Here is a 60,948-nt window from a genome sequence, read left to right as displayed (position 1 = left end):
AGGTTTCAGATTCATTCTCCTTTCTCTTACCCTATAGGCTATGTTTGGGATCCATTCACCTTCAGCAGGTACCAACTACTGAAACTTCACAGTGCTGGAGGCTCACTGGGAATTATGAAAAGATTTTGAAAGGCTGCCCTTGAGCTCCTTAACAGAGCCACCTTATTAGCTTTTACTCCTTCATTGCCCTGGCACATTTCTGATCTCTTAAGACTCTTAAGATTTGCAGAACCTTGAGGCTGGATCCCCAGAAATTACTGGGCTATTATCCTTCCCTTTGTGGTGCTTGGCCTAGGGTGATGGCATTCAGGCTCTTTCCCTGAGATCCACTTAAGAAAGATTTACTCTGTGAACTCTAATATGTTATTCCTGAAAATTCTCCTCTTCCACTGAACTTTGTCTTTATCTCCTTACGGGTGAATAAAGCAAGCAAACAAGCAAACACACATCATCATATATTCTTCCAGAACCTATTAGGACATAAACTTGGAATATTTTGTATTACAGTCGGCCTTTTAGAAATTCAGATTATTTTCTTTGCCAAGGGTTTCAAAATTCCATTCTGTTAAATTATTTTTTAAAAAAATTTTTGTATACAATTGTGAAAATTTGATTATGTTATTAGAAGATACCAAAGATCGATTTATCATTAATTTTGTGGGGTGTGAGAATGGCCTTGTGGGTCTGTATGAAAATATTCATAATTTTTAGAGAAGTTAGTGAAGACTTTTATAGGCAGGCTGGGTTGGGAAGTGATAGCAGTGGGAGGTAGGGGACAGATTAAAAAGAGTCACACCTGCCATTCTTTGATTTCAAGCTCACAGCATCAAACAGGAGAGTGACATGATTAATGTGCATAAACGGGGAATGATGAGAAAGTGTGTTTGTGACTGGAAAGTGAGCGGCTGGAGGAATTTTTTATTCCTTCCCCTTCCTCAGCATCCATACCCAAATCCATCAGCACACTGTGTTGGTTCTCTAGCTTCATTATCTCCCTTTTCCAAGCTACCATTATCTCTTAGCTGGACACAATTGTTTCCTAATTATCTACTAAGCAGCCTACTTCTGTTTTTTCCCTATAATCTCCACATCGCTGCCAGAATGGATTCTTTAAAGCCTAACGCACAGTGTTATTCTCTTGCTTAAAACAATTGAGGGTCTACTGCATTTAAAATAAAATACAAACTCTATCACAGACCCTAAATTTCTATGGAATCCGGCTCTTACCTTCACCACCATCCTCTTTGTGCCATGACTAAGTGAAAGACTGTTCAGCTGCTAGATCTGAAATGTAAAACAATGTAAAACACTAATATTGTTGACTTTAATGTCAAAAAAGTTGACTTTAAATGGCAATTTTTTACCTTAATCTGCATTCTTTAACAATGGGGCAGTAATTACAGATCTTAAGGAGTTGGGTTTACCTGTATTTTCATATTAGCAATTTTGTCTTTTAATGATCATGGCTTCTTCATTGATTTTACACATACAACATTTTCAGTCTAAGTGCTTTCTGGCATATTTTCCAAAAACTTACTTAGATTTTGGCACACCAAAAATTGAACTATATTGCCATTTATCTAATAGTTCCAGAAGAAAGTAAATTAATATTATTTGAAATGCCAGTTCTCATCTTTTTCATCATCTTCCTTCTGTTTAGTGAAATGAATAAATTGCTGCAAATTCAATTTCTCTTTCCATTGCTAGTTCATGCTTACAAATGATAGCTTAAGAAAATGAACAAATGCCTCTTCAAAAAACTGTCTTATTGACTACTCTTCATACTCTGCTGAAGGAAATGTAAAAAGCACCACTCTATGAAGGGCAAGTGCCAATATTGACCACATTCACAGATACATTTCCTCTTTGATCCTTTAATTCTTCTTTGACAGTTACACAGAGCCTAAGTGCCGTTCAAAACCAGCACCAGCTTCTTACTGTGGTGGTGCTGCTGCACCATTTTAAAGGTCAGCCAAGTTAGCTTGTTCTGGGCTCCCAAGCTGCAGAGCTCAGCCTTGCCAGCCCCTTGGTTGCAGTCAGCCCGCTGGCCAACCCCTCCAAAGTACATTTTCTGAATCTCCTCGGACTCAAAAGCCAACTGTGTAGCTCCGTTCCTCCTATGGTTCCTTGAGGAAAACAAGCTTCTTTCCACCTATTCACATGGGCAGCCACGTGCCTCAGGTGTAGCTGGTCCTGCTCATCACTCCCAGCAATCAACAACTGCTAGAAATTAATTTTTCCTTAAAAAAGAAAATGGAAGCGGGGGGGGGGGGGGCCTGTAAATCTAAATTCCAATTAAAGTCTCCTGAATTCGTTGTGTCTCATAGATTCGCTAGTGACACTTAAAATGAATAGTTTGAGGGCAATCACCCGAGGTTCACCCCAAGAAATGAAATAAAGTATCTCGCTGGTCGCTCCAGGGCTCATAAAATCGCGGAGCTTATTCAGTCTAAAATCCTGCTACAGGTCACATGAGGTGAGGTAAGAATGAGGCAGGATGAGGTCAGGCCTGAAGAATGGTTCTGAGACAAACAATGGAAAAGGAGGGTCATTCTGCTGCATTTGAAGCTGGTAATCAAACCGAAAACGCAGACACCCCCCGCACGCCACTCTGACTCCTAGGGCCGCGTGGCTTTCCCGCGCGCTCGCCTCGGGGGCGGGGAAGAACCCGGATGGAACCGCCCCTGCAGCAGGGACCCCCTACAGTCTTTGAATCCCTGCGTGGGGCGGAGTTGCCCTCCCTTCCATGCTCTGATTGGTTTATTTCCGTAGGCCCTCTCCTCGCGATTGGACTTTGCCAGTGTCAGTCACAAATCGTCACTGGTCTCTTAGATTGTTGCTAGAAGGCGACGGCGTCGACGTCTGACTAGATTCGCGGCGTCTCACTTCCACCAGAGCGCTTTTCCTTCGGCGCTTGGAACCTACCCTCAGCTTCTCGGCTGTGGGGCCTGGAGGGAGACGTATTGAGGCGGCTCGAGAGCTATCTGGGGCGCCCAAGCGTTCTGTTCGTTACCCGCTCAGCGCCATGTCCTGGATGTTCAAGAGGTGAAGGGGGCGGAGGGGGTGGGGCGCAGGGGGTAACGGCCTGTCGGCGTCCCCAAATGAACCTGACCTTCCCTGTGTTCCCTTCGAGTTCTCCTCGCGTTCCCGGTGCAGCTTATATTCGTCCTGCTGGTGGCTCATATCACCGCGGGAGAAATAAATACATTGCCTTAGCTGGCGAGGGGAGGCTCCTCAGGCGAGGGGTTATGGGGGGGCTCTGGGGGGGCCCGGGATTCAAGGCTCCGCTCTTTAACTGGGGTCCTGATCTGAGCTTTATTCAGTGAGCACCCGTTAGATGCTCAATGTGCGCTAGACGGTGTGCTCAGAATAAAGGGCCAATTAAGACAGCCCTTGTCCCCAGGTAGCTTACAGTTTATGTGCGTGTACATACCTGGAAATACGTATTTGCAATGGAGCCAGATGTATGCGGAGCGTACAAGGAAAACGCGGGGAAATAGCTTCCGTCGTTCTTAGGAGAGTTTCAGGAAGCCCCTCAGTGGACTTCCCCTTATTTTTCATTTTCCAAATTGGTGTACATGCCTCTTCCTGGAACAGTTATCCATGAAAGGATTGAGGGTACCCTTAAAACAATGGGAATGGGAGGCTTGAGGTCAGCTTCCCATGATGGTATGATTTGGATGCCTGAATAAGGGTTCTGTTTGGAGAGAATTAAAATAGTGGATGCTGGACGTTTTATCTGTAACCGTATAGATGGCTTCACATATAATAATAGTTCTATATTTGCAAGTCCTTTCTAGTTCAGTTTTTATTGAAATTTGGTGTGTGATTAGAATTACAGACATATACATTTTAGTTTAAATAGGTAATCATTACTAGGAAAAAGATTTGTGAGCCCTTGTTGGAGTTTTCATTTTGAGTACTCAGTGGGTAGAAGAGGCATTACTGAACAGGTAGGGTTCCTGGAGACCTTCCCCACTCACTCCAATTCCTGCTTTACCCATAGTAGCACTGTCCATCTTTATATAACAGTTCCCACTAAAGATTTAACATGTCGAAATAAAATGAGAAAACAGTTGGCCTGTGTATATAACATAGTCTTTGGTTAAATAGTGTATCATTTTCCTGTGCTTTTTCTTTTTTAATAGAGATCCTGTTTGGAAGTACTTGCAGACTGTCCAATACGGAACCCATGGAAATTTTCCACGCCTCTCATATCCAACTTTCTTTCCCCGTTTTGAATTCCAAGATATTATACCTCCAGATGACTTCCTAACTAGTGATGAAGAGCTAGATTCAGTTTTATTTGGAACTTTGAGAGGTCATGTAGTTGGACTACGCTATTACACAGGAGTAGTGAGTATTAGATATTAAGTTGAAATGTATTTATCTTATTAACCTAGAAAAGAATTTGAAGGTGATATGTACAATTACTACTTATTTTACTTTAATTAGAATGTATCTGGTTAAGAGATAACAAATATTTAATGCCTAATTTTCTTTTGCATTTATATCCCGCTTGTAATATACAGGGCACTTTTTCCTGAATGGTTTCATTTGATAGCTGTAATGACTCAAAGGTAGATAGAACATCTGTTATCCCGTTTTTATAACTGAAGAACTAAAACTTAGGAAGGTTAAATGATTGGCCCAAAAAGCAGATACTTGGGGTACATTTGTAGAGTAACTTCCAAGTCAGTTCTTTGCTTTCTCCCCTTCTGTCCCTTAGCGCATTTCTCTACTTCAGTATTTTTAATTTAGGAAGATTAATTCCTGCTAGATAAGGGAATTGTCTATTTTTAGGTCCTTTTTTTCCCCTTTCTGTAGTAAGACTACCTGTCTCCTAATTTTTCTCCCTATGTCTATCTTACTGTATCTCTATTTGCATGTGTATGTGTGAGAGACAGAGATAGTACATGATTTCATAGCTGGTGAGAAGTTGTCTTTGTTATGGTTATGTAGGATGTTTCTGTGTTATTTGGATGATGTGTCACTAGTTTTATTCTTTATTATGAAATATTTTAAGCATGCATAAAAGTAGAATAGTATAACAAACTCCCATATACCCAAATATAACAAATTTTTCTCCCATTTCTTTCATCAGTTTTTCTTTTGTCCTTTAGGACAAAAAATCTCTACTGTATGAGTTCACATTCATATAATTCAGTTTGTCTCTCTAAAAAAATTCAAACTTTGTTATTTTCATACTTAACAAAATTAGTAATTCCTTATTACATCTAATAACTAATCCATAATCAGTTTTCTTGATTGTTTAAAAAAGTTATAGTTTTTTTTTTTTTTTTTTGAGAGAGAGCAAGCTAGAGCATGTGGGGGGAGGGTCAGGAGAGGAAGAGAGAGAATCTTATGCAGACTCAAGTGTGGAGCCCCACAAGGGGCCGGATCTCATGACCCTTAGACACTTAACTGACTGAGCCACCTCACCTGGCACCCCTCCTATATTTTCTTTATATTGGAGCTTCTTAGAATATTTTGTAATTGTTTGAAATGTGTTGCTAGGAAATTTCTTAGGACAGAACAAGATTTCCTAAGTTTCTCTATGTTTCTAACTGTGACATTTATATTAACGGGCAGTTTGGCTAAATACAAAGTCCTTGACCCATATTTTTGCTATGTGATATTTTGATGTTGCATAAAATGTTGGATAGAATTCTGATGACAATATGATTTCTCTCCCATATAAGTGAATTGGGAATTTTTGCCTCCATAACCAAAGGGTATTTTTCCTTATCTTGAAAGGTCTTATGATTGCCCTGTAACTTCATTTTTTTCTGTTTCAGAAATTTTTTCTTTAATTATAGCTTTAAATGTTTGCTTTGTTTTTCAGGGACTCCATTCTACCATCTATGTATTAGGTCTCCTCTGCATATATCTGTGCCTGTGTATATGTCTATTGCTGTCTCTGAAATCCTTTTTTTAAAAAATTTAAATTATATTGGGGCGCCTGGGTGGCTCAGTGGGTTAAGCCTCTGCCTTCGGCTCAGGTCATGATCTCAGGGTCCTGGGATCGAGCCCCGCGTCGGGCTCTCTGCTCTGCAGGGAGCCTGCTTCCTCCTCTCTCTCTCTCTGCTTGCCTCTCTGCCTACTTGTGATTTCTCTCTGTCAAAAAAATAAATAAAATCTTAAAAAAAAAAAATTTAAATTATATTAAAATTTTTTAAATTTAATTTTGTTTTTTCAGTGTTCCAAGATTCATTGTTTATGCACCACACCCAGTGCTCCATGCAACACGTGCCCTCCTTAATACCCACCACTAAGTTCATCTAATCCCCCACTTCCCTCCCCTCCAAAACCCTTAGCTTGTTTCTCAGAGTCCACAGTTTCTCATGGTTCGTCTCCCCTTCTGATTTCCTCCAATTCACTTTTCCTTTCTTTCTCCTACTGTCCTCCATGTTATTTCTTATGCTCCACAACTAAGTGAAGCTATATTATAATTGACTCTCACTGCTTGTCTTACTTCACTCAGCATAATCTCCTCCAGTCCCATCCATGTTTATACAAAAGTTGGGTATTCATTCTTTCTGATGGAGACGTAATATTCCATTGTATATGTGGACCATATCTTCTTTATCCATTCGTCTGTTGAAGGGCATCTTGGTTCTTTTCACAGTTTGGTGATTGTGGCCATTGCTGCTATGAACATTGGGGCCCTTCTTTTCACTACATCTGTACTTTGGGGTAAATACCCAGTAGTGCAATTGCAGGGTTAGGGTAGCTGTATTTTTAATTTCTTAAGGAATCTCCACACTGTTTTCCAAAGTGGCTGCACCAACTTGCATTCCCACCAACAGTGTGAGAGGGTTCCCCTTTCTCCACATCCTCTGCAACAATTGTCCTTTCTTGTCTTGTTAATTTTGGCCATTCTGACTGGTGTAAGATGGTATCTCAATGTGGTTTTGATTTGAATCTCCCCGATGGCTAATGATAATGAACATTTTTTCATGTGTCTCTTAGCCATTTGTATGTCTTCTTTGGAGAAGTGTCTGTTCATATCTTTTGCCCTCTGAAGTCCTTTCTGTCATACTTCTTCACTTTTTAATTTTTCATCATTTATTTCCCTTACCATGTAGTTATCCACAAGGTCTGTGCACTTTGTGTTCCTTCTAGTTTTTAATTCTGAAATAATTTTTCATTTCTAATTTTTTCCTGAAATCTATCAGTTCCTATGTCCTATCCATCTCTTTTTTTCTTTTTAAATATTTATTTGTCAGAGTGCACCTGCATAAGCAAGGGAAGCTGCAGGCAGTGGGAGAAGCAGACTTCTCACAGAGCATGGAGCCTGATGTGGGACTCAATCCCAGGACCCTAGGATCATGACCTGAGCCAAAGGCAGACAGACACTCAACTGACTGAGGAACCCAGGCATCCCCGTCCATCTCTTCTTTAGTTCTCATATCAATCTCTGAGCTTGCCTATTTCTGATTTGTGCTATTTTTTTTCAAAACTTGGATTGTTTTCTTTTTTTTTTTCTTTTTTTTTTTTTTAAAGATTTTATTTATTTATTTGACAGAGAGAGATCACAAGTAGGGAGAGAGGAGGAAGCAGGCTCCCTGCTGAGCAGAGAGCCCGATGTGGGGCTCGATCCCAGGACCCTGAGCTGAAGGCAGCGGCTTAACCCACTGAGCCACCCAGGGCCACTGTTTTCTAAATTATTTTAAGCCATTGTGAAATACTGGATTATGGTTTCTGATTTTAGAACATTTACTATTTGTTGAGCTTAGAATAATTTCCGTGATACTAATAAGCTAATAAAAATATTGATCCCATTAAAAGTAATAATCACTTAAGTTTTTTTATTTTTTAAAATATGTATTATTTATTTTATAAGTACTACATATTCATTATTTTAAAATGGCTAAAAGAAAAAACATTAAATCTCCCTGTAGTTTATCATCCTGGACCATAACTTATTCATTTTATTTTTTCACACTTCACTCTGTGAACATAAGCGTGTAAATTGAAATCATATTATGTGTTAAAAAATATGATCGTTATTAGTCTGTGATAGTGGTCACCCTTTTTTCTCCTGGTAGAATATTGGGACTATCTTTTCATGTCAGTACAAATCTATATCATATTTTTAGTTTCCTTATTGATGGGCATTTTGGGGTTGATCACTATTATGAAAATATAATAAAAATTGACGTATTTAACTTTGCATAGTTATTATTTTCAACTTTTCCAGTTTTATTGAGATGGGATTTACATGAGAATATATACATATTTTTAAGCAAATGATTCCATGAGTTTTGAGAAAGATAAATACATGATAATCACCACTCTATTTATTTATTTGACAGAGAGAAATCACAAGTAAGCAGAGAGGCAGGCAGAGAGAGAGGAGGAAGCAGGCTCCCTGCTGAGCAGAAAGCCCGATGCGGGGCTCGAACCCAGGACCTGGGATCATGACCTGAGCCAAAGGCAGCGGCTTAACCCACTGAGCCACCCAGGCGCCCGATAATCACCACTCTAGACAAGATGTAGATTATTTCTATCACCCCTAAAAGTTTGGTTGTATTTTGTTGCTCATTTCTGCTCTACCTGCCCTAACAACTACAATCTAATTTCTGTTGCTCACAGTTAGTTTAGCCTGTCCTAGAGCTTTATGCATTAAAGATGCATTAGAGATTTATATGTATTAAATCATACATTATGTACTTTTTAATTCTCATTTCATTCAAACTCAGCATAATTGAAATAGTCAATTTTGGCAATTTATATTTTTAAAGAAAACCATCTAAATTTTCATATTTATTGTTGCAGAGTTGTGCTTAGTAACATTTTAACTGTGTTCGTTCTTTGTGCTATATATTTGTGTCTAGTTTTTTTTTTTTAAAGATTTTATTTATTTATTTGACAGAGAGAGATCACAAGTAGAAGGAGAGGCAGGCAGAGAGAGAGAGGGAAGCAGGCTCCCTGCCGAGCAGAGAGCCCGATGTGGGCCTCGATCCCAGGACCCTGAGATCATGACCTGATCCGAAGGCAGCGGCTTAACCCACTGAGCCACCCAGGCGCCCCTTGTGTCTAGTTTTTATCAGTTAGCCTTGGTAGAGATTTAAGTTTCATCTTTTCAAACAACCTTTCTTGAATTTTTCTTAATGGTTGTTATTTTTCTTCATTCTTTCTGTTTTGTATCTGTTATCTTATTTTCCTGAAGTTTATTTTTAGATTTTCGATTTGAATGTTTCATTTTAATCTTACTAATAATAGCTTTTAGGGGCATCTGGTGGCTCAGTCATTAAGCATCTGCCTTCAGCTCAGGTCCTGATCCCAGGTTCCTGGGATGGAGCCCCACATGGGGCTCCCTGCTCATTGGGAAGCCTGCTTATCCCTCTCCCACTCCCCCTGTTTGTGTTTCCTCTTTTGCTGTGTCTCTGTCAAATAAATATATAAAATATTTTTAAAAAATAATAATAGGGGGCGCCTGGGTGGCTCAGTGGGTTAAGCCGCTGCCTTCGGCTCAGGTCATGATCCCAGGTCCTGGGTTCGAGCCCCACATCGGGCTTTCTGCTCAGCGGGAAGCCTGCTTCCTCCTCTCTCTCTCTGCCTGCCTCTCTGCCTACTTGTGATTTCTCTCTGTCAAATAAATAAATACAATCTTAAAAAAAAAAAATAATAATAGTTTTTTTGGGGCACCTGGGTGGCTCAGTGGGTTAAAGCCTCTGCCTCCGGCTCAGGTCATGATCTCAGAATCCTGGAGTCGAGCCCACATCGGGCTCTCTGCTCAGCTGGGAGCCTGCCTCCTCCTCTCTGCCTGCCTGACGGCCTACTTGTGATCTCTATCTGTCAAATAAATAAAATCTTTAAAAAAAATAGCTTTTAGGGGCGCCTGGGTGGCTCAGTGGGTTAAGCCGCTGCCTTCGGCTCGGGTCATGATCCCAGGTCCTGGGTTCGAGCCCCACATCGGGCTTTCTGCTCAGCAGGGAGCCTGCTTCCTCCTCTCTCTCTGCCTGCCTCTCTGCCTACTTGTGATTTCTCTCTGTCAAATAAATAAATAAAATCTTTAAAAAAAAAAAATAAATAAATAAAAAAAATAGCTTTTAATCTTTTAAACACTCTTCAAAGTACTATATTAGTTGTATCTCCTAAATTTTGATACAAAAAATTGGCATTGCTATTTTTTAAGATTATTTATTTTATTTTTAAAGATTTTATTTATTGTATTTAGTTGAGAGAGAAAGAGCTCCAGTTGGGGAAGGGTGGAGAAGGACAGAGGGAGAAGGAAATGCAGACTCTCCGCTGAGCAAGAATCCTGGGGACCTGATGTGGGGCTCAATCCCAGGACCCCTGGATTATGACCTGAGTTGAGGGCAGATGGTTAACCGACTTAGCCTATTTATTTGTTTTAGAGAGAAAGCACGCACGTGCATGCAAGTGCCTCTGTCTGCACTTGAACAGAGGGAGAGCTAGGGACAGAATCAGACTCCCTGCTGAGTGTGGAGCCCTGTGTGGTGCTGGATCTCCCTGAGATCATGACCTAAGCCAAAGAGTCAGAGTCTGAGGCTTAACTGACTTAGCAATCCAGGTGCCCCAGGAATTGCTAATTTTTTTTTAACGTGCTTTTTTAAGCTTATGATTAAATTTATTTCTTGACACATCAAAATATTTTATAATAAAATAGATGATTTTTTTCCTATTCTAAAAATACTGTTATAATTAGTTGTAATTCTTTTTTTTGTTTTTAATCTTTTTTTTTTTAATATGTCCTTTTTTGTCTTGGTGCTCAGGTCTTGTTTTCTTTGTTCTTATTGTCTCTAGCATTTTGGCTTATATGTATCGTATTTTAAATTGTACTATCATTAATTACTTTCTACTATCTATCTACTGTCTACTCTCAGTAATTACCTATCATCTGTAGTGACAGTTACCTAATTATAATAAGTGATAATTTATTACAATAAAAGAAACTTATCTAATTTTCTTGTTTGAGATAAAATCTAAAAAATACTGTTTTTTTTTTCTTTTTTTGGCCTTTTTGAGGTTGTATATTTCCTAGGATTTGCATAATTTTGTGTAAAAAAATATCAGGCTTGCAGGCATTGGCAGAGAGGATGGGACTGGGAGAGGATAGAGCTATGCCTTATGAATATCTCCGAAGGACTAGAGAGGAATATCTGTCTGATAATCTGATTGGTCAAGCTATAGTGAAAAATCAGTAGACAGATCTTGGTGGTGGTTTGAAGCAGCATTCCCTTGTCTTTTTCAGACAATTAAAAAAGTGATAAATCACTACCATAAAATTCACCATTTTTATTTTTTAAAGATTTTGTCAGAGATAGTGCACAGGTGCACACACACACAGGCTGGGAGAAGGGCAGTTAGAGGGAGAAGCAGGCTCCTTGTTCAGCAAGGAGCGTAATGCAGGACTTAATCCCAGGATGCTGGGATAGTGACCTGACCTGAAGGCAGACGCTTAACCAACTGAGTGACTCAGGTGTCTCAATATTCACCATTTTTTAAAAAAATTTTATTTATTTATTTGACAGAGACAGATCACAAGTAGGCAGAGAGGCAGGCAGAGGGAGAGGGGGAAGCAGGCTCCCCGCTGAGTGGAGAGCCCGATGTGGGGCTTGATCCCAGGACCCTGAGATCATGACCTGAGCTGAAGGCAGAGGCTTAACCCACTGATCCACCCAGGCACCCCTACCAATATTCACCATATTTTTTTTTTTAAAGATTTTATTTATTTGACAGAGAGATCACAAGCAGAGAGAGAGAGAGGAGGAGGAAACAGGCTCCCTGCCTAGCAGAGAGCCTGATGTGGGACTCGATCCCAGAACCCTGAGATCAGGACCTGAGCTGAAGGCAGAGGCTTAACCCACTGAGCCACCCAGGCAGCCCCCAATATTCACCATATTTTAAGTGTACATAGAGTTGACTTGTTTTTATTCACAAGGTTATGTAACTATCCCCACTGTCTGGTTCCAGAATGTTTCATCACTCCAAAAAGAACCCTGTACGCATTAGAAATCACTTGCCATTATTCTCTCTCCTCAGTCTCTGGTATCTACCAATTTATTTTCTACTTCTATGGATGTGCCTACTGTATGCATTGCCTATAAATTGAGCCATACAATATGTGACCTTTCTGTCTAGCCTTCATTACTGCCATCTTTTGTGTTAATATTCTCTGTGTGCCATTTTAATCTCCTCATTTCTTTTACTATATGTTTTGAGTTGTTTCCTTATTTGCTGCTCTGGGAAATTACAGTTAATATCTTAATTCATAAAAATCTAGTTTGGATTAGTGCCAACTTAATTTTAATAGCATACAAAATTTTGCTTATAGATAGCTCCATTTCCCTCATCCCCCATTCCTTTGTGCTGTTAACATACACATTACATCTTTATATACAGTGAATGCTCATCAACATGGATTTATGATTATTTTATGCACTTTTAAATCAGGTAGGAGAAAAAAGTTAACAACCAAAAGAAATTACACTGTTTATATTCACCTAATTACCTTTACCTGTAGTCCTTATTTCTTTGTGTAGATTCAAGTTATTGTCTAGTCCTTTGATTTCAGATGTAGGTCTCTAATATTTCTTATAGGACAGGTGTGCTGGTGGTGATTTCTCAGTTTTTGTTTAACTGGTATGTCTTTAATTTCTCCTATACTTTTGAAGGGTGGTTTTATTGGATATAAGGGTGGTTTTATTGGATATACAGTTCTTGGCTTTAGTTTTTTTGGAAGCACTTTGAAAAGTTATTACACTGTCTTCTGGCCTCTATGCTTTCTAATGAGAAGTCAGATATTTAACCTTGTTGAGGATCCCCCTATAAATAAGAAGGAGTTTCTCCTCTTGTTGCTTTCAGCATTGTTTACCACAGCTTAATTATGCTGTGTCTGGGTTTAGATCTCTTTTAGTTTATTTGGAGTTTGTTGACTTTCTAAGATATGTAGATTAACGTTTTTCATCAAATTTGGGGAGTTTTCAGCTATTATTTCTTCAAATATTCTCTCTACCCCTTTTCTCCTCTCCTTCTGAGACTGGTGTGTATCTTAGATATGGTTGCTATTGTCCCACAGATCTCTGAGGCCTGTTCATGTCCATTCTTTTGTCTTTCTATTTCTCAGACTCTGTAACCATTCTTAGATTATCTAATTGACCTGTCTTCAACTTTATTAATATTTCTTCCTCCACATATCCGCTATTGAGCCTTTCTAGTGAATTTTTTTTTTTTTACTTCACTTTTTGACAATAGACTTTGTATTTGGTGAGATATAGTTTTTGTGCATTCCTTTAGTTTTTTAGACATGGTTTGCTTTAGGTTTTTGAACATAACTTTAATTTTTTTTCCTAGTAGGTCAAACATCTGTGCTTCCTTGGGGACAGTTGATAGCTTTTTTCTTATGAGTGAACTATACCTTCTCATTTCTTTGCATGTCTTGTGTTGTTGTTGAAAAGGAGACATTTTAAATAATGTGGCAACAGTAAAAATTAGATATTCTTCTCTGTCTCCAGGGTTGTTTGTTGTTGCTGATTTTGGTAATTGTTGCTTGTTTAATGATTTTCCTGAATTAACCCTGTAAAATCTACTGATGTCTGCACTTGGTTAACTTAGTAGTCAGCTTATAATTATACCAGTCTCTCAGTCTTTACTAAATGAGGGGATCTATATGCATTTGGGGCATTCTTCAGTTGACAGCGATTCCTTAACATTCATGTCCTGCTTGTTCAGAGCTGCAAGTTTAGTCAGAGGTGTGAGCTTAGGGTCTTCTGAAGTCTTTCCCTGATCATATGCACAGCCCCAGGCATGCATACAGCCCTCTGCTTGAATATGGCCTTCTACTTTCCCAGAAATATATTGGAGCTTTTCAAAGCCATTGGAGCTTTTCAAAGCCATTCAGAGATGGACATCTTAGTCTCCGGCTTTCCTTTTAATCTTTTTGGTTATTGTATTGTTTGCCCCAGCTATTACCCACTGCCTGTAAAATTGTTTCTGATAAACACCCACCCAAGGAAGGAGGTTTTTTTTATATTGGATGTGCTCAGAGATCAAATAAAAATCACTTTGCAAGTGGAGAACTTCTGGAGAACCATCATACAGGTCAAATAATGACAATTCTTTGGGAATGAATCTATGAAAGATTCTGTTCCATTGCACTCCCTTTGGTGACTGCTAGACTGCACCAAGAATTTTAGCAAGTTATTTTTAAAGGCTGTCATGCAGCTGAGAGCTGGAGAGGGACTAGAGCACTGATGTTTAGCTGTTTTTCTCGAATTAACACCCTTCAGGTTTCTGCAGTCCTTTGGTTGGTTTTCTAGATGTCTGGAAAAGTTGATTCTGACAATTTCTGCCATTTTTTTCATTGCCATTATGGAAGAGAGAATTTTCAAAAGTCCTTAACTCTTCTGTTTTCAGTGATGTCACCTTCAGGCAAATTTTAATCTGGTAGAATCAGAATGACATGAGTTGAAGGTTGGATATATTTTCTTAATTTCATTCCGTTCTGACTTAGAATTAATATCTTTTTCCCTTTTTAGAGTATGGAGAAATCACACTTAGGAACCAGCTTGCTTGGATGTAAATTCTAATTCTGCTACATAATACCCTTATGACCTTGGTCGAGTTACTTAACTTTCCTGTGCTGTAGTGTCTTCATCAGTAAAATGGGTGTAATGATAGTACCTACCGATAGAGTTGTGAGAATTTGAAAAGTATAATCTATGTAATGTACTTAGAACAATAGCGTATAATAAGCACTCAATAAAGATCACCTGTTTTCGGAAGTTATGATGTTGAAAATTTTAGTGTGACTCTTATTTAGTTTTGAATGTATCATGCAGATATCAAGGATCTTTTAACTTTCCAGTGAATGTAAGTTTAAAAAATACTATAAAAAATATTATAAAATATATTTTTATGTTAGTATACAAATATAAGTCTAATAAAATATACATTTCTTATATGCTGTTATTACGTATTAGAAAATAAATGGGAAGCCCAGAAAAGTTTAATGAAGAAAGCTCCTATTGCGTTTATTATTTATAATATTATCTGTTTATTATTAGGTTAATAATAATGAAATGGTTGCGTTACAACGAGAGCCCAATAATCCCTATGATAAGAATGCAATTAAAGTAAACAATGTAAATGGAAATCAGGTTGGCCATTTAAAGAAAGATCTTGCAGCTGCATTGGCCTATATCATGGACAACAAATTGGCACAGATTGAAGGGTAATGTATTTTCAGAGTTTAGTTTTAATAATTAAAGTTGTGATCTTTGAATTTGTTAAGAGGCTATATAGTTGCCCTTACAACTTTTATCACTATGCCTTTATTGTGTGTTAATAAATGTGTTAATTCTCTTCCCATCTGCCTCTACTACCCCAGCCATGAAACAACTATGCTTTTACTTTTCTACTAAATTATTACCATGGAGAATAATAGACTTTGGCTCAAATATTAGGAAGTCCACACCATGTGTCCAAACCTTTTAGTGCATCGATTTGGGAGTTTGAAAGTGTTTAAATCAGAGGTTGTAAACTAGTAGCCTGTGATCATATGTAAGTGAGTTTCATTTTGCCTACATAGTGTTTTGTAATTTTTCATTCGTTTCTAATATTCAAATATCTGGATATTCTGCATTTTATACAAGTTTATTTTTTACCTGATGTAAAAATTATTTATATAGATTTATCTTGACAAATGGAAGATCTGACCTTCATTTTCACAGGGCATCAGTTGACTGGAACAAAGTAGCAGCTGCTACTTTAGGCAAGGCCTATATGCTCCCAGTTCTACCACCCCTTCCTTTTTTAAAACTCCCAGTCTCCTTGGTTACCTTTTTTTCTCTTTTAGGCATTTAGTCTGTGATCTCAACTTTAAGTATGGAATGTTTAGAATATGAAAAGGTGAGGTTGGATGATAAATACTGAGTAATGTCTTCTCACTTGTTTTCTCCATTCTCAGTTCATTAAATTTTTTGTTTATTGAGAATAAATTTTTAGTGAAAATAAAATCCTGGGTCAAAAATGCAGTTGACCCTTGAACAACATGGGTTTGACCTGTATGGGTCCACTTAAATGCAGATTTTTAAAAAATAAATGCAGTATAGTACTGTGAATGTATTCTGTCTTCTTTACGATTTTGTGAATGTTTTCTTTAGCTTACTTTAAGAACACAGTCTTTCATGCATATAACCTACAAAATATGTGTTAACTATGTTATTGGTAAGGCTTACAATAGGCTATTAGTAGTTAAGATTTTAGGGTGTCAAAGGTTATATGTGGATTTTTGACTGCATAGGGGGTCAGTGTCCCTAAACCCCATGTTGTTAAGGGTCAGATGTAGTTCTTGCAAATCATTTCCCATTCTCCCAGAATTGGTTGCTACCCTCAGTGGTTCTGTTAGTGAAAGCTCTACCCCAATTAAACTTACTATTGTACCTATCTTACAATCTCAATTATAGGTTACCCTGCTTTATTCTATCTTTCAGTTTCTTCTGACTTTCTGTTCCAAAAACAGAGGAACAGAAAGTGATTGTTGTTGATATTGTCCCTGTACTACTTCTGTCTTTCTAGTTTGCCTATATATATATAGTTCCTTCTTATTTCACTTCCTTGCAAAATTTGAATGAGATGCTTACAATATTTAATAGTCACATTCTTAATGGAAGTAAAAAATAAAACATTTCTAATTTTCTCTCTCTTCTTTTTTTTTTTTTCTCTTAAATATAATAGGGTCGTTCCTTTTGGTGCAAACAATGCCTTCACCATGCCTCTCCATATGACTTTTTGGGGAAAAGAAGAACATAGAAAAGCGGTTTTAGATCAGTTGAAGAAGCATGGATTTAAATTGGGTCCTGCACCAAAAAGTAGGTTTAGAGTTTAAGCTCCTGTTTTTTTGCTATTTTAAGATGTAGGAATTGTAAAACATTTCTTCTCTTGAGAAATAATTTGGCTTTGGCTAAACTGATTTGTGTGTTGAAGGCTCTGAGTTGTAACTCAGAAATCGTTTTAAGGAAATACCTGATTTTTTTTCCTCTTTATTTTGAAATTATTATAGCTTCATAGGAAGGGGCGTGTGTGTGTGTGTGTGTGTGTGTGTGTGAGAGAGAGAGAGAACATGCACACACACACACTATGTACAAAGAGGTTCTGTATTCCCTTCCCTAGGTTTCCCCAATGATAATATCTGGAAATCACTGATTTTAAACTTCATCTTTGAAAAAGACAAAAAGAATCTCCCAGTAGGAAATGAAGAACTATTATTTATTTGGCAAGAGTTTGTTTAACAATGTATTTTTTAATGACTTTTAGGTTTTGTTTTTTTTTTTTTTTTTTTAAGATTTCATTCATTTATTTGACAGAGAGATCACAAGTAGGCAGAGAGGCAGGCAGAGAGAGGAAGGGAAGCAGGCTCCCCGCCAAACAGAGAGCCCAACACGGGGCTTGATTCCAGGACCCCAGGATCACGACCTGAGTGGAAGGCAGAGGCTTTAATCCACTGAGCCACCCAGGCGCTCCTGACTTTTAGTTTTTTAAAAGATCTTTTAAATATATTTCAAACACAAGTTCTAAAAGTCACTTACTAAAAGATAATTCATTTGATGATTTTATTCTTTTCATTTTGTAAATTACAGCTTTAGGATTTAGTTTAGAAAATAGTTGGGGCTCTGGAAGAGCTGGACCAAGCTATAGTATGCCAGTTCATGCTGCAGTACAGATGACAACTGAGCAGGTATGCTGCTTTTTTATTTTATAATCTAAAAGTGAATTTTAAATGTTGAAGATAGTGTTTAAAAAAATAAGATAAATATGTATGTGCTAGTATTTGTGATCTTCGGGTATGTTAAGTTATGAAACATGTTATAGAATATATATTAAAAACTTTTTTTTTTTAAGATTTTATTTATTTTAGAGAGCAAGTGAGGGCAAGCATAAGCAGGTGGGAGGGGCAGAAGGGAGAGAGATGCAGACTCCCTGCTGAGCAGGGAACCTGATATGGGGCTCAATCCCAGGACCCTGAGATAATGACCTGAGCTAAAGGCAGATGCTTAACCAACTAAGCCACGCAGGCCTGCCTATGTTAAAAACTTTTATGTGAAAAGAAAGCAGTGATAAGGAATGCATACACATTCATACATATATTAAAACACATGCATTGTTGTATATGCATGGGATGTTTTAGTATGTTTTGATGTTTTTATATTATTTGGATTTTTTTAAATGTTCAAATATTTTAAAAAATTGAAGCTTGAAACTTGTTTCAGTAAGTTTGCAAATGGAATGCAAAAAAAATTCTAAATCGTAGGCATTAGTGTAGTTCTTACTTTGTCTGATTTGTAATCTAAGATACTATTAGGCTAAGTTAATTTGGGAAAAAAAGAATATAAAATAAATTAATGGAGATCAGTCTATAAATACATCAGTTTTTGTTTTGTTTTGTTTTGTTTTTGTCTCTACCTATCTCTGTTAGCCTTTTTGTCTTGTAATTGTAGTTATCATATTTTACCTGCTTGTTGTTAGTAGGGCTTGAGCCTGTGTTTGGTGGGTAAACCCCAGGTTACCTCTAACTTTTTTGACTTGGCCTGATATCTTCTGGGCTACTGCTTTGTAGTCATGTGCTTATTTATAAAAGTAATTGTAACACATGTTGTTACAGAATTAGGTTAGATCAGTTTAAAGAACCAACTAAATTAGCATAAGATAAAAATCATCTATTAATATTTTGCAGCACATAGCAAGTTGTTTGCAGTGATAGTAAATGAAGTGTCATTGACATAGGAAAAAAGTCAAATAAATGTACCTGGTAGGATCTGACAGAATGTTTTGAATACAATTAATAGAATCACAGAATTGCAACGGCAGAAGGAACCTTAGAGACACTCTAAATCTAAATTATCCCTTTCATTTTCTAGGAGTGAGATATAGGCAATAAGGGTTAAATCTCTTGCCCAGTGTTATGTACAGATTTGTGACAGAGCTGTGACAAACCCTAGATTTATCTCATCCGTATTCTTTTTTTTTTTTTAAGATTTTATTTACTTATTTGACAGATAGAGATCACAAGTAGGCAGAGGCAGGCAGAGAGAGGGAGAAACAGGCTCCCCGCTGAGCAGAGAGCTGGATGCGGGACTCGATCCCAACACCCTGAGATCATGACCTGAGCTGAAGGTGGAGGCTTAATCCACTGAGCCACCCAGGTGCCTCTCATCCATATTCTTTTGATTGTAACACAGTTCTTCTTACACCTAAAGCATCTATTCATTCTGCCTTCAGTGAGCAGTGTAGCAACTCAAAGAATGTGTTAGGTACCTTTTGGTATTCAAATCTTTTAGTTAATTAAATGATATTGGAAGCTCCGAATTAAGTGAAATTATTTTAATTGGTTTGTTTCATGTTTCTTGTTCCTATTTGTTGTAGCTTAAAACAGAATTTGACAAATTGTTTGAAGATTTAAAAGAAGATGATAAAACTCATGAAATGGAACCAGCTGAGGTACTGAGCCAATATTTTCTACTTATGTATGTATGTATATGTATTTATTTATTTAACTTTTAAAAATACTTTATTTAGAAAGGGAGAGAGCATGCTTATGTGAGATAGAGGGAAGAGGCAGAGGGGGACAGAGAGAGAATCTCAAGCAGACTCTGAATATGGAGCCTGATGTGGGACTCAATCCCATGACACCAAGATCATGACCTGAGTCGAAATCAAGAGTCAGACACTTAACCCTCTCAAATCAGTCTACAAATACATCAGGGTTTTTTTTTGTCTCTACCTATCTCTGTTAACCTTTTTGTCTTGTAATTGTAGTTATCATATTTTACCTGCTTATTGTTAATAGGGCTTGAGACTTTGTCTGGTGTGTAAACCCCAGGTTACCTCTCTAACTTTTTTGATTTGGCCTGATTTCTTCTGGGCCACTCAGGCACCCCCCAATATTTTTTATTTAGAACTATTTGGAATTTTAAAATACAATGTTAATCTGTGTAGTTTTTAGTACAAGATCAAGTGTTTTCCAGAATCTGCATGGAGAAAAAGAGAAGACTGGTTTTATTTCTATTTAAGACCTTCCTTTTATTTATAGGCTGTTGAAACACCATTGCTTCCACATCAAAAACAAGCTCTAGCTTGGATGGTTTCACGGGAAAACAGTAAAGACCTTCCGCCATTTTGGGAACAGCGAAATGACTTATACTATAACACAATAACAAATTTTTCTGAGAAGGACCGACCAGAAAATGTCCATGGAGGAATTTTAGCTGATGATATGGGTCTGGTAATTATTTTTTTTTCTTGAGTTCATAAAATTTTATTTTGTAATTAAGATTTTATAGAAGGTAATTTTGAAGTAGATAGGAATATGTTGGTGCCAGTATGGGACTAGATTTCACTTTCGTATAGAATAATTTTCTCTATGTCTTTCACTTAAAATGAGGCTATATTTTTTGTTTGTTTTGGTTTATTTTGTTAAGGTACAATTAATACAATATTGTATTACAATGCAATATTCATACAATAATGTATGAATGTATTTTCACTTTTCTTTGGAAATTCGAGGTAGCTTATCTTTCATGGATCTTTACAGAAGGGAGGGAAAGACAACAATGTTATATGGAATTGTTTGTATTCTATCACAGTATTATGATATACAGAGTATTAAATATATATTTGTGATTCCTTACACTAGCAGTTTTAATACTTTTTGGTCTCAATAACCATTACATTCTTAAAAATTTTTGAGAGTCCCAATGGGTTATATCAATATTTATAGTATTAAATATTAAAGTAAAAATTTTGAAATTAGTAATTTAAAAACAATAAACTCATTACTTATTAACATACATAGCATATTTTTAAATGAAAAGGGACTATTCCAAAACAAAAATAATTTAGATAAGACTGGCATTGTTTTACATTTTTGCAAATCTCTTTAATGTTTGGCCCAAGAGATGAATTCTGAGTCCTCATAACTGCTTTTTCATTCATTTTGTTGATAAGGTGTTTTGATACAGGTACATAAGGATTAGTTCTCACACAGATACGAAGTTGGGAAACATAAGAAGTATCTTAATAGTCTTTTTAGATAACTGTGTGTAATTCTTTGGTACAACAAAATTAAGCAAGTATTAGTTTATTAATGGATAACAGTTACAACATGGAACTTAAAAATGGTATGAGTGAGCTTTTTGTACTCTTTTGCATTAAAATCCATTGGTGTAGCTTGCACATTGAATGAATATTGCACTTATGCATAATTTTATAACATCAGTCATTGCTTATTTGGAAAATACTGGTTCATTGAGTTACACAGATCTGCCAGATGTTGATACATTTCATTATATAGTATCAAAAGTTTATATTCTTTGATAGTACTGCGAATCTTATTAGAAAGGCATTTATGTTTTGGGAAGCTGCTGTGCTCATGGTGTCAGATACAAGTTTTAACCCACTGAACCACCCAGGCACCCCCAGATACAAGTTTTCCAACATTTTAATTTTTGCTTGAAGGTTCAGATTTTATCACTTACAATAAATCTGTCAATTATTTTCCCTTGAAGATAGCTGTACTTTGTTAATTTTTCAAAAACGTCCGCCACTCAGTCATGAATAACTGATTGTTGGTCATTCTTTTAAGTAAAAATAGTGATGCATGGTGCTAGTTGAGCTTATAACCTCAGTCTCACAAGTCATTTTTCTCTAGATAGCCCTCATATTTTGGTGTGGAACAAGAGTATTTTGATGTGCTCTTCCCATCTTGTTATACTTAAGAATATTTACATGTATACTTGAGGTAAAATTTAATAAAAGTCATGTGTACTGCTTCATCAAGAATATTCTCATAGAATATTCTTTTAAGTAGAATTTCTTTTTTTTTTTTTTTTTGTAATATGTGAGTATGTGGCAGCCAAGAATACAATGACCACTAGTATGATGTAGTGCCAGCTGCTTTGTTTTCATGCTAAGGTACCAGTGGTTTTGTCCATAATTCCCTTTTGTGGCATTACTATAGATATCAACACAAATAAGGTCTTAGCAGTATTATGAAAATAGATTTGTACATGCTGCTGAGAGGGTCCTGGGAAACTCCAGGACCTGTGGGCTACACTTAGAAAACTGCTGCTTTAACTATTTTAAAATTGCCAGAGTTATTTCTGTATTGCTAATTATAAACTGAGCTATGGAAAGTAATGAAAGTTACGTGCTTCTATTTAAGAAAAATGCACAAGAAATATGTCGTTTATGCTTTGTTGATAAGTTAAAGCTTTTGAGTCTTAACAGTGATCTTTAAATGAAATTTAATAAAATTATCTCATGTGCATACTGGAATTACTAATCATTTAATTAGCTCTGAACTACATGGCAAGCAAAGTTGTAGTTTCATGATAAAGTTATTAGTTCAGGGTTAAACATCTTATAATAGTCTTTCAGGGATGCTTATAGTATTTTATAGAGTAAACCATTTAATAATTCTTAGTAATACAGTGTGGGAAAGCATTTCTTAATCAATAAAGTACTTTTTATTAATATGTAGATTATTTAATACAATAGTATGCTTCTGTGACCTTGAATGCTATATGATTTTGCCCACTTGATTTTAAAATTGGTTTTGGAATGTTCTCTGGTTAACTAGGTTTCAGAATCTGACCATTTGTCTTTTAAAAATATTTTTAAAGGGCAAAACTCTGACAGCCATTGCAGTTATTCTTACCAACTTCCATGATGGAAAACCTCTTCCTATTGAAAGAATTAAAAAAAGTCAGCTGAAGAAGGTAAAGTTGAGTGTGTTTTCTCCAAAGTCCCTGGTTCATTTTAATTTTGTCATTAAAAAATAATTTGCCAAAAAATTGATAATATCCAGTGTTTTTAGAGAAATGATGAATGGCCTCTCTTATGTGTTGCTATAAGAGTGAAAGTTGGGTACTGTGTTTTGGGGGCTAATTGGGTAATATATATCAAGAATCTTAAAAGTGTTTATAAATCTGTGACTCAGTAGTGCCATTTCAGAGAAGTTATGTAAAGAAGTTATCAGAGGGGTGCTTGGGTGGCTTTGTCAGTTAAGCATCTGACTCTTGATTTTAGCCCACGTCTTGACATCAGGGTTGTGAGTACAAGCCCTGTGTTGGGCTCCACACTGGGCAAGGAGCCTACTTAAAAAAGTAAATTTGTTTAAATAAAGAAGTAAGTAAATCCTCAGAAATCCATTTTTTTCCAGAGATAAAGGTACAAACTTTTTCCTCTATGCATTATTTAAGGCAGAAAAGAAACTCCTCCCAATAAGTTATATTATTATATAGCCTTAAAATTTAATATTTTGTAACTATAAAATCCTATTTTTGAAGAACACTTATTTTTATATTTTTTAGTTAAAAGAAAAAAAGAGGCCAGGGACACATTTGTGAATAGAGTTGAGTCTCATTTTATTTTATTTATTTATTTTTATTTATTTTTAATACTTCATTTATTTATTCAAGAGAGAGCAAGACAGCATGCACGAGTTGGGGAAGGAGCAGAGGGAGAGAGAGGAGCAGACTCCTGGCTGAGCAGGGAACCCAGTGTAGGACTCAATCCCAGGATTCTGGGGTCATGATCTGAGCCAAAGGCAGACACTTAACTGACTGACCTCCCCAAGTCCCTGGGGTCTCATTTTAGAAAGGTGTATTTATGTATGTATGAATATAATGTAGTCATACATAGTGACAATCATGTCCTAGTGATGATAACAAGGGTGACTTTCTTGATACTTAATTTATATATATATTTTTTCATATTACATATAAACATACTTCTACTCAGTTTCTAAGAATAAAAAATGAATTAGTTTTATAGAAAAATAAATGTTATTAGAATGAAACAGTTATTTTCCATTTTCAGCTTAAAATTCAAAGAACTTTAGGGAATAATAGCAAAAAGCATATACAAAATACCTCTTTTTAAAATTTTTTTAAACGTGTTTTGACTTAATTTTTGACTTTTTTTTTTAAACTACTGCTCTTCTAATTTTTTAGTTTTCAAAGAGGCTGTGTATCAGTTTCCTGCCACTGTTTATTCAGAGTCTGTATTATTAATTTCTGCACCTTGGTTGCATTTCCTACTTTGTACTTTTGTTGGAGTTTAACTCTGTTGTCAAATATCTGGGATTCAGTTCCTTACCATGAGTAGTTTTGATAGTTTATATCCTGTTTTTCTTACATTTTGTTATTAAAACAGAATACCACCACGCAAGACAACTTTCAGCTTCAGTAGCAATTATTAGCTTAAAAAATTATCTATTACCAGTAAGGCCTTCCCCCAGCTCCAAAAATCAGCCATGCATTTAAGGTGTTACGTAGCAGGAAGGTGTTGTGTTTCTGCTTTGTCAAATTTATTGAAATTGAGGCTGAAAGTGTGATTTCCAGCTAAGAATTTATCGCAACAAAAATATTACAGTTTTAAATAGATTTAGCTAGTCCAAGCTTATAGAGTGAAATGTCATTGATTTAAGTTCCATTAGTTTGGAGTGTAATATGACTTGATAGGTTTGGACATTGTAGAAGGCTTAATTTTGAACTCTGTGTAGAAAAAACTTGCTGAGCAAAATCATTTCCTATAAAAGAATAATGAGGGGCTCCTGGGTGGCTCAGTGGGTTTAGCTTCTGCCTTCAGCACAGGTCATGATCTCAGGGTCCTGGGATCGAGCCCCTCGTCAGGCTCTCTGCTGAGCAGGGAGCCTGCTTCCCCCCTCTTTCTGCCTGCCTCTCTGCCTACTTGTGATCTATCGCTCTCTCTCTCTCTCAAATAAATAAATCAAATCTTTTTTTTTTTTTTTTTAAGATTTGATTTATTTATTTGACAGAGAGAGACCCAGCGAAAGAGGGAACACAAGCAGAGGGAGAAGCAGGCTTCCTGCTGAGCGGGAAGCCCGCTGTGGGGCTCCATTACAAGACCCTGGGATCATGACCTGAGCTGAAGGCAGACACTTAATGACTGAGCCACCCAGGCGCCCTTAAATAAATGAAATCTTAAAAAAAAAAAAAAAAGAGTAATGAGCATCCTTTATTTGTGGATAAACTGTTAGGTTCTTTTTTGCTTTTGTTTAATAAATGGTTGAACTAATTATTGAAGAGGAGTACATAGAACATTTGATGAAAAGCAATTTTAGTATCAGTTTCTTATATCGGGTATTGTATATTAAGTGATGAATCACTTCAGTTCTATACCTGAAACTAATATTATACTGTTAACTACCTGGAATTTAAATGAAAACTTGGAGAAAAAAATAAGATCATTTATCGAGCTTGTGAAAAAAAAAAAAGGAAAGAAAGGTGTAATACTGTTATGATTAAAAATGGCAATTTTGGACTGCAGTGTGTTAATTTTATAACGCCTATGCAGTCTTAATGTAAATATTTGACATTGATTAAAATAAAATATCCTGAGCTCTGAAAAAATACAAATAACAATTACTTAAAATAACTATTTAACATGATTTCTAGATATGTTATATTTAAATTTTTCAGCTTATTTAGACTCATATCATTAGAAGGGGATGGATCTTTTCATCTACATTTTTAGTAAAACTTGTAGGATTTTAGAAGATGTTTCAAATTGTATTTTTTAATACTAAAATTATCCTTTCTTATCCCAATCTCAGCAAAAATTACTTTGTACTCCTGCCTCCCAGTCCTGCTCTCTACTTGATAGGACTTAATTACGTGCCTTTCTTTTTTAATGGGAAGAATTAAATTTACCCCAATTGGCATTTGTCATTTGTACCTACAGAATGAAGTTAAAAATTAAAGATTAGAGGAACCCTACCCTTTTAGATTCATTTAAAAATATTTTTACAAAGATCTGTAAATTTTCACTTCTATAGAAGTTTTGGTATTCATGTATTCTATATGTACACTGATAGATTTTGAAACAAAGGGATATACATGAAGGGAAAAAGAAAAAGTCAGGGTTGGCAAGAAAATCCCTAATAGAGTATGATAGGAGGTATTCTGAAACCTGTACTCTTGTTGTCTACCCACCTTGGCAATTCTGGAGAACAAGGATGGCAGTGGCAGCCTCATTAAAGATAAGTTATTTACTGAGTAGGGACTCTTGGCTAAAAGTTTGAGAATTCCTTTTAATTCTAAAGTAAATTTCCATTTCATGTTTAATGTTTCTTACAGTAATTATATGCCATTTATAATTGAGTTTTGCTATTTGTATTCCTTTTGAACAGATAAAGACCAACTAGTTTTCTCTTTTGAGATACCTGTGAAAACATTTTTAATCTATTTATTTTTTCCTCTTCACTTAATGCACCTCCCTGCATTGCTCCAGAATGGAGTACCAATCTAAGTAATCTTTAATATGTAAAGTAAAGCAATATAAAGGATGCATTTTAAGTTTATTTAAAACTGACAGCAATGCTATGTAAGAAATATGCCTTTTCATCCAGGAGTGTAATGTTAATGATCAATCTATGAAACTTGGAGGAAACAATACCAGTGAAAAGGCAGATGGACTAATCAAAGGTAAGGTTTACTTTTGAACATGATCCTGTATTTACATTTTTCCAGTCTGATGATGTAATTTGAGCTCTGGCTTTGTAATATGTAAAAATTTTAGGATCTCTTCTAAAAATCTCATGAGAACTGGTAGTCAGGAAAAATTTCATCAAGGAGGTCATGATGGAATTGGGTGGTTGTACACCAGTTGGAGAAGCTGAGGAGAACATTTTGGTTGAGAAGAAATTACATGAAAGGGCAGTAAAAACAAAACAATAGGAACATAAAGCATATTTTGTTCTGAGACCTCAGAATAATTTATGGTAATTGTAATGTACATGGACAATAGCAGATAAGGGTAGAAAGATAGGTAAGAGCCAAATTGTGAAGTAGAGGAGAACTGAAAAGAGATCTCTGGATTTAGCAGTTACATAGCTGATTTAGCAATAAATTCACAAAATTAATCTTTGAAGTTTGGTTAGAGTGGAGCAAAACCAAAAACATTTTAAGATCAGTAGGTGAAGACTTGGAAATAACAGTTGTTATTTATTATGTATTTTGCTAAGTTTGAAATAGAAATGGAAAAATAGTTAGAGATGAAGGTACAATTGAAAGAAATCCATGGATAGGAAGAGATTTTGGGTATCATGTAGAGAATTTGTAGGCCTCTGTGGGGGCAGTGAGATCAAGAGAAAGGATAGGTGAGTTAATGTTAGAAGGAAAGGAGGAAGTAAGGTTGATGGAAAATATAGATAATTGAGGGAATAAAATGTAGGAAAATTAGGGGTTTATAGAAGATAGCATTTGATTTTCTTTGTGAAGTGAAGTAGATCATCATCTGGGAGTCAGAGGAGTTAAGAGTCTAAGCACAGGTTCCAGTATGGTGTAGACCTTTGTGGTGAGGGGGTAGAGAGAGGAGCTGGCCGATTGAAAGAACAAGAATGAAGATATTTAAAAAGTTGAACTATTGATTTGGAAAACCAAGGTTTTAAGGATACTGCTAGTAGTCAAGACAATTTACTAATACTCTGTATATTTGTCCTTTTCTTTGAAATGAAAGGATCTAGATGTAGTGGAGAACCCAGTATTTCAGATGTCAAGGGAAAGAATAAATATCCCAAGTCAGAATTGTCTAGCTCCCGCCCCAAAAGGTAAACTTTGCTATGGTTTGATTGTATGTAATGTTTGTTTAAACTCTTTCTCCATTTTCTTAGATATAGGAGAGAAATATGACCTTTTATCTCAGTTATATAGTTCTTTCAAATTCATTCTGTTACTTAAAACTTCCAAAATCACTGACTTAGGCAGGTAGGTGTTCTCATTTTATAGGTGAAGAAAAGTAATACTAATCTATGAAATAAGTGAATTGGTAGTTTTTAATAATTATCTTTCTACCACCTTTTTTCTATTTCTTTCACATAGGAACTAAGATCTAGCTCCTAAGGTTTTTTTTTGTTGTTGTTGTTGTTGATTTTAGAAGAGTTTTCTTTATATTTTGAGGGGATGAAAACAGACAGCTATTAGATGATTTAATAGAAGCGCTCTTTGCTCATCGCAGTTATTTCACCTTTAGAAATAAGACGTGATGAGGTTTTTTATGGAGAGTATTATATTAATGAAAACTAGAGGGAGAATTTGAATAAAATACATAATGCTCCTCTGATCTTAACTTGAATCTGTTCACTTTATAAATTTCATTTACCCTCAGAAGTAGGTCTACATACTTGGCTTTTTATATATTGTCTGCCATAATATCTGTAGGTGGGACCACAAAACTGAGTCTGTATTAGCTAGTCCAATAAGGATCTCAAAACTGGGGCTTTGTTAATTGTTTTCTGTCATTAATACCTGTCTAAACTGAGCACAAATCCAGGACTCCTCAGTTTCTCGTATAGATCTAAAATCTTACAACTCTGAACTGACCACGAGCATGAGAACAGCACTGTTAGATTCACCAAATAAGATATAAAGGACATGGAAATAGTAATGAGGCCGTGGAGGAAAAAGTAATAACTAACACACATAGGATAGTTAATACATGTGCGTTTATTATGCAACAGGCACTGTTTTAGGGACATTGCATATAGTAACACATCTTATGAAGTGAATTGTATTTTTATTTCTGTTTTGCAAATGAGGAAATAGGCACAGAAGAATATTAAGTGACTCCCCTAAAGTCACATAGCAAATAAGTAGGGGAATAGAAATTTGTATCTAGCAGTCTTAACTCCAAAGTCCATTATTTTTAGGTGCTTAACCACTGTAATGTACTGTTTCTACACAAAATATATAAAATTTTTCATTGTAAAAGAATTGCATTTTTGCATCTTAGCTGCTCATTTCATTATATTAGAAGTATTTTCTTTGACAAGAGTTACTTTTCTAGTTTTACATAGATGTTTTGTTTGAATTGCCAAATATTAAGCTCAGTATTAAAAATGAGTATTATTTTTAGGATGGTTGGCTTTTTCAAATTTAATAGTAGTGGTACTGTATTTTGTATAGTAAATGCATCTGCATATAAAAGCAAAATGCTTTTAGCAAACTTTACATACACTTGTCAAATTTTCCTTGAAATTTTTTCAGAAGACAAACAGGCAACACAGAAGCATTTATACTGCATGTATTAAACTGATGTTTTCATATCCCATTTTGGTTTGGTTTGAAAAAATTTGTGTATACTTCTCTTTTAGAAGAAAAACTGCTATCCAGCACACTGAAAGCAGTGATTCAGAGGAAAATGAAATAAGTGAATTGCCACAGAAAATGAAAGGTAGTATGAAATGGATTTGATTTTGATAATGTGTCTTACATTCTAATTTCCTAGTGTGACTGTTTTTGTATTTCATTTTGTTGTAGGGAAACTGAAAAATCCACAGTCTGAGACTAAAAGAGTAAAAGGTATGTATATAAATCTCAGTATCCATAATCTACACTTAAGGATTACTTAAAGTAAAACTCCATAGGTTTATATTTATCTATCTTGGATTCTTTAGTAATAGGTCTTACACTTGATTGCCGTTTACACTTATCAAGGGTGGTAAATGAGGCAAATTGAAAGATTAATTTCAAATTAAAATCTAGCAGAAATATTTAAACTAACTTTAAACAAAGTAATTTTTACTACTTATAAAATGACTCCACTAGGGGCGCCTGGGTGGCTCAGTGGGTTAAGCCGCTGCCTTCGGCTCAGGTCATGATCTCAGGGTCCTGGGATCGAGCCCCGCATCGGGCTCTCTGCTCAGCAGGGAGCCTGCTTCCTCCTCTCTCTGCCTGCCTCTCTGCCTGCTTCTGATCTCTCTCTGTGTCAAATAAATAAATCTTTAAAAAAAAAAAAAAATGACTCCACTAAAACCTTATGTGAATAAATTATAATTATAAAGGTTGGGTGGGAGCTCCTTCTTGGTGTTAGTACTGTTCACTTTGTCATATAGATGTAAAAATAACCAGTGAGTATCATTACTTTTTCCTATACCTTTAAAACATAACTCTTTCTTTTCTTGTAAACTAGATCATACTGTATTAGTAATTAGTTGAGAAATTATATTTGGAAAATTACTCATTACCACCAGCTGATAATATGAAAATTTGGCAGCCTCATCATTAGAAGTCAAACATCCGTTTCCTTGAAAATATTCTTCCACCTGGAAGCTGAATCACTTTGTATATGGTTGCTCCTGCTTTCACATCTCTTCCTCAAGAGAAGTAACACTTTATGACAAGTGACTACATTCCTTTGTTGAGCAGGAATGATATGCTTGTGTCAAGCAATTTTGGTCATCAGATATTTGGGGTTTTTTTGGGTAATATAAACTCTTAAGATTTGGAGTATGAAAGTGTTATTTTTATTTTCTATCCTCAGGAGGTACCTGTACCTCAGCATAGGAGAGAATAAGTTTCCAAATTTCTTAATGATTCTGTGGTTTTATTTCAGCAGGTTCTTCTAAGGTTAAAGAAGATACAGAGTTTGCATGTGCACTTACTTCATCTACCCCTACAACAAAAAGGAGAATGTTGAAAAAGGGTCAGTAAATTTCATGGTTTTTTAGCTTTTGTTTTTCAACTTAAAACTTTTGTTTTTCAATTTAAAAATTTTTAATGACAACAGTTAAGAGAACACAGACAAGAAGTTTAGAAAGTAGAGAAAAGAAAAAGATAATTCCATTTTCCCTGGAAGTGCATATTTATATGTTCTCCTAGTACCTTTTCTAATTCTACTTATTTTAGTTAGGTAAAAAATAGATGGAAAAGAGGTCCTTAAATCATCTGAGTAACAGAAATGTTTTCTTCTACTGAAGGCCCAGAGCAATTGATGTCTCTTTAAAAGCTAATTTATTTGAATTTATTTAAATTATAATAAAGATTCAGTTCTTGGTATGAGTAGAATTTGTCATTTATGAATGTTAGTCATCTTTATTATAATTTTATATTTTGTAGTTCAGAGGAAAACATTGTATAAGAATCTAAATATTTGAGAAGGAAAGAGTTTGAACCCTAAGATTAAGGAAATCTGGGTCTAGTTATTGTATCTCTGTAACTTAGTCTCCTATATCTTACATGTTGGGGATATACCATGCAGAAGTCTATTTTCATGAAGTTTATGTCTGTTGATGGGAAAACATAAACAAGGGAACATATAATTTTAAATAATGGGAATTGTGAATAAAATAAAGGAGGATAGTGAAATAATGATTGATGAAAGGGTCCTGTTTAAGGAGATGATATTTGACCCAACACAGAATGATGAAAAAAGAGCTAGCTTTTGGTCTGAGAATTAATTAATTGAATTGAAAATATAGGCATTTCAGATAGAATACTCTTGACCCTAATTTTAGAAATTTTAAGAAACATGGAATTCTTTTTTTTGAATTTAGAATTAATTCTAAAATTAGAATTCAGATAGAATTAAGTTCATCTCAAAAAGTTCTTTCTTGGGGCGCCTGGGTGGCTCAGTGGGTTAAAGCCTCTGCCTTCGGCTCAGGTCATGATTCCAGGGTCCTGGGATCGAGCCCTGCATCAGGCTCTCTGCTCAACAGGGAGCCTGCTTCCTCCTGTCTCTCTGTCTGCTGTTCTGCCTACTTGTGATCTTTGTCTGTCAAATAAATAAATAAAATCTTTAAAAAAAAAAATTAAAAAAAAAAAGTTCGTTCTTGCAGGCTCATAACATAACTTCTATAATAGAAGAGAAAAATTTTAAAGTCATAGCTGTGAAAAAAAAAGTAACCACATTTCTGAAAGAAAAACAGAATAGAAAGAAAAATCAGTGAGTGGAGACAGAAATGATAGTGCTTTCTTAAATAAGACAGAAAAAGTCATAAAAATTGATAAAATTCTTCTACATTTTAAATTATCATGCATCAAAGTACAACATAAACAAGATGAAAAATGATAAGACTGAAGAAGATATTTCTGGTTAAGTGTAACTTTAACAGAGGATTAGTATCTAGAATGTGTAAAAGAAAGCTCTGCAAATAAATTGGAAAAAGACAATCCAGTAGGGGAATAGCCACTAAGAATACAAATGCACATTCTAAGGAAAGAAAACGTAAAGAACCAGTAAACATAGGGAAAGCTGTGCAGATAGAGTCAGTCACTGTAAAAATCAAACTAACGGAACAGAGAGATACCGTTTCACCCATTAAATTTATAAACACTTAAAAACCTCACAGTACCATGTATAGGCAAGATTGGACAGCAACAGGAACTCTTATGCACTGTGGATGGGAGTATAAATTACTATGGAGAACAGTTAGGCAAGATATAATGAAGATAGATATATCATCTAGATATGTAGAAGGACACATGAAAAAGTAGTTTTCACTGCTGTGTTATTTTAGAAAAATACTGGAAGTAATGTAATACTGTCCAGTAGGGGAATGGAAAATAAAATTATACTGTGTCCTTTCATAGGCTGCCTGAGTATTCTTGCAACATGGCAGCTGGTTTCCTCCAAAGGGAGTGGGCAGAGAGAGAGAGGAAGAGAGCACCCAAGACAGAAACTGCCTCCTTTATAACTTAATCTCACAAGTGGTATACCACCACTTTTGCTGTATCCTGTTTGTCACTCTAGTAGCGTGTGGGAGGAAATTACATGAGGTTGTGACTGGACAGATTCCAAAAACTGCATAAAACAAATGCTATCTTAATGAATAACTATGAATAACTTAAACACATATCAGGAGATACTCCAAACTTTTTCCTTGTATCTCCTCTCAATCATAATTCTCTACCTCCCCTTATAAGTAATCACTCTCTGGATTTTAGTTGTTTAAAGGGACAAGGTAAAAAATAATAAATTGACAAGGTAAAATCTAGTTCCTATTACGTCATCATGGCTGGAAACAGTAGTCTATCTACTTCATTTTAATTCTTCCTATTTTCTCTTTTCATGAAGGCATATATTGTTATCTCTTATTGACTACATATATATGAGAATAAAACTAAAGACTGTTTCAACTGACTCATTCTTTTCAGGAGCATCTGCCATGGAGGGTTCAAAGAAAACTGATGTTGAAGAGAGATCAAGAACAACACTGATCATCTGCCCACTTTCTGTGTTAAGCAACTGGATTGTAAGTCTTCACAGCCTTTTAAAAATATGACATAATTTGTATTTTAGTCTTGTATAGTAAAAAGTATTCTGTTAGAGTCATTGGGAAAGATAAGCTTGGTCAGCACGTTAAGTTAAAATAATTGTTAGGTGAATTAGGGTTTTATTTGCTGAATAAAAGTAATTATTTGAAGATTTATAGTAGAGAAGGAAACATCTTCAATTATTATCAAGATTAGGTTTGTACTTCTTCCTCTGCCATTTCTGTTCCACAAGGTAGGAAAGATACATAATTTAAGGTTGCTATATTTACAAATTATTGAAAACTCTTTTCTAAGAACTACACTAACTTCTGTGTATAACAACTTGTAGCATTTACTAAGCTCAGTTTTTCCCTAAGCTCTTTTAATTGATTTTCTCATTTAGTCCTCACAACCATTATTCTCACTTTCCTGGTGATCAAATTGAAACACACAGAACTTAAGTAATTTGCTTAAGATCATCCAGCTAATAAATGACGGAGTTAGGATATAGTCTCCAACATACTGATTCTAGAGCCTGTGCTTTTAAGGCTACCCACCAGAAAACTTTTTTTTTTTCTTCCAGATTGCTTTTCTAGTCTAAAATATTACATTGGAGTGGAACCTCTTGATGTATTATTTGTAAGGAGCAGCTTGGTTAGGTTTCCAGTCTGAGTTTCAAGCTGCATGTTAAAATGAAATAATGGCTCTATTAGAAGTATTCTGAACAGAAAGACCGCTGGACATGAACTTCTATTCTTGCCACGTCCAAGGTTATTGCATCTCTCCTGACCTTTCCTCCTCTAATCTCAGAGATGGAAGAGGTCCTAGTCTTTTTAAGATCATTACCTTAGGTCTGTATATTGGATTCCATCTCTTCCCACCTTTGCATTTTATCTGTTATTTTTTCTTGTCTGGTTAATCTTTTCCCACTGGCTTTTTCATGAAACATACTTGGATCTTTTAAATTTTTTTTGTTTTTTATATTTATTTATTTATTCATTCATTCATTCCATTCATTCATTCATTCATTCATTCACTGAGGGAACACAAGGAGGGGGAGTGAGAGAGGGAGAAGCAGGCTTCCCGCCAAGCAGTGAGCCCGATATGGGGCTTGATCCCAGGACCCTGGAATCATGACCAGAACCAGAAGCAGATGCTTAACGACTGAGCCACCCAGGCGCCCCAGGATCTTTTTAAATTTTGAATACTTCCTCTTGATTATGTCTCACTTTTAAGTTGCTCCTCTTATCCTTTCCTTTGCTGTCCTATCTCTTGGGGTTTAATTTCCACTTTGTGCTTTTATTTACTATTTAACTTGTAATCTGGCTTCTGCCACTTTTTCTCTAAATTGCTTTGGAAAAGATTAGTAGTTACTGTCTAATTGTCAGATTCTATGCTTCTTTCTTTTTGACTCTTGTGTACTCTTGTTCTTTTTAAGTTTTTGGTGTATATATATATTTTTTAATTAACCTCTGATTAGTATGTCATTTTTCCTCTTAGGACAAGAGTGAGGTTTAGTTCTTTCTTGGTCTTTTTGGTCTTTATTTTTTTTTTTTTTTATTCCAACAGAAGTATTCTCTTAAGAAATGTAGTGCATTTTGGGAAGGCCAATACTTAGGTACTAGAATGACAGTTTGAGGGTGAGGTTTGCAAGTATTAATGGGGATATAAACAGTAGAACTGTGCGCTTGGTTTGGGGATACGTATTTTAAAAATGGGTCATCAGTATTTCATTATAATTTTGTATGTGGAAAACAAAATTTTAGATAATAGAAGCTTCAAAAGGAAACTCCTTGGCAAAGTCTTGCCTAAATGAGATTATAGAAAAAACTGATTTTTAAGGATGAGGGATGGTTGGGCTTGTATGGATTCCTGGTCAAGAATTAGAATTTTGTGGGGTGCCTGGGTGACTCAGTTGGTTGAGTGTCTGCCTTGGGCTCAGGTCATGATCCTGGAGTCCCAGACCAGGCTCTGAGTCAGGCTCCCTGCTCAGCCAGGGAGTCTGCTTCTCCTTCTGTCCCTCCCCCTGCTCATGTGCGCATACACACACTGTCTCTTTCTTTTATTTATTTATAAATAAATAATTAAAATCTTTTAAAAAAAATTAGAATTTTGCAATCTTTCAATAAGCTACTCTCTTCCTAGCCTCTAAATAAATGTCATAGCACCCTAGTGAGCTGGCCAGAACTACCTTATCATCCTTTTTTTGTCTTTAGATAGGGGAGAGTCCATTTAAAGGTGTAAGATACCAATCCCACTTCTAGCACATACTTGTTCTAGATATTTGGACATGTTATCTTCCCAAGAGAAAATGAAATAACACATACACATACACACACAAACTGAAGCACAGTGACTAGAAACTCAATACTATCGTTCTTTTTCTCTAGAAAGTTAATTTTTTTCTATTTCAGGTCTAATCCTGCTACAGATTTGTTCGGTTTCATTTCAAGGCAGCCCATTGACTCAGTTTTCTCATATTGAATTATTTCTCTTTTTCACCAGATTTCTTAATAAAATTCTCTAAGTTTTCACCTTTACTCTTTCATCTTTTATCCTCTTTCTTAGTATTTTTGCCTTTGCTATTTCAGTTATCATTCTCTCTTCAGCCCCCCCTAATAGTCTGGTTTTTTGCTCCCACCCTCTGTAGAAACTGTGAAGGCCTTCAGGGACCTCATTGTTACCATGTTCAGTGAGTTCCCTTTTTCTTTTCCTCTGCTCTTTTATTTTTTTTTGTAGCATTTTGTTATGTCTTATTTTTATAAGCTATCTTTAAACTTTTGTGTAAAGAAGGGAATGAACATAAATTACAAGTTAAAAAATCAACACTGTATTCCATCTTGAAACTTTGTTATTTTCCCCCTCCCCTACCTAATTTTGTTGCTTCCCCAATTTTCTGACCACTGTTTTTCTTCCATGGTTTCTGTTTAGTCTGCCTTCTTCTGCCCATACCCACCTTAAAGCATGGTATGGTTTTTGAAACAGGAACATTTTTAATGAGATCTGCATTTATTTAACAAGATTCAAGAATTTCAAAAGTCTGCCACATTTGCTTTATTTTTATTTTTTTATTTGCTGCAGTATTTTAAATTACCCCAATAAAAACAGACCCACAGTTTAAATACTGCTCCTGTAGGTTTTGCCCTAACTTCCTTTTCTCATTATGTATGTTCTTAGAAAATCTTACTCATTCCTGTAGCTTCATGTACTATCTGCTGATAACTTTGTTAAGTCCATCTCTCCATTGTATTACAGACCAGTATATTACTTTTCCTAGTAGGGGCACCTGGGTGACAGTCTGTTGTGTCCAGTTCTTGATTTTGGTCAGGTCATGATCTCTGGGGGTCCTGGGATTGAGCCATATCAGCTCCGCACTTGGCAGAGAGCCTGCTTGGGATTTATTCTCTCTTTTTCTCTTTCCCCCTCCCTCTCTCCCGCTCCACCTATCCCCCCACTTGCACATTCTCTCTCTTTCAAATAAATACATCTTTATAAGTAAATAAATACATCTTTATAAGTAAATAAATAAATATTTCTAATATACATATCCAGTCAGCCATTCTATAGTGTCCAAAAATTTTAAATATCTAAAATAATAATACTATTTCTTTCTCATTTTAAGATTTTATTTATTTGAGAGCATGAAAGCACGAGCTAAGGGAGGGGCAGACGGAGAGGGAGAGAGAGAATCTCAAGCAGATTCCCTGTTGAGCACAAACCCCCAACATGGGGGTTGGTTCTAGGACCCCAAGATCATGACCTAAGCTAGACAAAGTCAAATGTTTAACTGACTGAGCCACCCAGGTGCCCCATTTCTTTCTCATTTTTATATCCACTTTCCCCTTCCTTTTTTAAACTTCTTTATATCTTTATCATATAGCTTCTAGGCACTCAAAGTGTGAGAGGCTTCTTTGTCTCCCCCCCCTTTTTTTAATATCCCATATTTAATTAGTCCTCAAGTCCCATTAGTCCCTTTTTTTTTTTTTTTAAAGATTTTATTTATTTATTTGACAGAGATCACAAGCAGGCAGAGAGGCAGGCAGAGAGAGAGGAGGAAGCAGGCTCCCCGCTGAGCGGAGAGCCCGATGCGGGGCTCTATCCCAGGACCCTGAGATCATGACCTGAGCCGAAGGCAGCGGCTTAACCCACTGAGCCACCCAGGCTCCCCCCATTAGTCCCTTTTTCTTGGTTATCTTTTACCCATTCTTTTCTTACTTCTGGTACATTAGGGCTTTATTTATCATCTTTCCTATGATAGGTTCTCAGTTTTATTTTTGTGATATATATTTTTTTTTTTGGTAAAGATTTTATTTATTTGAGAGAGAGAACAAGCACAGAAGTAGTGGGAGGGGAGGGGCAGAGGGAGAAGCAGATTCCTCGCTGAGCAGGGAGCCTGATGCAGGGTTCGATCCCAGGACCCCAGGATCAAGACCTGAGGCTGACAGCAGACGCGTAACTGACTGAGCCATCTACGTGCCCCTCTCTGGTCTTCTTTTTTATTTTTTTCCAATCTAACCATGATTGTTTTTTTTTTTCCCCTGCTCAGAATCTCTCAGGTTTGAGAGAAAGTCAAGTGTTTTAAACAGATCATGTCCTCAGAGAGGGCTGGGACCAGGTCTTATTTCTCTTTTTAGCTTTACTACCTTTCTGTTGATAACCTGGCAAATAGTAAGTCTGTGATAAATGAATGAAAGTGGATACTATCTTGAATCTCTGCCTACATTCTTGAAAATATTGCTTGTTCTTTTACAGTTTAATTTTGATTTTACGAACTTTACTAACTAGAAGCATTAAAGATCCGATCTATTAAAATACTAAATTAAAAAAAATAATTACAGTTTTAAAGAAATTTGGTTATTTTTCTTCCTAAAAGTGAAGTGGCTACTCATTGGTAGGGTTAAGCAAAATGTATATAATGCATTATTTCTGCATATATATCCATTTTCCTGACAAGAAGATAATAATTAGTATTGTTACTATTGTTATTTTAGCTTAGATTGCAGGAAACTTGATTTTATGTAATTTTAGTAGTTTGATTTGTGTACAGGACAATAGTTTATCAAACTTTTTTTATTATTATTTATTTGTTTATTATTCTAAATATTTCTAATTTTCTTCTAGGACCAGTTTGGACAACATATAAAAGCAGATGTGCACTTGAATTTTTATGTTTATTATGGTCCTGATCGTATAAGAGACCCAGCCTTGCTTTCAAAACAGGATATTGTTTTGACTACATACAACATTTTAACTCATGACTACGGAGTAAGTATACTGAGACTCATATTTCAGAAGTTGAATATAAGAAATATGCTTCAGGTTTCTAAAGTGTTCTAAAATTCAGACTTTAGGTTTAAATTCTAGGTTTAATTGGTAGCCCTGCTGTTTCCTAGCTGTGGTCCTTTGAGCAACATACTTCCCGGCCTTGGTGCTTCAGTTTTCTCATCTGTAAAATAGGAGTAAATAATACTTCATAAGCTTTTAGGCATTTAATGATGTATGTATATAGTGCTTAAAGCACTGTCTCCCACCTAGTAGGTGTTGATATTAAAGAATAATAATTTGTGTTTACCAAATTACATGAAGTGTACTATTTTACTTTCCTGTGTTTTTTAATTCACATGAAACATTTATTTCAGACTAAAGGTGATAGTCCATTACATAGCATAAGGTGGCTAAGAGTGATCCTGGATGAAGGACATGCCATCCGAAATCCGAATGCTCAGCAGACAAAAGCTGTACTTGATTTAGAAGCAGAAAGAAGATGGGTATTAACAGGTAAAAAGGTTTTTTTTTTTTTAATTAATTCTCAAATATGTATCATTAAGTAAGTTTTAGTGAGGTAACTTTGTAAACTTCACATGTATATAAAGTTTGTCCATAATTAATCATGAAAGTCTTTTAATAAAGTATTTTGACTTGTTTTTCACAGTTGCCTATGCTCTGGCAACATTTGAATTATAGTCAGTTTATGGAAGAAATCACTAGACTTTTTTTTTGAACTTTGGAAATTCATTAAACACTTAAATTCTCCAATCAGAATCTCGATTTCTCTGTTTCTTATCTTGAAGCCAGGCCTGTTTACTACTTGTGACACCTCTACTGGGACATGGGGAAGAGAGTGTAAACTCAGATTCATTTTTCCTTCTTGCTAGTACTGCTGATTTAAAATCAAATAAACAAATGTTCTTGGATAAGGAGAAAGTTGAATTTACTGGACCTATGGTCTTTTTCTTTGTTAGTATGGCAAATGAGAGCAAAAATTATAGCAAAACTTTATTTTGAGATTACGTATATGTTTAATAATGGATTATAGTTATACCTTGATAGTTAGTGGGTGTGCCTGGTGCAGAATGCCCATTTTCAACTCTTGTTTCCTCTGATTGGGTGAGATGGATATTCTGAATGGATATACTATAGAGTTACAACAGTTTTCTGTTATTTTTAGGTACTCCGATTCAAAATTCTTTAAAGGACTTGTGGTCTCTTCTTTCCTTTTTAAAACTTAAACCGTTTCTTGATAGAGAATGGTGGCATAGAACAATACAACGTCCTGTCACAATGGGAGATGAAGGAGGACTTAGGTAAGTAATCTCATGTAAACTGATTAATATTGGCAACAAATAACTGTAAGCAGCTTGAACCAATTGTCACTTTGATTATTATTTTAACTTCACTGTTGGCTTTCTTCCAAGAGCGTTTATAGTTTAATGTCTTTGGCTCTCAGAGCCTAGTGATTCTTGTTTGGGGATACAAGGATTTCTAACTACCACTAAAACATAAGCCTTCCCTTTCTTTGATTTTAGCCAAACAGAAAGGAAAGGCAGAGCTTTATAGTCTTTGTGTGTTGCTGTTGCCCTTGAAATCACCATTAATTGATTAAACAATGACAGGAAAAACTGTATGCTCTGAGGATCTAATGTTCATTAAATTTTCACAACTTATGTAGCTTTTTTATAGTGGTAATTGAATGGTATGACATACACTGGCATCCATGAGAGTTTAAGAAAGAAAGTTGTTTCTCATGGAGACAGATAAATGAAATTTAGCTTGGTATGGTAGCCATTTCACAGGGTACTAGGCTAATATGTGGCTTAAGGTTTTTGCCTAGAGCAGTGGTTTCTAGAGTTTGGGATCCATTAGCAGGTCGTAAAATCATTATAAAGATGGCATCAAGCATTATAAAAGAAAATGAAATAGTAGAAGATTTAAAGAAATTTAGTCACACGTAGTATTATTTTGTGAAAGGTTTCTGTTATATGTGTATGTGTTTTTATATATATATTTGCTGGATGGAATAAAATGTGTTTCTTATTGTGGTTATAGTGAAAAAGGTTCAACAGCCACCAACCTAGTTTACAGAACTGTCTGCTTGATTCTCAGAATCAACTATGTAAATTCTTATTTAAGAAATTGTATTTATATTTCAGTGTTAGGAAAAACCTTTCCTTAAAAACCTTTCTTTCCGTAAAGAATTGATGTGCCTCCTTTTTTCTCATGTTGAGAAGGGAGTGTAAAGGTTGTATATCCTAGAAGGCATTTCTCCCTCTTCTGAACGGTCACATCATGTTTGAATTTTTTTTGGCATCTTTATAAAAATTATTTTTGTACTTTGGTTTTTGTATTACTGAAAAATCTTTTTGAAGGTAAGATCTTTCCATGTATTTGTTTTATGATATTTAGTATAATGCCTTGTACTTTGTGTAGGTACTTAAGAATGTGAATGTTGAATATTAGGTGATGTAGTTGACAGAAGTGAGAAATAAATTAATGAATAGAACAAAATCAAGGAGAAGCTAAGAAAAATAAAGACAGGATAAAAGAAGATTAAACTGTGACAGGTATTGAATTGAGGGCAATGAATGCATTATTGTTGTATTTTTCTATTGATAGAATATATGTCTGATTATCAGATTGGATAAGACTCAAAACAGGGATTTTTAAAAAAAAAACCTTGACTTTGCTTCTAAAATAGTAGTAATATATTAAATATTCTTTTTTGTTCTTGTTGAATCAACTTATATAGAAATAAAAGGTTATGTAATTATTTATTTTATTTTGACTTAGGCGCTTACAATCCCTAATTAAAAATATTACCCTAAGAAGAACAAAGACAAGCAAAATCAAAGGAAAACCTGTTTTGGAGTTACCAGAACGTAAAGTATTTATTCAGCACATTACACTTTCAGATGAAGAGAGAAAAATTTATCAGTCTGTGAAAAATGAAGGCAGAGCTACTATTGGAAGGTATGGAAAAAAGAAAGCTATTTTAGAAAATAATTTTTATTTTCTTTCCAATTTAACTGAATAGTATTTCTTAGAAATGTTAGGAAAGTCTGAAGTATACAGAAAGGTAACTTGCCTCTTGATTTAAATTTCTTTTTACAAATTAGTTGAAGTAAATGAAATAGTATTATAATTTACAGGTGAGTAATTCCTTAAGTTAGGAAAAAATTAAAAGTTTACATGAAGTGGCAAGTTCTGAGTGACTAGTGAGAAGACCTTGCTTGCTTCTATTCCTGGCTGTCTATCATGGGAGTAGATAAAAACGTTGAGAGAAGTATATATAGCAAGAGATAATAAACCTATTTAAGGAACAAAACCTTGGGGAATGCCCATATTTAAGAAATAGGAAAACAAAGAGAAATTACCGTAGAAGATTCTGTGAAGAACAGAATTAGGGAAAAAAGTAAACTGTTGGGAGAATCCCATGAAAGCATAGTCAAGAAAGAGGGAATGGTTAGTAGTATCACATGATGCAGAGACTTAGAAAAGCTGTTTAATTTGGTGATTCAGAAGTAACCGGTGTAAACTCTTAGCATAGTTTCACCAGAATACTGAGGTGTGTACCACAAAGTAGCAGCTATAGGTAGGGTGAGACCATTTTTCATGACGTTCGCAGAAGGAAGAAGAAAGTAAGACTGGTACATGGGACTGATAGTTGGTTGCTCTGTCAATTTTTTTGCATTTTATTTGGGTTAACTGCCTTGAGGAGAGACCATGGAAGAGACTACAGATAGAGAAGAGAATAAAGCAAATTGGTGGAGAAAAATGAAGCCTAGTGGGTGGTAAAGAGTACAGTCAGTGCAATATAAGGCAAGGGTATCTACAGGGAAAGGTGGTGGGAAGTTGAGGAAGATCACGGGATTTACAGCCATTCTAAAAAGTTGTAAGGTTCTTAATGTGGATAGGCTTTATGTAGTATTGGATATATATAGAAGTCAATACGACTTTCCAAACAGCACGTGAAATCTTGGGAATAGGAATTATGAAGTAGATAATAAAGGGATTGGGGATTGGTAGAAGGTGAGAAATTCTAGTTGAGGCAAGAACACGTTCGATGTGCGTGCCCATGCACCAGAATGAGTAGGAATGAAGTGAAGGCAGAAGAGGGCAGAGAAAATAGGGGAATCTTCAAATTTAAAAATGTCACTGGAATACAAAGCAGGTTTAACAGGAATTAGATTGAAAAAGATTGTTCTAACTAAGCAAGTGATTTCAGAGTTCAAAATCTTTCAGTGGTGTTTGAAATTTCCTTCATATTCATTTTGTCAACCAAAATGTAATATGTGCCTGTGTAACACATATTGGGATATAGCATTAAAAAACAGACAAGAATCTCTACCCTCAAGGAGTTTATATTTTAACAGAGGGGAACAAACAATTTTAAAAAATAAAATTTGATGGAAAAAAATTAAAGCAGAGAAAAGGAATGGGAAATGGTGAAACTGTTTTAATTGGGTATTCACCCAAGACCTTACTGAGAAGGGTCTGTGTGGGAAAAGATCTAAAAAGAGAGTGGAGTTAGGAGACATTTCAGGCAGAGGGAGCCACAAGTGTAAAGCCTCTGAGTTGAAAGAATATTCAGTGAGCTTGAAGAACAACAAAGAGGGGAGTGTTGCTGGGTAATATGAGCAGGATCTCATGATGTCAGAGATTGGAGTGGGAGTACATGACAGTTTCATAAGGCATTGCACATATTTCAAGGACTTTGGATTTTACTTTTTATTAGATTAGAAAACTTTGAAGGGTTTTAACCCAGGAGAGTGACATAATCTTATTTATATTTTAAAAGGATCACTGGCTGCTGTGTTAAGATTGATATTCTAGGAGTACGGGCATAAATAGGGATAACTGGCAATAAAGAAAGAGATCACGGTGTTCACTACAGTAGTAGTAGTGATGAAGGGGGTGAAAAACAGTTGGGTTCTGTTATAGTTTGAAAGCAAAGCCAGCAGAACTTGCTGACTGATACGGTATGGGGAGTGAGAGAGAGGAGTTAAAGGTAACAGCATGATTTTCACATGAGTGTGACTGGAAGGTTGGAATTACCATTTGCAGAACCAGGTCTATGGGAGGAACAGAGTTTTTTTCAGGGAAGATCAGTTCAGTTTTGGGCCCATTGATTGCATGATGGCCTCTGAGACTTCTAAGTGGAGAGGTCTTGTAGTTAGATACAAGGTTAGAGTTCATGGGACTGTTCTTGATGTAAATTTGAAAGTTACCTGTGTATAGATGGTTAGTTAAAGCATGAAACTGGATGAGATCACCAAGAATGAGTGAAGGTGGAGAACAGGTCTCACAAAGAAGACAGGAATGGCTAGTGAGGTTGGAGGAGGCTTCTGCTCTAATTATCTGGTACTCAAAAGGGATTTGTTAAACTGAAGTGCTGACTATTAGTGTAATAAGTGACCATGCCAGGGAATAGACTGTTTGTAAAGGTTATTCTGTTTGAAAAGGTTGAGAAGAATAACTATTGAAACCTTAGAAAATAGGTTATTTTTATTCTTTTTAATATGTAGTACATTTAGTAACATTTACTGAGCACTTTTTTAGGTGTTAATGCATTTATTTAAGTGCTTTATATGTGTTTTTTAAAGATTTTTTTTATTTAGGGGCACCTGGGTGGCGGCTCAGTTAGTTGTCTGCCTTCAGCTCTGGTAGTGATCCCTGGGGTCCTGGAATTGAGCCCTGCGTTGGGCTCCTTGCTCATCCGGGAGCCTGCTTTTCCCCCTCCCTCTACCTGCCACTCCCCCTGCTTGTGTTCTCTTTCAAATAAATGAATAAAATCTTAAAAAAAAATTTTTTTTGTTGTTTATTTAATGCAAGTGCTAGTGGGGGGGGCAGAGGGCAAGGGAGAAAGAAGCTCAAGTAATCCTCTGGGAAGAGAGCCCAACACAGGATGGATCTCAGGACCCTGAGATCATGACCTGAGCTTAGACCTGAGCTTAAGCCAAGAGTTGGACACTTAACAGACTGAGCCATCCACGAGCCCCCTAAGTGCTTTTATATGTATTAGTTAACAATAATCTTAAAAAGTCAGCACAAGGATTACCCACATTTTAAAGATGAATCTGAAGCACAGAGCAGTTAAGAAACTTGTACTGTGTCACACAGCTGGTGAATGACAGCTGGTATTTAAATTCAGGCAGTTTGGTTCTAGAGCTTATAAGTTCAACCTTTATATTATATTGCCCCTTTGTACTGTTGAATATTTAGAAGTAATTGTTGACATAGTATTACTAATATGTGTATGATATATATACTAATAATATACTAATATTACTAGTATGTGCATATATATACACACACACACATATAGATCTATTACTTATCATAATCCAGACACTATTCTAAATATTTTCCATGTATTAGCTTCTTTTAATACAACAGTCCTATGAGGTATGTATTATTACCATGCCACCATTAAAGATGAAGAAGTTGAAGTTAAGAAAGGTTAAGAAACCTACCCAAAGCTTCACAGTTAAATTGGCAAAGCCAGGTTTTGAACTTAGCCTAGCTCTAGAGTCTGTGCTCCTAATCATTAAGCTGTACTTTATTGATTGCTTTAATATATTTAAGTATGTGATAGACTTAGTATATAGTATTTGAATCATCCATTCTTCCTTCAGAAGCCTTTACTGTCATGTTCTGGTGTACTTCTATTGAAAACCCTGATTTTTATTTATTTATTTATTTATTTTTTAAGTTTATTTATTTGACAGACAGAGATCACAAGTAGGCAGAGAGAGAGGGGGAAGCAGGCTCTCCGCCAAGCAGAGAGCTTGATGCGGGGCTTGATCTCAGGACCCTGGGACCATGACCTGAGCCGAAGGCAGAGGCTTTAACCCACTGAGCCACCCAGGCGCCCCAAGAAAACCCTGATTTTATTTTAACGTTTTTCTTTAAACTCTAGCAATTTGGCTAAGACCTCTCTCTCTTGATTTTTTTTCTGGAAACATATACCATTTAAATCTGGATTCCAGGCTTTCTTCCCCCGCTGCCGTCCCCCCCCCTCCCGCCCCACTCCCTTTCCTATCAGGTTTTTTTTAAAATGTTATCTTTTCCATTATTTTATCTTCATGTGTGTAGGATGTTCTTTGTTCCATAGGTAAATTTTATTCTTAAGTTTTTGTTTTACTTTTTATCTCTTATGTTTCCCACATTTTTTTTTCACAGTGGTTTGTCTCTTTTATGCTGGTTTCAGTGTGGCTTTCATTTTTCTGATGGTTCACTTTTCTCTTTTACACTCCTGAGCTATACCACCTCATTTTTCATCTCTGTTATTTCGCTGTGATGGTAAATCATGGCAGTATCCTTGCTCATAATTTTTATTTGCTTTAATGCAGCATTTTTTTTTCAATTTTATTTATTTGACAGATCACAAGTAGGCAGAGAGGCAGGCAGAGAGGAGGAGGCAGGCTCCCCGCTGAACAAAGAGCCTGATGTGGGGCTTGATCCCAGGACCCTGGGATCATGACCTGAGCCAAAGGCAGAGGCTTAATCCACTGAGCCACCCAGGTGCCCTTATGGCACGCATTTTTTTTTTTTTTAATTTTTTTTTATTTGTTTATTTGACAGAGAGATCACAAGTAGACAGAGAGGCAGGCAGAGAGAGAGACAGAGAGAAGCAGGCTCTCTGCTGAGCAGAGAGCCCGATGCGGGACTCGATCCCAGGACCCTGAGATCATGACCTGAGCTGAAGGCAGCGGCTTAACCCACTGAGCCACCCAGGCGCCCTATGGCAGCATTTTTTGGTGAATATTCTTTCACTGCCATTTGTTCTCCGTTGCTCTTTGCTGATTACTTATATTTGAGTATCTTGAATTCTGGCTTAGTTATTTGCAAGAGGTTAATATGAATGGGGTGAGAAGGCATAGCTGTGTCCCAGACTAATAGGAAGTATCCTTGTTAATTATGTCTCAGGGTTATAGCTGAGTTGTTTCAGGTTTTATTTGTGCTTACACAACAAAGATCAGAAGCTGTAGGGTTCCTTATAATGTGGACTCTAGTGTCCATAATCTTTTCTGAAAACAGGTTTGCTGTGTTTCCTTGTTTAGCTTGCCTTCTCGCCTTGATGTAAAACTTGTCCATGTAAGTTCAGACCACAGCCATGCACCCTAGTTTTGTTTTTGCACATGAAGGATATTGATTTTACCTTCAGGGCTTGCCATCTATTTTGAAGAATTGTTCTCTGGAAGATCTGTTTGAGATCTGGAGTCCTGTCTCTCAGCATCTTCCTGTCAACTTCTTTTGCAATTGGCAGCCATTTCTGATCTATATTGCTTTATGGTTACAATCTCTTGTGGTTTCATTAAAGATAGTTTTGACGTGATTTCCAGAGAAAAGAACAATGCCATTTTTATTCCACCGTTTTAGAATAGGGAATGATATTTAGAGGCCTTCATAATATTTAACATTTTTTACCCCTAGGTATTTTAATGAAGGCACTGTCCTTGCGCACTATGCAGATGTCCTGGGTCTTTTGCTTAGATTGCGGCAGATTTGTTGTCATACTCACCTTCTTACAAATGCAGTGTCTTCCAGTGGTCCCTCAGGTAAGTAGATGTGATTTGTTTACACCATTATATTTGTTAAGAATATTTAAATCAGAATGAAATTTTTTGTATGGCCTATAGTGTCTTATTTGTCAAATGGACATTGTTTTTAGGATAGGACATAAGTGGAATATACTCACAAACAATGAAATGGAATAATAGTGATGTGTTCCAGGTGTCTTCCAGTTATACTCTTAGGTGATTGTTTCAAATTGGATCTGCCTTTTTTTCTGTGGTAGTATGTGCAGATTGTAATGATGCTTTTGTGTAAGATGTATTACGTGGGTTAGCTACTATTTCAGCTTCTGAATTTTCTTTAAATTTAAATCATGTTTGTCTCCTGTGATAAAAGAAGCCTAAATAAAGACTACCCAAGTAAAACTTTTCCCTATATAAGATGAACTTGTCTAATCATATTACAAATCTTGCTGTGATATTAATTTTTCAGCCTTTTCTCTAGGAAATGATACACCTGAGGAACTACGGAAAAAGTTAATAAGGAAGATGAAGTTAATTCTGAGCTCAGGTTCTGATGAAGAATGTGCAATTTGCTTGGATTCTTTAACAGTTCCTGTCATAACACACTGTGCACATGTCTTTTGTAAACCCTGTATTTGCCAAGTCATTCAGAATGAGCAGGTTAGTTTTGTACAAGGTACATGTTCAGTGTTTGACAGAGTGGTACACTAGTCATTTTTGAGTGTAATGAAACCTAAGTCCAATGACTAAAGAGTTTTGCACTTGGATTTACCAGTGCATGTTTTTTGGTTAATTATGTATGTCAGTATTTCATATTGATATATTTCTTATAATTAAGCTCTTTTAAACATGAAAAGACAGTATACTTTTAGAGACATAATCAGTTAGTATCCTAGTTCTGTTGGTAAGATCATTGCTGTCTAATAAATAGATCAATAATGTGAGACACAAAGGTAATTTTAAATTTTCTAGTAGAAATAGATGAAGTTAATGACTTTTATCTAATTTATCTAAAATATAAAAATTACTGAGATAATATGCATGGTTTTTTAACTTAAGTGTTCAAAGTCTGGTGATATTATACACATAGAACATATCTCAGTTTGGCTTCACCATAGTTCAAGGGCTTAATTGCCTCCTTTGTTTATTGGATAAGGTAGGCCTGGATTCTTATATATGGTATAATTTTTTGAAGTGGAATAATCCTTTAAGCAATTCTTCAGCAGAGGTAGAGGTGTATTTGTTTGTTTTTAAATATTTTCATTGGTATACATATAGGAAAAAATGCACAAGTCATGATTGTACAGTTGAGTGAATTATGAAGTAAATACATCCATGTAACTACTATCCTGGTCTCCTTGTGTCCCCTTCTAATCAGTTACCTTCTCCCTGCTCCCTAAAGGTAATCACACTCTACTTTTAACATTGTTTCAGTTTCAGATTTTTTTTTTTTTTTTTTTTTTTTTTTTGGTAACGGTATTTGGTATATAGTAATGTAGGACATATTAGCATGTCTTGGTACAAATGGACACAACAAATACTGCTTTGAATGAGTCTGATAGGATTTAACAGGTCTACATTAGCTTTATAAGCCATTAAGAAGGATATTTTTTTTCTTCTAAAAAACAGTTCCAAATTGTGTGCTGTATTGTAGTTAGGTTCAAGATACTGTTTTGGTTTCTTTACTTGTCTGCAAATAGTACTGTTCACCATGAACAATGTAGGAGATAGGGGTGCCAACCCCCTGTGCAGTTGAAAATCTGCATATCACTTTTGACTCCTATAAAACTTCTATCTACTGTTGACTAGAAGCCTTACCACTAACAGTTAACACATATTTTTATGTTATATGTGTTATTTACTTTTTGAAGTTTTTATTTAAGTAATCTCTATAGCCAATGTAAGGCTCACACTCATGACCCCAAGATCAAGAATTGCATGCTCCTCCCAACTAAGCCAGCTTGGTGCCCCTATATGTGGTATTCTTAAAGTAAGCTAGAGAAAATACTAAAATGATAAGAGAATATCCTTTTATATTGTACTATATATGTATATAGATTTGTATATACTATACATAATATATATTATTATATATAATATTGCGCTGTATTTATTGAAAAAAATCCTACTATAAGTGGACCTCTGGACTTGAGACCATGTTCCAGAGCAAATTGTATAATAATACTTGTTTGAAGTTCCTGCTGTTAGTCAAGATCACATACCATACTTTAGCTCCCTTTTTTACCCAGTCCCACTTAACACATAGGAATGTTACATGCCTGGAGTTCAGCATGTACAAATTTATCTCAAATGGATGAATCTAATAAAAAGTCTAAGAAAGCATTAGCTATTAAGGATATAGTTTATCATCTTTTTAAAAATTTTAGGGAAATTTATATTTTTTCCTCTTAAAAACTTTACTCCTATCTTACTCTTATACAGCCACATGCTAAATGTCCTTTGTGCAGAAATGATATACATGGAGACAATTTATTAGAATGCCCTCCAGAAGAATTGGCATGTGACACTGAGAAAAAGTCTAATATGGAATGGACATCTAGTTCAAAGGTAAAATACACATGGGCAAATATTTGAGTATTTGTTTTACATTTATAAAAGGATACCATGTCTTGGGCACCTGGGTAGCTCAGTCAGTTGGGCCTCTGCCTTCAGCTCAGGTCCTGGCATTGAGCCCCATGTCAGGCTCCCTGCTCAGTGGGGAGGCTGCTTCTCTCCCTCCTTCTGCCTGTCCCCACTGTTTGTGTTCTCTCACCCGCTAATAAATAGAATCTTTTTTTTTCTTTTCTTTTTTTTTTTTTTTTTGATTTTATTTATTTATTTGACAGAAAGAGATCACAAGTAGACGGAGAGGAAGGCAGAGAGAGAGAGAGAGGGAAGCAGGCTTCTTGCTGAGCAGAGAGCCCGATCGATGTGGGACTCGATCCCAGGACCCTGAGATCATGACCTGAGCCGAAGGCAGCGGCTTAACCCACTGAGCCACCCAGGCGCCCCTTTTTTTTTCTTTTTAAAAGGATACCATGTCTTAAAATAATTCTGTTTTTAACCCTATCGTTAGAATATTATACTCTGTTGGTGTTAACATTTTTATTTCTAGTGGTGAGTTTGAGAGGAAAGGAGCTTCAGTTTGAGTGCATTCTTTCAATCTTAATTTTTAAAAACATTAGTTTTCTTTTACTTTGGCATTTTAGGGAAATAATGGGGCAGGAACGTTCTTTTCCTAATTTAAAAAAAGTTGTATGTATTTTGCCTATTCAAAATAGAATCTAATGGGTGTCCTCATTTTTTTTTTCAGATTAATGCTCTAATGCATGCACTAATTGACTTAAGAAAGAAGAATCCCAACATAAAAAGTTTAGTTGTTTCTCAGTTTACAACATTCCTGTCTTTAATTGAAACACCACTCAGGTAAATTCAATATTGATTCTCACTTTGAGTGAAAGGATCTTGTGTATTTTGATTTGGTTAGCAAAAAATGTTTTACCAGTTATATTCATTTCATCTATCTAAAATGACAGAATCACAATAAGAATATTGCCTGGGAGCATAGGATTTTAAAGATTTAGTCCTGACTTTATCAGAAAAAAACTGCAGAGTATGACATGTTAGTAGATGGGTTAGTATATATTTGTCAAAATAAATGAGTAGAAAAATTGGTTGAATGAACAGATTTGTAATTACTTACATTTTTTTAAATCAAATGGAAAGTGTTACTTGTCTTTTTTGTCCCTCCACAGAGCCTCTGGATTTGTGTTTACTCGTTTGGATGGTTCCATGGCACAGAAGAAAAGAGTTGAATCAATTCAGTGTTTTCAAAACACTGAAGCAGGATCTCCAACCATAATGCTTCTATCCTTAAAAGCAGGTGGAGTTGGCCTGAATCTTTCTGCCGCTTCTCGAGTGTTTTTAATGGATCCAGTAAGTAGTTCTGTAGACTTTTTGGTATGTTATTAAACTTTAAAAAAAAAAATAAACTATTTGGTAAATACCATCATAGTTGTAACTGATTGTGAAAATTCTTGGTAAAAATAGTAACTTAGTAAATGTGTAATGAGGGTTTTAAGTGCTTTACATACACCAACTGAAATTCGCACAATATCTCTAGGATATCCCTAGGATGGATCCTTATGAGGTTTTATTATTGTCCTTATTTTATTATTGTCCTTATTTTTATTTCTCTGAAGCACGGAGAAGTAAAATAACTTGCCCAACCTTATGCAGTAATATGCAAACCAGGATTCCATGTTCTTAATTTCTGTGGTTTTCTGCTTCCATATATTAAATTAGTTTCTATTAACTGATAGAAAGTGTAGTGGTTTCATTCATTTGGCCAACAAATAATGTGAATCCTGCATTGTGTCAGGGAGTCTTACAGGCACCAGGAATCTGGCTATAAACAAGGTGGACAAAGTAGCTACCATCGTGATTTTAATGGTCTGTTTTAATGTGCAAAATATTAGGTAAAATACAATTTCTCACCTCTGTGCTCAGAGATTAAGGAGTTCTTGCATGAGACCCAGGAAGCTGCATTTTTATAGAGATCGTAGGTGATTCAGGTGGAGGTGGTCCAGCATCACAGTTTTAGAAACTAATGCCATTAATGAACATTTTAGATAAATTTTAGCATCTAATACAGGTCACTTGTAGTTGTACAATACAGATCTAGCTGTAGAGTGGGAGCTAAAATTCATCCTGAACTTTATTCACCAAACTGACCTAAGAGAAGCATATATAGAGGAGCAGCACCTTCTTCTAACAGCACATAGAGCTGTAGGCACTCTGGAGTAATTCAGTTTCTAATTTGCACTGGGTTACTGTGTCAGGGCCAGAGGCAACCCTATTTGCTATTTCTGTGATTCACAGATTTAAGATTTGTAGTTTTAGCTTGTTACCTGAAATTCAGAAAATTTCGTTAACAAAGTTCACTGAGATACAAATTTGAGTTATTCTGATTAGGCTAGCTAGTTCATGCATACACCCATTACCAAGGCTTTTTCCTCAGCTGGGGGTAACCTCCCCAGTGAAATACTGAACAGAACCATATTTTAACATTCACAGATTTCATACTGATGTTATGGATGGCAGTGATCTATTGTATTTTCTTGCTTTAGTTCTGTGGATGAAGTTTTAAATCTTTGCTAGAGTTTTAATATTTTATGGTTATTATAAAAAAGTCATTGTAATTGCGTATTAAGTTATATTAACTAACCTGATGATAATCTTAGATGATTTTTGGACAAATTCCCAAATTACTTGCTTCTTTTGTTATAATCTTAGTATCTGATACAGAAAAGGTTGTCAATACCAAATATAGTATTATAAAGCCGATCACAGACTGTACTCTTTAGTAGTTTAAAAAAACTGCTAGAATGTTTTAGCAGTTCACAGTAAATTTTCATCGAACACTTCAAATGTTTCTACTTCTAAAATAAAAGCCTGGTCCCAGGAAAATATGATTAAATCAAAAAAACTTTACTCATGAAAATATTTTACCTTTTCATGGGATGTTGCATTAGAGTTAAGATGTATTTTAAATATTCAGTTTTAGGCTTTTGAATAAAGTTAATTACCTCCCTTCATCAGTACTGCTGAAAATGGAAGCTATCAGTTTTATATTACCATGAGATAAATTTGATCCCTGGTAGGGGTACCTAGGTAGCTCAGTTGGTTAAGCATCTTACTCTTGATCTTAGGTCAGGTCTTGATCTCAGGGTTTTCAGTTCAAGCCCTGTATTGGGGTCCATGCTGGGCATGAGCCTACTTAAAAAAAATTTTTGACTCTTGGTAGTCATACTAGATATATATTGCCAGCTCACTAGAACGTTCCTTGATAAAATAGAAGACAACAGAAAGGAACATGTACCTGGGCTGTTGGTAATAACAATTTCAATATGTATTCAATCGTGAAATACAGAATATACATAAAATGTGTTACTTTTAGAAAATCGTAAGCTAAGTATATTCTTAAAATCCGACTTCTATATGAAAAATCACCCAATACTTAAATTACAATAATAGTAAAATCTCCTTTTCTCTAGAGCTCATGGGGAACTTTATTTTTTAAGAGCTAGGGATGGGAGGGAGACTCTATGCTCAGCACAGAGCCAGATGTGGGGCCCAATATCACGACCCCCAGTGTATGACCCAAGTCAAAATCAACAGTCAGATGCCTAGCCAACTGAGCCACCCAGGTACCCATCAATGGAACTTTAAACAGAAGAAAGTAACAGCCTAAGTATGAATCACACTATAAACTTGTCATCAACATAGGCATTTGCGATTTTGTTACATTTTCAGGTGGTACTTTGCTGTATAAAGTTTCCTTTGTCCTAAACATCCTTTAAAAATCATCCCATAGTTTAAAATTTAATGATCGCTAACCTTGATAGTTCATTATAGTTATTTCCAAACCACTTGACTCCTGTCTTTCTAGACAGAGGAACTCTGTATAGTTTTGCTTATTTTTTTCTTTGCTTGTTTCATTCTTCACTTTAAGACAGTCCCCATGATAATACTTGTATTTAATGAGTTAATGTTATTTTAGTTCAATTTTAAAGTCAGATTCAAATATAGATACAGAAAATTACATCAACAAAGCCTTTAATTTTTAGTACTTTTGATTACTCCTGAAAGCTTTTTTTGTGCTTTTATTTAACAAATGGAAGAAAGAGAAAGAAAAAGAATCAAAAGATCAGCAAAAGGGGAGAACACTTTTTCATAAATGGAATAAATTACATCTTTTCTGACATAAATTAGGTCATTTAAGGATGTGTAACCTTTTTTTTTTTCCTTTGTTAAGCAGACATAGATCAGTTTTAAAGTGGAAAAGGTACTATTTGATTACTTAAGCATTGGGTGATTGCTGTGTGCTTTCTATGTATCGGGCACTATATTAGATACTAGAAGCCATGCAGTGAAATGATGGGGAATACCTGCCTGTCATAGTTGGGGATGGGGTATATTTTTTTTCCCCGGAGCATTTAGGTCAGTTTCTGAATTCTGTCAGAAAAATCTGAGTCAGTAAAAGGTGAATGAGTAATATTGAAATGAAAGGAATTGGGCAGAACACTCACAGATCAGGTTGGTAATAAAGCAATTCATATTCTTGTTAGGCTTGGAATCCAGCTGCTGAAGATCAGTGCTTTGACAGATGCCATAGACTTGGACAGAAGCAAGAAGTTATCATCACAAAAGTGAGTTTTTAAGCCATCTGTTTTAAAATTAGGTTGATGAGGTTTTTAAGATCATACAAATAATGCATGAATGTATTATTATGAAAGACTGCAGTAGAATTAGGCAGAAAAAGTATGAAGGTCAGCTTTAATCTCCTCTAGAGGAAACTATCAGTAATTTTACATGTTATTCAAAGTCTCTTTGTCAATGTTTACATAGATTCATTTGTGTGTATGTCTCTCCTTTAAAAATGTCTTTTAAGGTAAATAAGATCTTCCTTTATTATTCTGCAGCATACTTTACTCCCTTAACAGTATATATTGGGAACCACCCATGTAAGTACACTAGCATAAAAGAACATAAACATAGTAAAACATACAGAATATTTACCATTTTATCTAAAGTGTACACTTAAGAGGCATTACATAATTTCACACCATTGATGATTTTTCAACATCATCTGTCCCTAGAACTTTTTCATCTCAAATTGAAACTCAGCCCTCAGCAACCACCCTTATACTTTCTGTGAATTTAATGACTCTACAAACCCATTCTTTCTAATATCATATATAGATACATCATAATTTATCCAGTCTAATATTTTGCTAATAAAAACAGTTCCATAATGAGAATTATATTATATGCAGGTACTTCTTCAGGATTAAGAAAACTAGAATTCTGGGTAGCTCAATCACTTAAACAGCTGCCTTTGGCTCAGCTCATGATCTCAGGGTCCTGGCATCCAGCCGTGTGTTGGGTCTCTGCTCAGTGGGGAGTCTGCTTCTTCCTCTGCCCAACTGCCCCTTGCCCCTTATGGGCTTTCTCTCAAATAAAAATCTTTTTTAAAAAAAGAAAACTAGGGGCGCCTGGTTGGCTCAGTGGGTTAAAGCCTCTGCCTTCGGCTCAGGTCATGATCCCAGGGTCCTGGGATCGAGCCCCACATCGGGCTCTCTGCTCTGCGGGGAGCTTGCTTCCTCCTCTCTCTCTCTCTGCCTGCCTCTCTGCCTACTTGTGATGTCTGTCTGTCAAATAAATAAATAAAATCTTTAAAAAAAAAAAAACCTAAATTCTGGATTTAGGATTCTTTAAACTTTGCTTTCTAAACAGACTTAAAGATGTATGAGAATGATGTAAATTTTTGCTTATGTGATGGTCAAAAAAGTGCTCCTTTAATTTCTGTACACCTAAGACCTTGAGCATATTTATTTTTCACTAATCTCTTGTCAGTTAATATTTTTTTCAGTGAATTGTTTTTTTGCCCAGTTTTCATAAAGTACAAATATAGTTTTATAATGTAAAAGACTCCTTTATACACTGATTTTAAATTTGTTACATTAGAAGTGGTTTATTTCAAACTCTTTTCTTTGAACTGGATGTGTTTTTTCATGAAAAAGCTTCAAAATTTTTAAGTATATCTTTTTTTTCTACTGATTTGAAAGGTCAGTTTTATCATAAACTAATTTGTATATATTAATGTGAATCTCTTTCCAGACTTTGCGTTTCTATTTCTTTGATTTCTTTTCCTATTCCTGGGACATTACTATTAAAATTACTATGGTTTTCTAAAGTATGCTTTTGTATCTAGCAGAGCAAAATGCTCTCATTACCCTTCTTTTTGGAAATTCGTTAATACAATTACTTACTCTTAAATTGAACTTTGGATTTAGGTTCCCAGATCTCATTTAAGAAATCTTATTTGGGATTTACTGAACTTTTGATTAATTTGAGAATGATTTTTATAAATATATATAAACACTCCTTATGAGTAAGGAGTGTTCCCATATAAAAATTTAGTCTCCATTTTTTTTTTTTTTTGGTCTTTTATGTATTTCAGTAATGTTGTATAGTTATTACACTAACTAGACCTCTATGCAGTGTTGACTAATAGTAGTGATAGTAGTAATTCTTGAGCTGTTCCTTTTATTGTTTTATATTGTGACTCCATTGTTCTTGGTAAGTTTCCAGTGGATACACTTTTAAGATTAAGGGACATTTATTTATAGGTTAATGAAGATTTTTTTTTAATCAAGGTTTTTATCAGAAATGCTTCTTAAGCATCAGTTGAGAAGATGTCTTTTTTTCTTTACTCCATGTTTTAAATTAAACCAGATAAAGGCACATTCTTGCATTTCTGGGAGAATCTCATTTGGCTATTTAAATATAATGCTAAATTTATCTTGCAGGTATTCCAGTTACAGAGTTGCCTATAAAGTTTGCTGGTTTGGTGCTGTTCTTAAGATGTAACTTAAGGCCTTACAGCCATATTCTTTATACAAGAAAACCATATGAGTGATGAGGGAAAGCAGTCCTCAGCTGTGGTTATTCTACTGTATTCTAAATATGCTTACTGCATATTGAGAAAAAATTATTAGATCAGATATTAGATTATGTGTATTATAAAGATTAATAGCTTTCAAAATTGGTTAATAATCTATAATATACTGTAAGAAAGCAAATTTTTTTATAGTGGACTAACATTTCAACATGTCTTAAGTTTTCATTTTTTTCCATTGAAGATTTTAAATACTGTGACCTAAAAAGTATTTTTTTTTTTTTTTTAAGTTCATTGTGAAGGATTCTGTTGAAGAAAATATGCTGAAAATACAAAACACAAAGAGAGAACTTGCTGCGGGAGCCTTTGGAACTAAGAAAACAAATGCTAATGAAATGAAACAAGCTAAAATTAATGAAATCAGAACTTTAATTGATTTATAATTTGTGGGATTTTGGTAAGGTCAGTTTGATTAGCTATATACTGAAATTTTGGAAATCAGAAAATAGTGTTTTAGAAATGAGATCTAGAGTATGTCTTCTAAAAGAAGTGTATCATTTTATATTAGTAAAGTATTACTGATAATCTTTTTTATATATGAACCTATTTTTAATATTTCAAATAGCAATAAGTTCTGTTACATACTGTGGCCTAAAATAATTTTTTGAGAAAGTTACTTTGTTATTCAGCTTTTCATAGTGTCTTTGCTGAGTATTTTCATATCTTTCAAGTACTCAGCTTTTTCATATTTCAAATAAGGTCAAACCTTTTATAATTTTGACCAAATAGTTATTTTCTGTGTTGGACACATCTGGTTAATCACTAGAGCCTTCCATTTGTGATGTGATGGGTTCACAGTCCTTGTAAATGGTTAATACGTAGACTATATACAAGAGATTTTATTACTTTAAAAAACCATATTTGCATTCCAGAATCAAACCTTAAATGAGAGACTGAAGTCCAGGTTAGCAAGTTAACTTACATTTTTTTTTTAACAGTTTGAGATCTAATTCACATATGTAATTTTCAGTTTTTATGTTTATGAAAATATTAGGGACTGTGTTAGAATACTATTTTTCTCCATTTTTAGTGAAGTAGTACTATTATTGTTTAAATGTAATTCAATGTGTTAGTGTGTAAATACAGTCTGTAGGGGTGAGAAGGAACCAATTCTACCCAGTTTAATTTGAATATTTAAATTATGGAAGTGCTGAATAGATATTTCTATATATAGAGATAATTTTTATTTATGTAGCTTTTTTAAAAAAATAACTTTATAAATTTTTATAATTCAGAAGACTACTATATGTGAGAGGCGTGATATCTGGATGGAAGTTGGGCTGGATGACCTCCAAAATCGTTTCAACTCTTAAAGACATCTTAATCCTGAATGGAAAAATTTCTTTGTTACTGTGTTTAGAATCAGACATTGATTTTGGAACTTCAGTAATTTCACCCCACATTTATCTATAAAATTAGTCCTCTTTTTCTTGTTAATAATCAGACACAGTAGTTGTCATGGCATTCTAAATGACCCTTTGAGGCACATTTAAACAAGCTCTACATTGGCAATCACGTTAGTGATGTTTTTCCTTAAGGGGAACTTTTTAATCCAAAGATAGATTAGTGTACAGGAGAAGCTTCCTGTTTGACCATGCAGACTTAAGAACACTTCTCATTTTACTTATAGTGTTAAGAAAGGACTTAAAGGTGAGCTTGGAGGCAGTGTTGTGTTCTAGAGCATACATGTAGATATGTGCTAAATCTGTCAACAGCTAAATTCTCCCCTCCCTGTGCTTGGTCTTGTGCTCCAAGGAAACAGTGGATTAGACAGCAAGAATCTTTCCAGCCCTTTTTCTCTTTGGCAGCAGGTAAGGCAGAGGGCTGGTTAAAAGATCAACAGACCTTTCTGTATGGGTAAGAGTGGAACAGAAATTTGGGTTGGTCCATTAGCATTAGGAGCAATAGGGTATTTCTTTACCTTGTAGAACTAGCATTACACGCAAAAAAATCAGGTTGATGAAAATCTCATGAAATACAGTATGTGGATTTCTATATACCAATACTCCCATGAGATTAAGTACAAAAAGAATTTTCAGCAAAAATATACACACTTCTCTTGCTTACAAAAGCAAAGCCTTGCAAACTCACTGTAAAAGAGTTTGTGTGCTTCTTTACCCATTTATAGACTTGTGTTTTTAAGCATTCATAATGATAAATTTGGCAAGTCATTTAAAAAAATATGTTTTTGTACAGTCCTCTTAAATGGTGTTAAAATTCATCCTAAGAATATATATTAAACCACCAAAATGAAAAGTTCGTATTATGCTCTACTGTTAATTCTGTTTTATCATTATATAGAGTAATAGCTTTAAAAGTTATCTTGAAGACATTGTATTCCCACTTGTGGTTCAAGCTGAATTTTGTGGTTCAAACTGGATTTTGTTTTAAAATCAATAAAGTTTTAAAAATCAGCTTCTATGCCATAATTTTTGTGCCTTTTTCCTTGAAGAAAATTTTTATAAATCTCACACTTCTGTGAAGATACCTACTTTACACAATTGTTTTTTACTGACAGTACATAAAAAGTACTGTAACAAGTTTATTCTTAGCCCTTTATTTTGCTCAATTTGAATTTGCTTAGAAAACAGAGTGTGTATATTTTAAAGCTAAGTGCCTTGATCTTCTAAAACATTGGTTCCAGTTATTTTCCTCATCTACCAGGAAAAAAAAGAATACTTTTATGTAGTGGTATTACTAGATAGCACTCTGTATTGTAGATTTTGCTCTAATCTAGGATTGAAGGAGTAAATCAGGAAAATTTATTATTAGTGAGTACCAATGTAATTATCATCTTCACAGCAGTGTGTGTTTTCTGTTGGGGGGGGGGGGGGAGTCCAAGGCATTGGTGTTTTTTTTTCTTTATAGTACTTGCCAAAATTCTATTCATTAGAATTTGGAAGATTCATTAAACACATGGGGACAAGTATCAGGTTTGGCTTAATAACAACTCAGTTGTTTAACCTTAAGTTTTTAGCTGTATTAGCTGTAAAATACTTGCAAAAGATATAATACAATTTTCCCTCATTAGGAAGTATGTAGTAACCAGGTTCTACATTCTGGAATTTGCTACCTCATTTGTGTAGTACTTATGAATAAGAAGAGCCAGAAACTGGTTGCTGTGAATAATGACTGGGATGCTTCCCTGCAGTACTACCTACTTCAAAGGGAAAACTGTTGATTAGAAGACTTGTAAGCAGATGTCTTCTTTCCCTGTTAATATATTCATATTTCTTGTATGTAATAAGAGACAATAGTCTTCTATATGAACCCACAATAATTTACTTCATTGGAAAGGACAAATGATTTATTATCAGGATTTTTGATTAAAATGTAGGATGTTTAAATCTTTTTCCAATCCCCTATTCAGCCTTCCTGGTCAAGAGTTTTCTGACAAATTTAAATCCATTTCTTCTTTTTATGAAAATTGTTTTCTATATGAAAAGAACACAATTTTAATAATGTTTGTAATTTAATGTATAGGGCACAGGCCACTCCATTAACCTCAGCCAAGTGTCCAAAAACTTTACAATAACTAAGGCTACAGGACTTCATTTAGAAGGCTATCAAATGTCAAAATGATTTTTTAGGTTGGTGGACAAAAATTGTAGGACATGTGTTCACATGAAATAGTCTAGACTATTACAAGAGGATATTTAGTGTGATCAGAAGGGATATTAAGAGTCCTCAAAGAGTATATATTCTTAAGTATGTGCTGCACTTACTAAAAAAGAGATATGAATACTTTCAGGAAGATTTTCAGTAAGTTTGTGGTGTTTTCAGCATTCTAGTTAATTAAAAATGAAAGATAAAATTAACCAGGATATAGCTTCCTGAATGCTTAACTTACCTTTTTTTGTTTAGGGGAGGGAAGGGCTATTCTCCTACTAGTACACTGTAGGCTTTTTAAAAAAAAATTTTAAGGATTTTATTTATTTATTTGACAGAGATCACAAGTAGAGAGGCAGGCAGAGAGAGAGGGGGAAGCAGGTTCCCCGCCGAGCAGAGAGCCCCACTTGGTGCTCGATCCCAGGATCCTGAGATCATGACCTGAGCTAAAGGCAGAGGTCTCAACCCACTGAGCCACCCAGGCGCCCCCACTGTAGATTTTATTTTATTTTTAAGATTTTATTTATTTGACAGATCACAAGTAGGCAGAGAGGAAGAGAAGCAAGCCCCCTGCTGAGCAGAGAGCCCGATGCAGGGCTGGATCCGAGGACCCTGGGATCATGACCTGAGCCAAAAGCAGAGGCTTTAGCCCACTGAGCCACCCAGGCGCCCCCCCCTCCCCCACTGTAGGTTTTTAAAGAAAACTTGCCCTGGTATCAATGTTTGTAAAGAAAAGGTAAATTAACTATTTCATGAGAAATGTTCCAGTGAAGGCTTCTTGCAGGTTTAAGTAAGGAGATTTAAGATAAACATTCACATTAGGCATGAATTACAGACTTTGATTAAGCATGGAGTTAATCCCCAAAGGCATGGATCTGACCTTTGTGTGGGCAAATCTGTCTTACATCGAAAGGCTATTCTATCCACCACTGTTCACAAGAAGATTAAAAAGAAATGATATATTGATCCTCTA

At 35.3% G+C, this 60,948-nt stretch overlaps 1 protein-coding gene and 1 long non-coding RNA gene across 7 annotated transcripts; one reads left to right on the top strand and one right to left on the bottom strand.

Annotated features, from left to right (window-relative positions):
• The first annotated feature begins 2,822 nt into the window (after nt 1–2,822).
• On the top strand, nt 2,823–58,780 carry HLTF (helicase like transcription factor). Of its 6 annotated transcripts, none has more exons than XM_047727452.1 (26): nt 2,823–3,045; nt 4,149–4,356; nt 15,039–15,205; nt 16,711–16,844; nt 17,613–17,710; nt 19,396–19,470; nt 20,063–20,254; nt 22,653–22,748; nt 26,405–26,480; nt 27,514–27,604; nt 29,147–29,226; nt 29,313–29,354; nt 30,388–30,477; nt 32,928–33,025; nt 38,148–38,291; nt 38,666–38,804; nt 39,475–39,610; nt 41,094–41,273; nt 46,740–46,864; nt 47,313–47,503; nt 49,286–49,411; nt 50,157–50,269; nt 50,599–50,779; nt 53,974–54,054; nt 56,597–56,763; nt 57,602–58,780. In XM_047727452.1, exons 1-25 carry the CDS (start codon nt 3,026–3,028, stop codon nt 56,747–56,749), a joined length of 3,036 nt encoding a protein of 1,011 aa, XP_047583408.1. In that variant the 5' UTR covers nt 2,823–3,025; the 3' UTR covers nt 56,750–56,763; nt 57,602–58,780. The 6 variants fall into 6 exon arrangements, with proteins under 6 accessions (XP_047583408.1, XP_047583399.1, XP_047583432.1 ...); XM_047727443.1 differs by having other exon boundaries at nt 56,597–56,768; XM_047727476.1 differs by having other exon boundaries at nt 30,391–30,477; nt 47,325–47,503; nt 56,597–58,780.
• Nucleotides 53,377–56,600, bottom strand: LOC125098560 (uncharacterized). Its single transcript, XR_007126873.1, has 2 exons — nt 55,097–56,600; nt 53,377–54,890 (listed from the first exon to the last, which is right to left on the bottom strand). It is a non-coding gene; the product is annotated as an uncharacterized LOC125098560 (long non-coding RNA).
• Nucleotides 58,781–60,948: the final 2,168 nt, after the last annotated feature.

The sequence above is a fragment of the Lutra lutra genome, chromosome 1 (genome assembly GCF_902655055.1).
Source record: "Lutra lutra chromosome 1, mLutLut1.2, whole genome shotgun sequence".
Classification (NCBI taxonomy): domain Eukaryota; kingdom Metazoa; phylum Chordata; class Mammalia; order Carnivora; family Mustelidae; genus Lutra; species Lutra lutra.
Note: the sequence above shows the minus strand (reverse complement) of the source record. Positions and strands in the feature narration are given on the sequence as shown.

Excerpts from the sequence above, each read along its gene's own strand:
- HLTF (XM_047727452.1), top strand. The coding sequence starts at position 3,026 with ATGTCCTGGATGTTCAAGAG. Across the intron at positions 3,046-4,148 it reads ATGTCCTGGATGTTCAAGAG|AGATCCTGTTTGGAAGTACT; the intron begins GTGAAGGGGGCG and ends CTTTTTTAATAG. Across the intron at positions 41,274-46,739 it reads GGCAGAGCTACTATTGGAAG|GTATTTTAATGAAGGCACTG; the intron begins GTATGGAAAAAA and ends TTTTACCCCTAG.